At 36.5% G+C, this 67,348-nt stretch overlaps 3 protein-coding genes and 2 long non-coding RNA genes across 9 annotated transcripts; 4 read left to right on the top strand and 1 right to left on the bottom strand.

Annotated features, from left to right (window-relative positions):
- Positions 1–7,113: 7,113 nt before the first annotated feature.
- LOC128553982 (uncharacterized) lies at positions 7,114–11,614 on the top strand. The gene is made up of 2 exons (XR_008369495.1): positions 7,114–7,756; positions 11,142–11,614. It is a non-coding gene; the product is annotated as an uncharacterized LOC128553982 (long non-coding RNA).
- A 5,697-nt stretch (positions 11,615–17,311) lies between these two features.
- Positions 17,312–19,239, top strand: LOC128553981 (uncharacterized). Its single transcript, XR_008369494.1, has 3 exons — positions 17,312–17,482; positions 18,080–18,213; positions 18,865–19,239. It is a non-coding gene; the product is annotated as an uncharacterized LOC128553981 (long non-coding RNA).
- A 2,052-nt stretch (positions 19,240–21,291) lies between these two features.
- LOC128553980 (uncharacterized) lies at positions 21,292–24,567 on the top strand. The gene is made up of 2 exons (XM_053535176.1): positions 21,292–21,667; positions 23,336–24,567. The coding sequence occupies exon 2, from the start codon at positions 23,405–23,407 to the stop codon at positions 24,503–24,505; it is 1,101 nt and encodes a 366-aa protein (XP_053391151.1). The 5' UTR covers positions 21,292–21,667; positions 23,336–23,404; the 3' UTR covers positions 24,506–24,567.
- LOC128553983 (uncharacterized) lies at positions 21,734–22,855 on the top strand. The gene has a single exon (XM_053535177.1). It carries the CDS (start codon positions 21,734–21,736, stop codon positions 22,853–22,855), a length of 1,122 nt encoding a protein of 373 aa, XP_053391152.1.
- Positions 24,568–32,772: 8,205 nt separating the features above from the next.
- On the bottom strand, positions 32,773–60,977 carry LOC128553979 (uncharacterized). Of its 5 annotated transcripts, none has more exons than XR_008369490.1 (9): positions 60,839–60,977; positions 60,146–60,322; positions 57,421–57,541; positions 56,486–56,613; positions 56,088–56,272; positions 55,344–55,551; positions 46,221–46,326; positions 38,198–38,352; positions 32,773–34,199 (listed from the first exon to the last, which is right to left on the bottom strand). XR_008369490.1 is itself a non-coding variant. In XM_053535175.1 (4 exons), exons 1-3 carry the CDS (start codon positions 60,825–60,827, stop codon positions 56,509–56,511), a joined length of 312 nt encoding a protein of 103 aa, XP_053391150.1. In that variant the 5' UTR covers positions 60,828–60,977; the 3' UTR covers positions 55,566–56,272; positions 56,486–56,508. The 5 variants fall into 5 exon arrangements, 1 of the variants encoding a protein (XP_053391150.1); XR_008369493.1 differs by having other exon boundaries at positions 56,504–56,613; XR_008369492.1 differs by having other exon boundaries at positions 60,742–60,851.
- Between the last annotated feature and the right edge of the window lie 6,371 nt (positions 60,978–67,348).

Here is a 67,348-nt window from a genome sequence, read left to right as displayed (position 1 = left end):
GTATAAAAATTGGTCTGATGTTCATTTTGATGAAACTAGGTAAAATTTTTCAAAAATGGGTCACGTGCCATCAAAAACTGGGTCGGGGGGGGTCAGATAAAAGAAAAACCTTGTGCCCTCTCAAAAGGGCCATTTTTTTCAGGGGACCCCCCGTATGAAAGTTGGTCGAATGCCCCAACTTGAAAAAATCTAGATCAAGTTCGAAACGGGGTCAGGTGCATCAAAACTAGTCAGTAGGTCTAAAAAAAAAAAACCTTGTCCCTCGTAAGGCCATATTTGTGAATGGATCCCCAAAAAAATTTGGGCCCAAATTTTCCCTTTATGAAATCTAGGTCAATTTTTTGAAACTAAACCCACGGCCAAAAAAAACTAGGTCAGTAGGTCAAATAATAAAAAAACCTTGTGACCTTTTTCAAGGGGCCCCATATTTTTAAAAGGGGATCTGAAATGAAATTTGGGCTGAATGGTCATTTTGGGATGATTTTTATTCGAGTTTGAAACTGGGTCAACTGCGGTCAAAAACAGGTCATTTAAAAAAAAATTATTAAAATTTTTGACCTCTCAAAGGGGCCATATTTTTTAATGGATCTTCATGAAAATTGATCTGAATGTTCACCTTGATGAACTAGGCCCATTTTCGAAAGGGGGGGGGCCCACGTGCGGTCAAAAACTGGGCCAGTGGGTAAAAAAATAGAAAAACTTGTGACCTCCTAGAGCCATTTTTTTTCCATGAATTTTTCATAAAAAATTAGTGAGAAGGGTTTCACCTTAAAGATATCGGGAAAAATTCAAAACGGGGCACAAACCTTCAAAACAGGTAAAATAGGTAAAATAATAGAAAAACCTTGTGACCTCTCTAGAGACCATATTTTTCAAGGGATCTTCCCTTAAAAATTTTTGGTCAAAATTTTTTTTATTTTGATAATATCTAGGCCCAATTTCCCAAAACGGGGGGTCACTGAGCTAAAAAACCCTGGGTCACTATGTCAAATAATAAAAAAACGCCGTCAACTCAAAACGGGTCATGTGGGAAGAGTGAGCGATTCGGGACCATCAGGGCCCCTTTGTTATGGGGGTTGGGAATGCCCAAAATTGTTATAGGTCCAGTGCCAATATAGAACATATAGTAAAAATAACGTGGCCCTTGGGCCTGATATAGTGGAAAATGTCAAAAAGAAAATTGTCAATTTTTTTTGTTATTTTTTAAACCTACATGCTGACATTTTGACGGGAAAAAGGCTGGTAGACATAGAAATCGGGAAAATTTTTAAAGTTTAATCATTACATTTGCAAAAAAATTGTTTCGGGTTTGGGTAAAAAGAAATACATGCCCCCTTAAAAACTTTTTGGAAAACCCCTACTTTTTTTTTACATTTTTTCTGTTTTTTTTTCTAATTTGCATTTTTTCATGCATGAAGTGCATTTTTTTATAATTCTTTGTTTAAAACCCGGGTATGGGGAAAACAAAAGGGGGTATTACAAATGCCGCGTGTGATAATTTTTTTATTTTTTTTGGAAAATTTTAAACTCGACGAGGGAAAAACTGACCTAAAGCAATATTTATTTTTTTTTATTTCTTTTTACATAAAATTTTCTCTTTTGGTTACTTGAAATTTCACCCTTTCACACAGTCTGAAAATGAAATATGTTTAAACAAAATCTTGGGAAGAAAAGTCCGTTCAAAAGGGGTTGAAAAGGACAGATTGGGCCCCGAAAAAAAGGGATAAATTTTTTAAATTTAATTTTTTAAGGAAAACCCGGGGAAATTTTCCCCACCCTAGACTGCATATTTTTTCCCCTTTAAACTTAATTGGGGCATAAAACATCATATCTGAGGTCCTTAATTTATTTAAATTATTTTTTTGGGTTTCTTTCACTTTTTGTACCTAAAAACCTAAATGAAACGATCGGCCAATGTGAAGTTTGTCGCAAAGACGGGATTTTACCGCCCTTTTTACATATATTTCTACGCTTCTCAGAAATTTACCGAAGACAAATTTGTTTTCCGGGGTTGTGAATGGGTTTAAAAAATTCCATTTAGATGTTTTTAAACAAGGGCAGGGACTTCCTGTGAAATTTTTAAAATTTAAAAAGACTTTTAAATTGCATTGGCAAACGAAAAAAACTAGAAAATAGAATTGTGTGGAAAAGCAAATTTTTTCAAAACCAGTTTTTCCTAAAGGGGCTACTTTCCAAAATCATGTTGGTAGGGAGATAACTTTATAATCATTACCATGAAATTGACAGGAAAATTTTTTCATAATAGTTGATGCAGTAACTGGATTCACAGTGTGAATGCCAGTTTTAGATTGTCTAATTTTTCCTGAAAAAGTAAAAAACAGCCTTCCCGAAACTACAGCCGTAAACAAGGAAAATGGGGCGACTGCTTTTTGGGTTTTATAAAAATTTTTTATTTTTGACTGTTTTTTTATGACACATTTTTTCATACATAAGACTTGAATTTTGGGGGTTTTAAATTTTCATTAAGACAGTTTCAGTATGGGGAAAGGAGATTGTGATATAAAAATTCCCTAGAAAATTCCTTTAGGGGGACTTTTTTACATTTTTACACTAAATTCTTTGCCCGTCAGATTTTTTTGAAAAATTGTTTTCACATACATACCAAACATAAAACTGATTTAAATAATTTATTCTAAGAATTATGACTAGCCGATTCATATTTTGATTTTGTTTCGCCGAAAAGGGCCCTTTCCCGTCACATAAAATCCTGGTTCGGGCAACCAAGGGCACTTCCATTTATAATTTGTCACCGGGAAAAAATTTGGAGCACCCAAATGTAGTTTCTCAGGGTTTATATTTATTAAAGGGTTTTTTCTGAAATTAAGCCCGTTTGGGAAAATTCAAACAGGGAAAATGATGAAAATTAAAAAACAATTTTTAAAAGAGATAGGGGCTTTTTGCCAAAAATGCTCAGCTGTGATACCAGTGAAAAATTTTGTGCAGGGTAAAGGTCCGGGTGCATGTTTCATTTTCAGAGTGCACTGAATGCCTGTAAACTGTAAGTTTTGAGTGAAATTCATTCCAGAAAGACTCAAAGCCTTTAGTAAGCTCACATATTGGACTTTTTCAGAGCGTTTGGCTCATTTTACCTAGGGGGTAGCCATAAATGAATGATCACTGAAAAGTATATGACACATATATGTACAAAAGCTATTCATTCTCATATTTGCCACATACGGGCTGCTTAAAAAGGGCGAATTTGACAGCTACAGGATTTTTTCTTATTTTCACATTTTACTTTTTTCGTGTGAGTAGACTACACGTTTTGACGTGCTTTTTGTAATATGAATATTTTTTTCCTTAAAATTTTGGGAAAACAGTGATATTGTAATCAGACTTGAAGTGGCTCTTAATTTGGATAGATGTATATTAAGGAAACAGCTGTTTTTTATTTGGGTGAAAATCCCCATAAAACCCAAAGAATTTTATAGAATTTGTGTTTTTTCTCTGAAAATACGCAAATTTTTTTTTTGCTCAGATTTGACCGATACCATGTGTAACATTGGAAGCGTCAAATTTTGTGCATAGTTCAACAAAGGGTGTAATTTTCAGATTTAATTTGCAATACATCGGGAAATGTACTGGTAAAATATTTTTTTATTTTAAAAGGGAGAAAAATAGTCTAAAAGGCACAAGAGCACAGTTATTTGCCCTTGGTTGACCACAATACGGAAGTGGTTACGCGGAAAATATTCCTCTGTTTGAGGGTGATACGGGTGAATTTTGAGTAAAAAACCCTGCAATAAATGGCATGATTTAATAGAGGAGATATGAAATAGTAGGTACATGCACAATTTGCAGAATGAAAGTGTCAGAAATGCATAAACATGACTTTTTGATAGGGCCTGTTTTGCCTGTTAGCGGCCATCTAGAGAGTATTCTTCATACACATGTGATTTGATTCAAAATGATGGAAAAAAGAGCCGGTCAACCCAATGTTTACTGTGGCTAGAATTTTTTCTCTTGAATAGTTCTGTTGAGTTCAGGTATTTTTATAGGGGTTGGAATGCATGCAAAATTGCTATAGTGTCCAGTGCCTATATAGAACATATAGTAAAAATAACTGTGGTCTTAGGCCTGGTATCTTATAATCTGATATTTTTGCATTATCTTCAACCTTCACCCTGCTCAGTTTCTAAAATGGACTGGTCCATCATTCAATTTGGGTAATGCCACTTATAATTCGAAGAGGTGTTCACTGAAAATTTACTGACAGAATAGCAAAACAGTGCAGGCCATGATCAGACTGCACGGACACGCAGGCTTATCTTGGTCTGCACTGGTCACAAAGGCAGAATCAGTTTTAAATTAGTAAAATAGCTTCAGTCAGTATCTTTTTTGAAAGCACACCTTTTAAAAGTTAGTGGTACTGTCCAGACTGAAAGATAGACAAGTTTATATATAAATTTAGCAGGGTAAGGGCTAAAAGCCAGGTAAAAGAGTGATTAAATTCTTGAAAATGTTTGCATAATTGTAGCATGTATATTATACACTTCACTGTTTTCCCCAGCTTTAATGTGACAGTATACACTGTGTATAAGTATAAATTTGCACTGTTCACTTCTGACCATTTTTTATCCGAAAACTGTGATTAATATTTGTGGGGGACAAATTTTTTCGTGGATTTCTTTGGTTGGGGTCAATCCGTGAAATTTAATCCAATGAACAAGTAAAATTCCATTCATTTTATGTTCAAAAGTTGAAATCCACGAACTTTTTCCCCACGAAATTGCCGTTTGACCAAAACCAAGAAATTTCATCCCCATGAAATTAAAGGGATTTTACAGTAATGTAATGCAAAAGAAATTGCAGCAAATTTAGAATCTTGTTTATAGCGTTTATTCTTCCATCACTGACAAACTGAAGATAAATTGTGCTAATAATCCTTGCACTTTGGCCTTCAGGGGCACCATGCACTCGAAAGAGATGCGAGCCATATATGGCCTAAATTTGTGTTGGTATGAGTTTAATCAGTTGGAAACGAGCAACTAAAAATATATCCTTTTTTTTTTCAGTGTCTGAACAGTGAGAGCTTCCACAAGGACTGCCTCTTAAAGCCGCTTCGTCATACCTGAACCAACACTTCAGCAGCCCCTCAGGTGGTTATACAAATAAATACATGATAATGATAAAATGTACAACCAAACTACTTTTGATGATCACAAAACCAAATTATAGTTGATAACCTGGTATAATTTAATCTGGCAAGGACAGAATGCTTAAAATTTATATATGACATCTGCCTAGTTGCTTTTATGACACCAGTGTTTTCATTGTGGGAGCCTGAACACTGCTTTTTGAGAGGAAGATAACTCAGATTTTATAGAATGTTCTGCTGATGTTTTCACTGGTAACATGGATTTTTGCAAAATTTTGATGCAAAGCATACATTGACTGCATTCCGATTATTCTGTGTTTCATAATGAAGATAAGCCTGATAAGCCTGATAGATAGTCGGGCAAGGTCAGCACCACCAGAAAAAAACAAAGAAAATACCAATCAAAGCCTTGAGATGTCTGGTGGTTGCGGGTTTTTTTGGTTTTTCGGTAGATTTATTTTCTGTTTAAATGCCAGTCTATGAATATACATGAATGAGAAACAAATACATATTAACTGTGCCTCATATCTAAGATGAACTCTGCCTGACATGTGATGTAACCATAGGCTGGAATAACTTATCATTGATAGATCTTCTAAATGGTCAGTGTGAGTGGATACAGGTAGAATAAGAACTGCTTGTTCATTGATAATTCATCCGCATTGTTCATGAATGGGACTATTTTGTGTAGCACAGGAACATCCTTTCGATGTGATTCTGAATAAAATAAAGATGCTATGATTGTCAGAAATACACTTAAACTTTGGTAGCAGGATAAACCCGCAACCATAAATGGTTCTCACATATGTATATGTACGATGAATGTACAGAAAAAGAATTCATTTGATCTCACAGCACAGTATTTTATATCTGTTTTTTTTTTGTCTTTAATCAATTTTTTGTAGCAATTTCGCTCTTAATGATAAGACACTATATTTGAATAGTTAACTGATTCAGAAATGCATAAATTTACAGACAAACCAATGCTGTATGAAGGATGGCAGTCGGCCTTGACTGCTGTGGAGTGAATTATGTTTGGGTATCCAAAGGATAAAAGGTAAGGGTAGATTTCTCGGAAGCATAGAGCACCACAAATACAGCCATGAGAGCCACGCATTTGCAAAGTAGGCCCACAACAAAAAGAAGCTGTAATGGAAAAATATTATAGATGGGTTGCTTGAAAAATCCAACAAATGCATTTTAATTTTATGCAAAATAGAGAGGGAGGAAGGGGTAGAAAGGGGGATGGGGTTGAAGGGGAAAGTAGAACAAGGATGAATATACAGAGGGAATGCTATGTTCCTTAATCACAATTTCATTACAACGTAAACCACAGTAGCGCAGACATTCATGTATGAAAGACAAACGCACACACACCCACACACAACTAACTAACATGGATAAACAGACCAGTAAGATATAACAACACTGTTAGGCATTGCCCAAGACAAACAGACGCACAAACACACAAACACACAAACACTCATATATAAGTAGGAAAAAACAACAGTCGTGTACCGCCTTAGGATTCTGGCAGCCATAGTAACAGTGGGCATGAGTACTTATTAAGAGGGAGGGGGTGCAAAAACAAGGGAGCGCATTACAAGGGCAAAAGATTCTTTGCACTGACTGAAAAGAACAAGATCCAGTTCAAGACAGAGAAGATTTGAGCCACCTCAGCCGAGTGTCTACACCAGGGCCAAGAACTGTGTCCAGAGATTCTTTGCTCATCCTTTGTTTCTCTGGATGCTAGTTAACCTCTGGGGTGTCAAGTTGCATTGCCTGCTTTAGGAACCAAGGTTGTATGCAATGGTTCCCTCACCAGAGTGGACATGCATCAGATAACTCGCCCTGTGAATGTTTAAGAATAAGCTTATTTTCCATGTAAACTACTTGATGCAGAAATAGATAATAACATAATTATTATTTAATTATAGAAAGACTGAATGTAAGATTTATCTCTTGTTACCTATTTCTGCTTGAACATTGACCTTTCTTCTTTTTTTCATGCATGTTGATATTTTTGCATGAAAGAATGTTTTCTTTTATGGAGCATGTTATCTCATTTGATGGAAGGTTATGAAAATACCTTTGCAGGAAGAAGTGCTAACTTAAAGACTAGTATGTGGGCAACCAATGTCAGAAAAAAAAGGTAAAGGTAAAGGTAAATTTTATTTACCGTCGCTTTGTGAAACAGTTAACATAAGCTCTGTAGAGCTTTTTAGCGACCCTATTTAAAGAACAGTTAAAACCAATTATACCTTACCCCCAGCAATTTGCTGGTACCCATTTGCAGCTGGGTCGACTGAGGCAATCGTGATAAAGTGCCTTGCCCAAGGACACACCGCAATGGGAGTAGCCAGGATTCGAACCAGGGGCCTTCACCTCCATAGGAAAGCGTCTTAGCCCACTCAACCAATGCGTCCACGTCCGCGTCAGAAATGAACATGGACAAGTGATCATGACCGTCATGACTACAAGCTAAGGCTATGGTCTGTCTAACATGATACAAGACCTGTGTGCACGCTACCAGAATGCCTTAGGGCCATCTCCTCGGATCCTGTATGCTGATAGGGACTGCTGTGGTGCTGCATATATTGGAAAATGCTTAAAAACCTGGTGATACCTTACAGTGAGGTAAGTAATTCTTTTCTATACTTACACAAAACCCCTTTACAAGCCTTTTCAATAGTTTTCAACTTTATTTAAATCAAAAATTACAGTGAATAGTTGAAATGATTATTTCTTGTGTTCTTTTCAATGTCATTTCTTTGGTATTTCTATTATATTCTTTGGGCTGGAGTGTGTCTGTGACATAATTCATTTACAGTCGAGTCCACTTAATACGAACTCGCTTGATACGAATTTTCGGATTAAACGAACAAAGTCCGAATTCCCCGGCCGAGTCCTTCTTTTTTCTTTGTAAAATTATTTCGGTAATAGCGAACTCGCTTGATACGAATAATCGGTAGATACGAACACATTTTGGAAGTCCCAATAAGCTTAAATATTATATTTTTCCATCTTTTGATACGAATTAATTTTAGAAGTCGGGGACGTTATAAAATGTGTTGAAAATAATAATATGGTCAAGCTTGTGCCGCGTGGTAATTGGACAATGGAGTAGTTCACACTTATTCACAAACAAACACTCGGTCCTTTGTGTAGCATGTCAATATAAAATAATTTAATCAATTAACAGGTCAAGATTTAAGGAGGTGTAAATAATTTTAAACACATTATTGACGTTCTATTGTCGATACAGATAGGCTGTGTCTTACAAAATATACAAACTTTTATACCTCTTAGAATGCTTGTTATATAGTACAAGCTTCAATGTTGGCGGTGGATATAACTTGGCGCTCTTGACCTCGACCGCACATTAAAATTTAAATTAATACAGTTTTAACTAAGTATGACTTTTCTTGAGTAATTTCAATGTTATCTGAATGAATTAGCTTAATCAGTTTAAAACTATTAACTATTTTCATGTATCATAATATTGGAATCTATTCCCCGATGATACCGGTGATACTGCCCAAATTGCTCGGACAAATTATCTGGTCATACATTCATTAATACGAATTTCGTTTGATACGAACATATTTCGTAGGTCCGGATGAGTTCGTATAAAGCGTGTTTGACTGTAGTTTTCATTTAGTGTTTGATAATTTTAGATTACAAAATGTCTAAAAATGAAATGTGCACATATTCGGAAAAAGTATAACACAATTGATTAACCATTTTCCTGTATGCTGTCTGTGAAATATCTTTATTTTAATACTCAAAAGGATTACAAATAAACCATGCTTTATACCTTTTAATTACTACACGGTAGTATTTCATATTACAATGTTAATATCATAATATATCATAAACCAAACAAATAAAACATTTACTAAATGAACAAAATGTTGGGTATTGTATTGGCCGCTCAAAAACATATACTTGACAAGGTATCTCGCCAAGTATGTGAACGTAACCGGAAGGAGACCAGGCGCCTCTTGCAAATATCTGCAAACTATTTACACAAACTCTGCACTGTCACATATAATTTACACTCTCATAAAGTGGTAGCAATACTGCTTAATTTCAACATAACGTAACTCTGTACTGTCGGACATAGCGAGGTAGCAATACTTGACTAGCTTTAACATAATGTGGCAATGCACGGCAACTTCGGAGCCAGTAGTCACGGTATGATAGTTACCAGACACGACCAGGTATCCGGAAATGACGAGTCACCACATACCAAAACCACTGCGTGAGTAGTAAGTTGCATGCTAGAGGGTTGATAACGCAATACAAAGCAATACGCAATACAAAACTAGATTTTGCCAGGTACTATGGGCAAAACCTATTCAACCCTAGCCACATAACATCATAAGAGTAACCACATAAGAGTAACACACGCCGAAAATACAGTGCTTGTAACTTCTCGCCAGACAATAGATGTATTAAACTTATGAAACAATATTTATTTCCATTATAATTATCAGTTTATTGTAAACTAATGTAAGCAGACACGCCTGATCACCTTCAGGTTTATAGAATTTTCCGCCACAATAAATTGAAACAATTTATCCCCCAAAATTCTATTTAGTTAAATGTGCATTCTATATACAAGGTTTTAACATGGAAGCTTCAGCTTTTATGTTTACTATTTGTTTTACTTATATTAATTTCCTAATTGAATCCCTTAAGTAATCTATGTAGAATTCTAGTCCGACGAGATTTAAATGAACGCCGTCGTTTCTAAAAAATGCTGTTTCCGCGTCAATATCGGGGCTGATGACGTCACTTCTCCCGGACTCGGTTACTATTTTCCGCGCAATGCGGTTAAGGCGTTTCCTTTTCTTTTCAATTGGCTTTTTCCCGCCTAATGCCCCTTGCCAATTTTGCCTCTGCAGTATATCTACCCAGACTATTGTTGTATCTGGGAATGCTTCCCGTAAATAATTGATCTCTATCTCAATGATTCTTCTTAACTCGCATGTATTTTCATAAACTAGGTCATTTCCGCCTAAATTGATATAAATTATTGAAGGTGGAGATGAAAGTATGACCTGTGTTTCAACTGCATGTCTGAAACCTCTCCAACGAAGACCTCTGACAGCCCACCAAGCAATTGATATGTTAGGTATACCAAGATTTGGCTTCCCGGTCGCCTTTGCGTGTTTGCCGGCCCAGAACGGGATCGAGTCGCCCACAACCCAGACATCGGCTTCTGTTTGTAGCAGCCTCTCGTCTACAGCGTCCTCGAGGTCAGCCGCAGGCCTTTTCTGTCCTCTGGTGCCCCTGACATTTCCTTGACCTTGGTCATTCTGCTCGTCTCTGGCAGCGTTCCTTCTCAGATTACGCCGAACATTTGGCACATTTTGTTCCTCCTCCTGTTCAACGTCTCTCTCCTGTCTCGGTAATGCACGTCTAGCCTCTGCCTGCCTCCGGCGACCGCGTGGCATTTTAATGTTTCTTTATAGCGTAACCTTGAAAAACTTTTCTCTCTGGCCTTGGTAAGTTTTCTCTTGACACAACCATGTAGTAATGCAAAGTGAATGAAGAGCACGGGTTTAGCGGTATTTATAGCACAATACCTGATCATGCATATTAGCTTGAAACCGGTTTAAAAAACGTCGGTACCCAGGAGATAAAGAAAAGCTATGGAACCAGTTATAAATCTATATTGTTTTGCCTAGCAACCAATAACGTGATTTCTCGAAAATAAATAAAATTATTTTTATTCAAAATAATTTACATTAATACACATACACTTAAGAATATTATGAATACAACATCTAACATATAATCACAAATGCTTCCATGCAGTATTTACAGTAATTTCCTATGAGCAGAAATATCTTCTTATATAATTATTGTCTTGTGATGATAAAGGAGATTTCCAGCCATTAACAGACCTATTCTAGACATAGCATTTTCATAGAATGCTTGTATTTGATGCATTAATTTAGTAAAATTACATTGGAATGAAAAATATAAGCATTTGATAATTTCTTATTTACAGGCCGGATATCTGGCATTTCATGCAGAGATTGTCTGTCGGATGCACAACTGATGCCCATCTATTGTACGGGACCTTCATGGGTTGTCTCAGCCACTGTATCTTCAAGTGGGAGGATGAAGCCGTCAAGACACTCCCAGTCCTTTTGACAACTGGCAGGCTCGACATGTTGCCCTTTGGCATCTAGTGTTAGTTTTATAATATTTAGCTTATAAGACTGGAATTTTGACCAAATTCAAAGAATTTTGACTCTAAGGTGAAAAAGTGGACTAACTGCATAATAAGACATCTATATCTTTGCACAGGCTATAAAGAAGTGTCATCTGTTTTCATGGGTAGTTCCGAGTATGTTATTTGATTGAGGATAAATTACATATTATTGTACATTACGTTTTCATCTGTCTGTGATATTTACATATTTTCATGAAATTTCCTTAAAACCATGTGTATTTACAATATAAATATTTCTTGCACGAGTTCTTTTGACCGCTTAATTTTCATTTTTTTCTGTCAGCAGTTGAACTTAATTTCATAAAAATATTTCTTATCAAATACTGCAAATGTGATTATTTTTGCACAGAAAATTTTTACAAAATCGTGAATCCAGTTAAAATGTATGCGTAACACATCTCGGTTTATATTAGGAAAAGTAAGCATCATGAGGAATTTCATTCTTTGTGTATGTGGATATTTCAGCATGTTAACCAGACCAGAAGTACCATTTTCATCATTATTTAAAAATTGATACCATGAATACTTCGAGCATCTATACTAGCTTGAAGAATAGTCATTTTTGTATTTCAGAACAAAAATGTAGCTTATTACAGTTTTTAAAAGTTATCAGTTCAAGAACAGGAGCTATCCATATTAGACAGCACGCTGCTTGACTCTGAATTAGAGCTTTGCCAGTAAAAGGGTCATAAATCTGTCAAAACTCTAATCAGAGTTATGGGGATTGTTATGTCTCTCCCCTTCTGGGGGAGACATCTTGTTTTTGCCCTGTCCTTACGTATGTCATACTTCATTTCCGATCAATAACTGGAGAACTATTTGATCTAGAACCTTCAAACTTCATAGGGTTGTAGGGCTGCTGGAGGAGACGACCCCTATTGTTTTTTGGGTCACTCCGTCAAAGGTCAAGGTCACAGGGGCCTGAACATTGAAAACCATTTCCAATCAATAACTAGAGAACCACTTGACCCAGAATGTTGAAACTTCATAGAATGATTGGTCATGTAGAGTAGATGACTCCTTAAGTTTTTAGGGTTACTCTGTCAAAGGTCAAGGTCACAGGGGCCTGAACATTGAAAACCATTTCAGATCGATAACTTCAGTACCACTTGACCCAGAATGTTGAAACTTCATAGGATGATTGGTCATGCAGAGTAGATGACCCCTATTGATTTTGGGGTCACTCTGTTAAAGGTCAAGGTCACAGGGGCCTGAACATCGAAAACCATTTTTGATCAATAACTTGAGAACCACTTGACCCAGAATGTTGAAACTTTATAGGATGATTGGAATGCAGAGTAGATGACCCCTGTCAGTTTTTGGGTCAGTCTATTGAAGGTCAAGGTCACAGGGGCCTGGTCATGTAAAATCATTTCCGGAAAGTAACTTGAGAACCACTTGACCTAGAATGTTGAAACTTAAAAGGATGATTGGACATGCAGAGTAGATGACCCCTATTTATTTTGGGGTCACTTGATCAAAGGTCAAGGTCACAGGAGCCTGAACAGTGACTTGAGAACCACTAGGCCAAGGGTGTTGAAACTTAGCGGAATGACTGGACATGCCAAGTAGATGATCCCTATTGCAGCCAACCATCAGTGTCTCTGACTTTTGCTCCTGACCCCTATTGACTTCTTGCCTATAGGACTTTGCATTGGGGGAGACATGCGCTTTTTTACAAAAGCAATTTCTAGTTTCTTAAAGTGTAGCCTTTGATAGTAAATAACATATGTATTTTAAGTCAATAGCTTTGATAGTAACAGAGATATTGAACGTTATATAAAACTTTAACCAAAAAATTCTAAGTTAAAAAGGGACATAAATCTGTCAAAATTCAAATCAGAGTTATGGAGATTATTTCTCCTGGTGTAGACTGTGAAAGTAGTTTCAAGTCAAAAGCTTTATTAGTAACAGAGATATTTGACTGTATCAAAAACTTTGACCAAAAAGTTCTAAATTAAAAAAGGGCATAAATCTGTCAAAATTCAAACAGATTTATGGGGATTGTTTCTCCTCATATTGTTTTTCCCTTAAACAACCTAATTGATTAAACAGGTTTAATTTTAACTATGACTGAAATATTTCTCTACAGATATGACATATAAACTTTCAGATTGAGATGATTTTCTAAAGTTGCCACTGGGTCAGTTTTCAAGCCACTTGTTACATTATTACTTAGCACCCTGGTGCACAACATGTCTTTCTCTATTCACTATCTACTATGCCATTCACAGGGAACTATCTACTATGCCATTCACAGGGAGCACTACAGTCTAATTAACATGAATCTGCATGGGGATTGTAGATAGGAAAATAATTTTGTGATTTATTTATTGCAGAGATTAATCTAACCCCTGATGTAAGTAAAATACTTTGGAGGTATATTGAATAAAATGTATTTAATTCATTCACAAAACGCAAAAATTATTTGAAGGTATCTTTAAACAAGAGGGTCATGATGACCCTGGATCGCTCACCTGAGTAATATGAGCTACATGTTTCAAATGTCAAACTGATGATAAAATATTAAGAAAGTCAGACTAGGTCACATTCATGGTCAATGAAATTCAGTCTTACCATTTGTGTGCAAAACTGTGCATGTCATCAAAATTTCAAGGCTGTATCTTAGAAAGCAAGAAAGTAGGTCAGTAGGTCAATGTCACAGTCAAGTGACATCCCATTACTTGGGGTCATTAGGTCATTATAATTAAATAGTCTTGGAAATAGGATCAGATGAATTTTAAGTATTTTTCCTATAAAACTCATATAATAACTAAGTGACCCCAGGGCGGAGCCTCTTAACCCCAGGGGCATAATTTGAACAATTTTGGTAGAGGACTACTAGACAATGCTTCATAACCAAATATCAAAAGCCTATGTCGTATGATTTCAGATAAGATTTTTAAAGCTTTTTCCTATGTAAGTCTATATAAAACTTGTGACCCCTAGGGCTGGGCCTCTTTTCACCCAAGGGGTGCAATTTGAACAATTTTGGTCGAGTACCAGAAGACAATGCTACAAACCAGATATCAAAGGTCAAAGTGTTGTGGTTTCTGACAAGAAGACTTTTTAAACTTTTTATCCTATATAAGTCTATGTAAAACTTAGGACCCCTGGGGCAGGGCCATATTTGACCGTAGGGGAATAATTTGAACGATCTTGATAGAGGACCACTAGATGACGCTACACACCAAATATCAAAGCCCTAGGCCATGTGCTGGCTTACGGAAGGCCGGTGGTTCTACCCAGGTGCCCGCTCGTGATGAAATAATGCACAGAGGGGCACCTGGGGTCTTCCTCCACCATTAAAGCTGGAAAGTCGCCATATGACCTATCATGTGTCGGTGCAACGTTAAATCCAACCAACCAACCTAGGCCATGTGGTTTTGTACAAGAAGATTTCAAAGTTTTCCCTATATAAGTCTATTCAAACCACGTGACCCCCGGGGCAGGGCCATATTTGACCCTTGGGGGATAATTTCAACAATTTTGTAGGAGGACCACTAGATAATGCTACATACCAGATATCAAAGCCCTAGGCCCTGTGGTTTTGGACAAAAAGATTTTTAAAGTTTTTCCTTTTGGTTGCCATGGCAACCAAAGTTCTCCATGAAATTCAATTCTTTGAACAATTTTGAAAGGGGGCCACCCATGGATCCTTTCTGTGAAGTTTGGTTTAATTCTGCCCAGTGGTTTTCAAGAAGATTCTTCTAGAAAATGTTGATGGACGGACGACGCACATTGATCACAAAAGCTCCAGTCTCTTCCCTCTGTTTTTTTGTCTTATCAAGGATTCAAACAATTCATAAATAGAATTAAATTGAAAGCATTTTGATATTCTGCATTTTCAAATTTAAATTGTAATTTATTTATACTTACTGAGATCTTTTATAATTAGTGAAAATTGATTTCTCTCTCTCTATCTAAATACTCACCAAGTCATAAAAGCAAAGCACTACTTATTGAACTCGTGGGGCAGTCGGCCAAAGGTTACATTACATCATGAACAGGTTTGCAATGATCTTAATGAGCCGGTGATTACTAGCGGGTATGAAATCTGTCCAGTTCAGAATCACATTTGTCCAGTCGTAAGAGACAGAGATAAGAGATATTGTAAATTTTTTCAGAAAGTGGTATCAGAGAGGATTGATTTTATGGCCAGGTGCTTTATATTTAATGATGCCAGTCTAATCTGAGTTTTCAATCTGTTTCACATACTTAGTTTTAGACTAGTTCCATGACTATGATATATCTTTTTTTACATTTTTATAATTGAATGTAGTGAACTGAGCCAGTCTATATTCTATATCCAATATCATATCAATGATAATTTCAACATCATTCCTCTGTGAAAATCTCTAAAATAGACCGGCTTTTGTCTCTATAAAATTAAATTCATCAAAAAATGAAAAATGTAGAAATATATTATTATCAGTCTTAGTTTCAACATCACAGTTTGGAAGCTTTGGTAGTTTACTTTTGATGGAAAGAGATCTAAGTTCAAATCTCAGCTAAAGCGTATAAACGTGTTGTAATACTGGTATGTTTTCCATTGGCATAAATATAAATTGTACATGATGGATAAAACTCACTTTTTTGAAAGCTGAATTTGTGTTTTGTAGAATAATGAATAATTTCCTTCACAAAATCCCCCTCCCCACCCAAACCCACCCCATACTGCTTAGTGTAGATCTATATGGCAACAAAAATTTGCAGCTAAGTTTAATCATTATTGTACCCCCCGACAACAAAGTTTTAAGGGGGCTATACTGGTTCCAGGTTGTCTGTCTATCCGTCTGTCTGTCCGTAGACACAATCTTGTGCGCACCATCTCTCCTCATCCCCTTGATACAATCTAATGAAACTTCACACAAGTGATCAGTAACAACAGTAGTTGTGCATGGGGCATGTTAGGTTCTTTCAGAAAAAAAACTTGCAGAGTTATGGGACTTTGTTTTTTGTTACTATACTATATACATAGACACAATCTTGTGTATGCCATCTCTCCTCATCCACTTGACACAATTTAATGAAACTTTACACAAGTGATCAGTAACAACAGTAGTTGTGCATGGGGCATGTTAGGTTCTTTCAGGAAAAAAATTTGCAGAGTTACACGATTTTGTTTTTTGTTACTATACTATATACATAGACATAATCTTGTGCGCACCATCTCTCCCCATCCCTTTGACACAATTTAATGAAACTTCGCAACAGTAGTTGTGCATGGGGCATGTTAGGTTCTTTCAATGACAAAAATTGCAGAGTTATGGGACTTTGTTTCTCGTTAACATACTATGTAGATACAGTTTGCATATGCAGTCTTGTGCGCGCCTGATCTTCCGGACCCTTGCACACAATTTAATGAAAGTTCACACAAGTGATCAGTACCAACCCTAGTTATCCATGGTACATGTTACATTCTTTTAGATAAATATTCTGCATAGTTATGGGACTTTGTTTTTTGTTAGTATACTGTATACATACAGTCTATATACATACAGTCCACATAATTATGCAATCTTGTGTGCGTCAAATTGCAATGTCCTGTACAGGCACAAGACCACAGTTATTTGCCCTTGGTTTACCACAAGACGGAAGTGGTTACGCGGAAAATAGTTCCTCTGTTTGATGGTGAATATTGGTGAATTTTTGAGTGAAAGACCTGCAATAAATGGCATGATTTAATAGAGGAGATATGAAATAGTAGGTACATGTACAATTTGACAGAATGAAAATGTCAGAATATGCATAACATGACTTTTTGATAGGGCCTGTTTTGCCTGTTAGCGGCCATCTAGAGAGTATTCTTCATACGCATGTGATTTGGTTGAAAATGGTGGAAAAAAGAGCCGGTCAACCCAATGTTTACTGTGGCTGGAATTTTTTCTCTTGGATAGTTCTGTTGAGTTCATGTATTTTTATAGGGGTAGGAATGCATGCAAAATTGCTATAGTGTCCAGTGCCTATATAGAACATATAGTAAAAATAACTGTGGTCTTAGGCCTGATATAGTGGAAAATGTCAGAAAGTAAATTGTCAATATTTTTGTTATTTTTCAATCTACATGGCTGAAATTTTGACAGTGAATGGCTGGTAGGCATAGAAATCTGGTAAATATTTAGATTAATCATTACATTTGCTGAAATTGCTTCAGTTTGGATAAAAAGTATACATGCACTTGAAACTAATTGTGAAAAATCCTACTTTCAGTTTACATATTTCTGGATTTTTTCTAATTTTGCAGGTTTTCATGCATGAAATGCATTTTTATAAGTTCTTTGTTTGAAACCGGTATGCGGAAAACAAAATGGGGTATTACAAATGCCGCGATGTGATATTTTTTTATTTTTTAGAAATTTGAGCTGCGACTGAGGAAATCTGACCTAAAGTCAGATATGTATTTTTTTCTATTCTTGTTTACATGAAATTGCTCTTTTGGTTACTTGAATTTACACAGTACACACAGACTGAATAGTGAAATATGTGTAATCATAATCTGTGCAAGAAAAATCAGTTCAAGGGCTTGAAAATTGGACAGATTAGGCCTGAAATTGGCATACTTTAATTGATTTTGAAGGAAAACAGCCAGATTTTCACACACTAGACTTGCATATTGGTTTCCTTAATGATTAATTGAGCATAAATCATCATATCTGAGGTCCTGAATTGTATATTTACTTATTCTGTTGGATTTCTTACACTTTTAGTACCTAAAAACCTGAAATGAGAGCGCTCGGACAATGTGAAGTTTGTCGCATAGACGGGGATTGACCGCCTTTGTACATATATGTCTACAGCTTCTCAGATTTGACCGAAGACAGTTGTTCGGTGTTGTGAATGGGTAAATAATTCCATTTTAGATGCTTTTAATCAAGATCAAGTACTTTCTGTGATTTTGTAAAATTTAATAGACTTCGTTAAATTGCATCGGCAAGCGTAAAAAAGCCAGAAAATAGAATTGTAGTGGAATAACATTATTTCAGTCAGTTTTGCCATAATGACTACTTTCTAAATCATGTGTGGTAGTGAGATAACATTTATAATCAGTTACCATGAAATTGGACAGGAATTTGTTCATAATAGTTGATGCAGTAAGCTGTATTCCCAGTGTGAATACTTATTTCAGATAGTAGCTAATTTCACCTGAAAATAGTAAACATTGCTTCAGATCTAGCAGTCAGTAAAGCAAGGAAACTGGACAGACTGCTTTTTGATTGATAGTTTTGTTATTCAGACTGTTTGTTATGACACATTTTACTTACATAAGACTTGAATTTGAGGTTTTATATTACATTATGACAGTTTCAGTATGGGGAAAGGAGACTGTGATATAAATATTCATAGAAAAGTTGCTTTTAGGGGCACTTTTTAGCATTTCACACTTTCTTTGCAGTCAGATTGTTTTGAAATATAGTTTGCACATACATACAATCATGTAAACTGATTAAGTATTCATTCTAAGAAATTATGACTAGCTCGACTCATATTTCAGATGTTGTTCGGCCGAAGGCCTTCCAGTCACACAGAAGATCCTGGTTCGGTCACACGAAGGGTCACTTCCATTGGTATTAGTCACAGGAACAATTAGGAGCACCAGTTGTAGTTTCTCAGGTTGATATTTATTAAGGTTTTTGCTGAAATTAAGCCAGTTTGGAACATTCAGCAGGCAGTGATGTACATTAAAATCATTCTTTTTAGAGATAGGGGCTGTTTTGCCAGAATGCTCAGCTGTGATACACAGTGTAAGATTTTGTGCAGTGTAAATGGTCATGGTGTGCATGTTTCATTTACAGAGTGCACTGAATGCCTGTAAACTGTAAGATTTGAGTGAAATATTCATTCCAGAAGGACTCATAAGCTTTTTAGTAAGCTCATATACTGGACTTTGGTTCATTTTACCTAGGGTAGCCATAAATGAATTATCACTGAAAAGTATATGACACATATATGTACAAAAGCTATTCATTCTCATATTTGCCACATACTGGGCTGCTTAAAAAGGGCAAATTTGACAGCTACAGGATTTTTCTTAGTTCACATTTTACTTTTTCGTGTAAGTAGACTCCGCGTTTTGACGTGCTTTTTGTAATATGAATAGTTTTCCTTAAAATTGGAACAGTGATATTGTAATCAGACTTGAAGTGGCTCTTAATTTGGATAGATGTATATTAAGGAAACATGCTGTTTTTTATTTTGGGTGAAAATCTCATCAAACAAAAAAGTTATAGAATTTTGCGTTTTTTTCATCTGAAAAGTACGCGAACTTTTTTTTTGCTCAGATTTGACTGATACCATGTGTAACATTGGAAGCTGTCAAATTTCATCTCCTGCATAACTCTTCAAGTGGCTCTCACAGAGAGATAACGCAGCGTCCAGCGGTATGAATCAGAACGAGGCTACAGCTTACATGGATCAGTCCTAGAAATTTACAGCTAATTGATTTAATAAAAATTCTTAGAAATAATCGTATATTAAAGACGGAATTTATCATTTACAAATCGATCACAAGTGGTGACGTCATATTCATAACGTCATTTGAGGTACATCGAGGTAAGTGGAATATTTTCAGTGAAAAGTTACATTTCTTGCAAATCTCTTTGTTTTACTACACGTGGTTTCCTGGACAATGGGAATGTCGATCTTTTTCCATGAAATGGATTACATGAATTCACTTGTTGAGAACATTTGAAAACATCGACAAAAAGTCAGAATGCGCCTGGCACGCACAGGTAGTTTAATAAAAGTTCAGTATAAATCAAAAAATTTCAGATAGCCTGAAAGGCAGAACACGTTATGTAATCGAGCAAAAATTTATGAACTAGTTTAGAAATCTCTGCTATCAGGAGCTCGATGTCAAACATGTTCACAAAATCAAAATATCTGAAAGATTTCTTTGCTTTAAACGTTGTTAAAACACCTGCGATGTTAAGATTTTAATTATGCTCGGTTAGGGCGCAACTGACGATTACGTCACATGCTGTCACAGGGGAAATTCGGATGGTTTAACGTAGATGAATCAAGCAAGCATTTACTTATGCTATGGAATATTGTTTCCGTTCACGCTGAAAGCGATATACAAATGCTAAATATGCTGAAAGCACCATTTACGCAAAAGCGCCGAAATAACGAAATCATTTTTGTTTACAGAAACTAAACCACGTGATGTCGGAAGATGAGTCACGCATGCGCAGTGACGATCTGCTCCAAAGCGGAAGCGGGGAACCGCTCCAAAGCGTTAGTGGAAGTGAAAAACCAAAACAAAAACAATTGCTATCAAAGTCGGACAAGATTCTTGCTACGTTCGAGAAAAGAATGGGTGAATTTAGTGACGTAGCAAAAAACATGAGCGAAATGAACAAGACGCTATCGTCTTTACAAGAAGAAGTAAAGTCTTTGAAAAGAAAAGCGGAAGGGGACGATAATGGACCATCGTCAAAAAGATCGGCACCGGCGGACGATTGTCAGACTCAGAGTGAAATCGAAAGTGGAAGTGGAGATGATTGCCAACGCGATCAAGACATACACGCAGACGAGGAGCTGGAGGCATTTATGAATTCTCCCGAAAACAATAATGACGAAGACTACTTAGAAGGCATCTCTGAGTTTTTCCATCTGACAGAAGATGTGGGTAAAAACGTTGATGACCACTTGGCCAGAGTTGCAAACAATGCCCTCAGGGGAGAAGTTAGGGAAGAGAAAATGGCAGCCTTGTTAGAAAAACATAAAAGACCTGCAAACATTGACAATCTACAAGTACCTAAGGTCGATGAACAATTATGGCGACAATTAAGGAGCACCACAAAGGCTCAGGATTTAGTGTTCCAGCGTACACAACGAACATTAACTGCAGCTTTAGTTCCAATAATCAAAGCCATGGGTCTGGTTCAAAAGTCCAAGGATGTAGATCTTAAAGAAACTATAATGGACTCATTTAAGATAATGACTCAGGCAGTTCTAGCAAACAATGGGGCAAGACGAGAAAGGATAAAGAAGGACCTTGAGCCAAAATACAGGTCAATCTGTAATAACAATGCTTCGGCAACACAATTATTCGGAGACAACCTGCAAGAGCAAATAAAAAATTTAGGGGATTGCAAAGTGAACCTGACTACAAAGCAGCCTTTTTTATCGAAAAGAGGGGGGGCCAGCAGCAGGTTTCCCCGACAACGACAAAGTTATCATCAAAAGACATACCAAGGCCAACAAAGCCAACGTCAACAGCAACAAAAACCTGCATACAACAGGAACCCCTTTTACAAGAAATCCAGAGGACAGACAAGACACAAATAGAGACAGTAAGTACAAATTTGCTTTGGTCTCTTAACAATACACCTGATAATTTTATGGCAGGCAAAATAGCTATGTACTTCAATTCCTGGACAAATATTACCACAGATAAATGGATTCTGAAAACAATTTCTGGATATAATGTTGAACTTTTTAAAAAACCTAAACAAAAATTGGTTCCTAAGCCGCTACAATTCAGTAAGGAAGAATCAAAGAAAATCAGTGACGAAATAGATCAGATGCTTAAGAAAGGAATAATTACACCTGTACCAGATTCAGAACCGACTACTGATGAATATATATCAAACATATTTACAAGACCTAAAAAGGATGGGCGTGTAAGGGTGATTCTTAATCTTAAACATTTCAATGCAGATTTTATGAAAAAATTTCATTTTAAAATGGAAACACTTCAATCCGCCATTGACTCCTTGAGGAAAGACTGTTATTTTGCCTCGGTTGATCTTGCCGAGGCGTTCTATTCAGTGCCACTCCTTCACGAAGATAGGAAATACTTTAGGTTCTTTCATAACAGCACAAAGTATCAATTCACTGCTCTGGTAATGGGGCTAACAAGCAGTCCTAGAATTTTCACGAAATTACTCAAACCGGTATTTGCGACCCTTAGATCTTGGGGACACATCAGTACAGCATACATCGATGATTCGTGCTTGCAGGGGTTAACTTATGGGGAATGCCTTATCAATGTTAGAGATACTGTCAAATTATTAGACGATTTAGGTCTCACAGTTCATCCCACAAAGTCTGTACTGATTCCATGTCAAACAATTGTATTTTTGGGGTTTGTTCTTTGCTCAATAACCATGACGGTCCGACTTACCGATGAAAGATGTGTAGAGATAATAGAATTATGTAAAACACTGATAAACACTAAACGAACAACGATAAGGAACTTCTCACAGCTAATCGGAAAATTAGTCGCAGCAGAACAGGGGGTGGAATATGCGACTTTATACATAAAACCATTAGAGAAAATAAAAGTGTTTCAGTTACAGAAACATAAGGGCAAATTTGACAGTTTTATGAAAATCCCAGTTTCAATAAAACCAATTTTAAATTGGTGGATTGTCAATCTGAAAAACAGTATGTATATACTCAGACTCTTCATTGAAAGGATGGGGGGGATACAATCAAACACACAACATAAAAACAGGGGGAGAATGGTCTATAGGTGAGCAAAAATTGCACATTAACATTCTAGAGCTCAAAGCCTGCCAGATAGCCCTACAGTCCCTATGTAAAGGAATCAGAGACTCCCATATAAAAGTCTTTATGGATAATACCACCAGCTGTGCTTATATCACTAAATTTGGGGGAAGAAAGAAAGAACTAAATGAGCTATCTCGAGAAATATGGTTTTGGTGCATTGAGAGAGGTATACATTTATCTGTGGCACATGTTGCAGGGAAACTTAACACTACGGCTGATAAGATGTCTAGAAAAATGAATGATGATTTAGAATGGTCACTATCAGAATTAGTATTTGAAAAATTAAGCTCAAGACACCAGGGATTAGAAATTGATCTATTTGCCTCAAGACTTAATTATAAGCTAAAACAGTGTGTTTCAAGAAGACCAGAACCTGAAGCAATGGCTATTGACGCCTTTTCAATACAATGGACAAATCAATTTTATTACATGTTTCCTCCTTTCAGTATAATAACACGGATTCTACAGAAAATAGAAGAGGACAAAACAGCAAAAGTTTTAATAGTGGTTCCCTTATGGCCGACACAGAATTGGTGGCCAAGTCTAATGAGAATGGTATGTGGAACTTGTTACAAACTACCACACCCACAAGCAATACTGAGCCTGCCTCACAAACCGGACTTAAAATACCCATTGAAAAAGATGTGTCTGGGGGCTTTTCTTATATCAGGAGAACACTACGCACCCAAGGCATACCAAGAAAAACTAGAGACATCATCATCAAATCATGGAAAGCGAGCACTCAAAAGCAGTATGAACCTTACATTAGGGCATGGCTGTTTCACTGCAGAGGGAAAGACAATCCCACTAATCCCAATATAAAAACAGTGCTAACATTTCTAACAAAGATGTATGACAGGGGCCTAAGGTATAGTGCAATGGGCACAGTACGGTCGGCAATAAGTGTATTCGTGAAAATATGTGGTAATATGGATTTAAATTCTAACGAAACAATCACTAGATTCATGAAAGGAGTTTTTAATGATAGACCTACATTACCACGATACCAAACCACATGGGATGTTCAGATAGTATTAGACTACTTAAAACAATTAACTGATACAACGTTATTACAACTGTCGTGTAAACTGTGCATGCTTTTTCTACTTCTGTCTGCACAAAGGTGCCAAACATTGCATTTAGTTGATCTATCTGATGTAGTTATTTCAAATGAAAGAGTTTTGATTTATCCAAATCACTTGTTAAAACAATCTAAACCAGGTTCACATCTAGATGTAATATCTTTCGAAGCATTCATGAATAATGAAAATTTGTGCATTGTGTCAGTATTCAAAAAATACACTGAACGCACAAAAAATATCAGAACAGATAAAAAGTTACTGGTTAGTACAATTAAACCGCACAAGGCGGTATCAAAAAGTACAATTGCACGTTGGGTTAAGCTTGTACTCCTTAAATCTGGGATAGACAAAAGTTTTAAGCCTCATAGCACAAGGGCTGCAGTAACATCCCTGGCTAAACTAAAAGGAGTTCCTCTGCAGACTATCATAAAAACTGCAGGCTGGGCAAATGCAAACATGTTTGCAAAATTTTACAATAAGCCCATTGTGCCAAAAGCTAAAACTTTGCAAAAAGCTATACTGGAAGGGAATTAATATCACCAGACCTGGTTTAGAATCATGTAACTTACATGTAAGAAACTGACTTTGTACATAAATAACACTTTTATAATCATAAAATATGTATAATTCATTCTGTCTTTCTTATTGAAATGTAATTTACCAATTCACCAATGAAGATTTTGCTCTAAAATCTCTGTGAGAGCCACTTGAAGAGTTATGCAGGAGATGAAATTGAATGATTAAGCGAGACTTACCTTCGCAGAAGGGAAGGTGAAGGTTGATCATGATTTCATCGACTGCAAACTCTTCAAGGGCTCACACACCCACCCTCTACCACCCATGTAAGAATCTTCATCTGTGATTGGCCGTCGGCTGCTAGGAATTGAAGCAGCCTTGACTTTAACTCTAAAGACTGATTCATACCGCTGGACGCTGCGTTATCTCTCTGTGTGAGCCCTTGAAGAGCTTGCAGTCGATGAAATCATGATCAACCTTCACCTTCCCTTCTGCGAAGGTAAGTCTCGCTTAATCATTCAATTTTAGTGCATAGTTCAACAAAGGTGTAACTTTCAGATTTGATTTGCTATACATCTGAGATTATACTGGTAAAATATTTTTTAGTTTGGAGAGAAAAATAGGTCTAAATAGGCACAAGACCACAGTTATTTGCCCTTGGTTGACCACAATACGGAAGTGGTTACGCGGAAAATAGTTCCTCTGTTTGATGGTGAATATTGGTGAATTTTTGAGTGAAAGACCTGCAATAAATGGCATGATTTAATAGAGGAGATATGAAATAGTAGGTATATGTACAATTTGACAGAATGAAAATGTCAGAATATGCATAACGTGACTTTTTGATAGGGCCTGTTTTGCCTGTTTGCGGCCATCTAGAGAGCATTCTTCATACGCATGTGATTTGGTTGAAAATGGTGGAAAAAAGAGCCGGTCAACCCAATGTTTACTGTGGCTAGAATTTTTTCTCTTGAATAGTTCTGTTGAGTTCAGGTATTTTTATAGGGGTTGGAATGCATGCAAAATTGCTATAGTGTCCAGTGCCTATATAGAACATATAGTAAAAATAACTGTGGTCTTAGGCCACATTCATCACCTTTAGAGATAGCTCTAGTTATTTATATAATATATTTCACTTTGTGAATTGTCATTGAATAAAATCATTGGAGTTCAGATGCAAAGGAATTATTTCACATGGACAGCAAACATTTAAGTTCTTTTAGCTTAACTATTATTAAAAGAAATTTACTGGCTTTTTCTTGTATAACACATGATTTTTTTATACTCAGTATTTTAGTATGTTTCTTAATCTTCATAATTTCTTTTTCCTGTATTACTACATTGTTAAGTTTTAACCCTTACCCTGCTTAATTTCTGTAATGAACTTTTCCATCTTTCAATTTGGACAGTACCATTAACTGTTAAAAGGGGTGCACACCAAAAATATACTGAATGAATGGCAGTGTAGGTCATGATCAGAGTGCACTGATGTGCAGGCTGATCATGATCTGCACTGGTCGCAAAGGCAGAAACAATTGTTTCCAGCATGATAAGGGTTAAACAAGGATCATTTCATGGAATTGAAGGTAAACACGTTTTAACTGTCCATGCTCCATCATTCATGGCAAACTTTATTTGATTATGTAAATAACTGATTTATGATAATTACTTGAATAAACAAATAGGACAACTCTGCAGTGTATCTATCAACAATATAGGCCTTTTTTCAGACTTGGATAATTTCTTGTTTTTGAAGCTACACAAAAGAGATTTGAACCACCTGTATAATTTTTTAACAAATTTCAGTACTTATCTTGAAGAATCTTGACCATGACCTTCTCACCTAGTTTTTGTTTGTTTTTGAAGCATTAGCAAAGAAATTTGTTTAACCAAGCAATTAATTTCAGGTTAGCGATATAGGGCCATCATGGCCCTCTTGTTATACCTTTTCAAACATTTAGAATTAGGTAAATCTTTTTTTCCAGCCTTTTTTCTTTTTTTCCACCATGTTTTTCTTCTCCTTTTTTTCTCTTCTTCCTTTCTTTCATTCTTGTGAAATTCAGGAGTCAGATTCCAGATCTTTTTGATAAAATAAATGGACTTAATTGTGTGTTCACATGGATATCATGTTGTTGAGACATGGTTCCCCTATATATTATTAGTCATGGCGAAAATGTTTCAAGACTTGTCTGATGACCCAGGATGAACCGTCTTAACTGAATGGAATCTTGTCTGACCTGATGTAATAACAAGAGCTGTCCGTATGACAGTGCGCTCCACTATTCGGCGATTTGACAGTAAAATGAATATATGTCTTAGTAAGAGATATCTACTTTAAAAGGAAGATACACCATGGGGTATAATTCTGTCAAGAACACATACTAGAGTTCTTGGAATTGTTACCACACATGCAGATCATGATGATAAAAATATATTTTGAGTTTCAAGTCATAACCTTATATAGTATCAAAGTTATGTCCAGAAAACAAAGAGTGTCAAAAAATTTAAGTATGAAAGGGGCATAACTGGTCAAAAATACAAATCAGAGTTATGGGGATTATTACCACTCATGCAGATGATGATGATAAAGATATAGTTCAAGTTTCAAGTCTTTATCTTATATTGTACTAAAGTAACATCAAGAAAGCGAAGATTGCCAAAATATTTTAAGTATGAAAGGGGCATAATTCTGTCCAAAATACAATTAGAGTTATGGGGACTGTAACACATATTATAAAGAAATACTTTTAATTTCAAGTCATTATCTTTTAAAGAACCAAAGATATGTCTATAAACAAAGCTTTCAAAAAAATTTAACATAAAAATAATTCCAAATATAACAACTTTGTGACCTTGACCTTGAGTATAATGAGCCGAGCCGGACGCGAAACCCCAGGTGCACAACTACACATGCTGACCAACATTCCTGTAAAGTTTTGTGACTCTAAGTCATACACTTTTGGAGCTAGGCGCGACACAACACTAAAATGACCAATTTTTACAAAGTCAGGGGCCATAACTTCTACATGACTGGACGAATCCGGACGCGAAACCCCAGGTGCACAACTACACATGCTGACCAACATTCCTGTAAAGTTTTGTGACTCTAAGTCATATACTTTTGGAGCTAGGCGCGACACAACACTAAAATGACCAATTTTTACAAAGTCAGGGGCCATAACTTCTACATGACTGAATGAATCCGGACGCGAAACCCCAGGTGCACAACTACACATGCTGACCAACATTCCTGTAAAGTTTTGTGACTCTACGTCAAATACTTTTGGAGCTAGGCGCGACACAACATTCTCGGAAGGACGGACGGACGGAAGGACGGACAAGGGCAAATCTATATGCCCCCCCCCAAAGTGGGGGCATAAAAAAATGTGTGGTTGGGGGAGGGGGGTGATGCATTATCAGGGTGGTGGACATGACTGGGTGGAGGACTGAGTCTGGGGAACAGTACAACTTTGCATGTTGATCATGTTGATAAATATTAACTAAAGGTTTGAAAAAAAATAATAATAAAAAGGCAGTCTGAAAGACAGCTAAATCCCCCGCCACTGTTATGGATAATGAAAGGGTAAACCTTTGACCTTTAGCTGTGACTCTGACCTTGAACTGATATGCCTGACTCATGAATTCTGCACAACGTCTTGATGAGGTAATGATTTGACCCAAGTTTCATGAAAATCCTTCAAGGGGTTTAGGAGATACAGAGCTCAAACCTTTGACCTCGAGTTGTGACCTTGACCTGGAGTTGACATGGTTGACTCACGAGCTCTTGATGAGATGATCATTTAACCAAAGTTCGATGAAAATCCTTCCAGGGGTTTAGAAGATACAAAGTTGACACAAAATGGCAGGCTCAAACCTTTGACCCTAACCTGTGACCTTGACCTTGAGCCGGCATGGCTGATTCGTAAGTTCTGCACATCAATTTGATAAGATGATCATTTGACCCAAGTTTTATAAAATTCCTTGAAGCGGGTTTAGGAGATACAGAGCAGACACGAAATGGAAGACTAAAACCTTTGACCTTGAGTTCTGACCTTGACCTTCAGCCGGCATGGCTGACTCATGAGTTTTACACATCGCTTTGATGAGGTGATCATTTGACCCAAGTTTGATGAAAATCCTTCAAGGGGTTTAGGAGATATAGAGCGGACACAAAATGGAAGGCTCAAACCTTTGACCTTGAGTTGTGACCTTGATCTTGAGCCAGCATGGCTGACTCATGGGTTCTGCACAACGTCTTGACGAGGTGATCATTTGACCCAAGTTTGATGAAAATCCTTCAAGTGGTTTAGGAGATATAGAGCGGACACAAAATGGAAGACTCAAACCTTTGACCTTCAGTTGTGACCTTGACCTTGAGCCGGCATGGCTAACTCATGGGTTCTGCACATTGTCTTGATGAGGTGATCATTTGACCCAAGTTTTATAAAATTCCTTCAAGTGGTTCAAGAGATACAGAGCGGACACAAAATGGAAAGCTCAAACCTTTGACTTTGAGTTGTGACCTTGACCTTGAGCCAGCATGGCTGACTCATGGGTTCTGCACATCATCTTGATGAGGTGATCATTTGACCCAAGTTTGATGAAAATCCTTCAAGGGGTTTAGGAGATATAGAGCGCACACAAAATGGAAGGCTCAAACCTTTGACCTTGAGTTGTGACCTTTACCTTGAGCCAGCATGGCTGACTCATGGGTTCTGCACATCGTCTTGATGAGGTGATCATTTGACCAAAGTTTTATAAAATTCCTTCAAGGAGTTTAGGAGATATAGAGTGGACACAAAATGGAAGGCTCAAACCTTTGACCTTGAGTTGTGACCTTGACCTTGAGCCGGCATGGCTGACTCATGGGTTCTGCACATCGTCTTGATGAGGTGATCATTTGACCCAAGTTTTATAAAATTCCTTCAAGGGGTTTAGGAGATATAGAGCGGACACAAAATGGAAGACTCAAACCTTTGACCTTGAGTTGTGACCTTGACCTTGTGCCGGCATGGCTGACTCATGGGTTCTGCACATTGTCTTGATGAGGTGATCATTTGACCCAAGTTTGATGAAAATCCTTCAAGGGGTTTAGGAGATATGGAGCGGACAGACGGACGGAAGGACGAACGGAGACCATTCCTATAACCCCCCACCACTCGTGGCGGGGGATTAAAAAGGAATGATTTTTTTGTGGGGGGGGGGGGGGGGAGAGGGTGTGACCAAGGCAAGGTGGTGGCCAGGTGTGGGTACACAACTTCACATGTTTATAATAAATGTTCATGGAAAAGAATGAAAGAAGTCTAATGAAATTCTATCAACTGGTTGGTTTGTTATGTACAAATCTGTAGATTTTTAAACAATTAAAGGGCAATAACTCTAAGGAAAATTGACCAATTAAAAAAAAATTGACAGGCATCATTGAAGTATGTTGGTTCATATTTATTTCAAGTTTCATGAAATTCTACCTGCTTGTTACTGAGAAATGGCTGCAGAGTGGATTTTTCATTAAATCAAGGGCAATAACTAAGGGAAATTGATCACTAATAAAAGAAAACTTAACAGGCATCATTGTAGTATGTTGGTGCATGTTTATGTCAAGTTTTATGAAATTCTACCTGAGAAATGGCTGCCGACGGACATTTTTGGGCATTTTTCATTAAATCAAGGGCAATAACTCTAAGGGAAATTGACCAATCAAAAAAAATCTTCATGGGCATCATCGCAGTATCTTGGTTCATGTTTATTCTAAGTTTCCTGAAATTCTACCAGCTAACTAGAAAATGCTTTTGTAAAAAAGCGCATGTCTCCCCCAATGCAAAGTCCTATAGGAAAGAAGTCAATAGGGGTCAGGAGCGAAAGTCAAAGAGACACTGATGGTTGGCTGCAATAGGGATCATCTACTTGGCATGTCCAGTCATCCCGCTAAATTTCAACACTCTTGGCCTAGTGGTTCTCAAGTCACTGTTCAGGCTCCTGTGACCTTGATCTTTGATCAAGTGACCTCAAAACAAATAGGGGTCATCTACTCTGCATGTCCAATCATCCTATTAAGTTTCAACATTGTAGGTCAAGTGGTTCTCAAGTTATTTCCAAAAAATGATTTTACATGAACAGGCCACTGTGACCTTGACCTTTAATAGACTGACCCCAAAATCAATAGGGGTCATCTACTCTGCATGTTCAATCATCCTATGAAGTTTCAACATTCTGGGTCAAGTGGTTCTCAAGTTATTGATCGGAACTGGTTATCAATGTTCAGGCCCCTGTGACCTTGACCTTTAACGGAGTGACCCCAAAAACAATAGGGGTCATTTACTCTGCATGAACAATCATCCTATGAAGTTTCAACATTCTGGGTCGAGAGGTTCTCAAGTTATTGATTTGAAATGGTTTTCCATGTTCAGGACCCTGTGGCCTTGACCTTTAACAGAGTGACCTTAAAATCGTTAGGGGTCATCTACTCTGCATGACCAATCATCCTATGAAGTTTCATCATTCTGGGTCAAGTGGTTCTCAAGTTACTGACCGGAAATGGTTTTCTATGTTCGGGCCCCTGTGACCTTGACCTTTGACAGAGTGACCCCAAAATCGTTAGGGGTCATCTACTGTGCATGACCAATCATCCTATTAAGTTTCAACATTCTGGGTCAAGTGGTTCTCAAGTTATTGACCGGAAATGGTTTTCAATGTTCAGGCCCCTGTGACCTTGACCTTTAATGGAGTGACCCCAAAATCGACAGGGGTCATCTACTTTGCATGTACAATCATCCTATGAAGTTTCAACATTCTGGGTCAAGTGGTTCTCTAGTTATTGATCGGAAATGGTTTTCCATGTTCAGGCCCCTGTGACCTTGACCTTTGATGGAGTGACCCGAAAATCGACAGGGGTCATCTACTTTGCATGTACAATCATCCTATGAAGTTTCAACATTCTGGGTCAAGTGGTTCTCTAGTTATTGATCGGAAATGGTTTTCCATGTTCAGGCCCCTGTGACCTTGACCTTTGATGGAGTGACCCCAAAATCAATAGGGGTCAATTACTCTTTATGACCAATCATCCTATGAAGTTTCAACATTCGGGGTCTAGTGGTTCTCTAGTTATTGATCGGAAATGGTTTTCAATGTTCAGGCCCCTGTGACCTTGACCTTCGACGGAGTGACCCCAAAATCAATAGGGGTCATCTACTCTTTATGACCAATCATCCTATGAAGTTTCAACATTCGGGGTCAAGTGGTTCTCTAGTTATTGATCGGAAATGGTTTTCAATGTTCAGACCCATGTGACCTTGACCTTTGATGGAGTGACCCCAAAATCAATAGGGGTCATCTACTCTTTATGACCAATCATCCTATGAAGTTTCAACATTCGGGGTCAAGTGGTTCTCTAGTTATTGATCGGAAATGGTTTTCAATGTTCAGGCCCCTTTGACCTTGACCTTTGACGGAGTGACCCCAAAATCAATAGGGGTCATCTACTCTTTATGACCAATCATCCTATGAAGTTTCAACATTCGGGGTCAAGTGGTTCTCTAGCTATTGATCGGAAATGGTTTTCAATGTTCAGGCCCCTGTGACCTTGACCTTTGACGGAGTGACCCCAAAATCAATAGGGGTCATCTACTCTTTATGACCAATCATCCTATGAAGTTTCAACATTCGGGGTCAAGTGGTTCTCTAGTTATTGATCGGAAATGGTTTTCAATGTTCAGGCCCCTGTGACCTTGACCTTTGACGGAGTGACCCCAAAAACAATAGGGGTCGTCTACTCCAGCAGCCCTACAACCCTATGAAGTTTGAAGGTTCTAGGTCAAATGGTTCTCCAGTTATTGCTCGGAAATGAAGTGTGACGTACGGACGGACAGGGCAAAAACAATATGTCTCCTGGGGGAGACATAATTACTGAGAAATGGCTGCGGACAGACGGACTAACAGACGTGACGGACGGACAACGCCATTTCAATACCCCCTCCCGATTTCATCGGTGGGGGATTATAATGATTTTGTGGTTACAATAATCATTTTGCTCTGAAAAGGATATACCGGTACATCATCCTAAATTTCCATTTGTTTTAGCTGAAAATATTATAAAGTCATATACCTTTATTGAAACTTTTTGATAAAATAACAGGTGTGTAGTCTGTTAACACTTGAAAATAACTTTGACTCCATTGAAATGAATGGTTGAAAAAAAAAACAATCAGGATCATTTACATTTGTTTAGACATTTATACTTTTTCATTTATAAACATATTGAACAAACAACAATGTAAAAGGATCTTAACAACTAATTTTGACAGTATGTAAACTTTAAGATAATCAGGGTTCAACCCATTTAAAGATTTAACAAAATTGCTTTTTTGTAGTCAATTCGGTCATGGAATTTCATCCATGTGAGCTCCTTAAATAGTTATTCTGATTGTACATGAATGGTTGATCCAGTATAATACATATATATACAGCTCAATACATGACAATATCGGTACTTTCACAAATGTTTGATCTTGTGTCAAAATCTAAATTTCTTTACACAGTAAATTCTTTAAAAACTATGATGTTACATCAGACTGTTAGGAATGATGAGGTATTGTGATTTTTCAAAGCAGACTCACAAAAATCAAAGGTGCCAATCAATACTTTTTGCTGTCTATACAGTTCTATTCATATTAACTCAAAATATGTACTGAAGAAAGAATATAATTAGATTATATTTCGACACAAAACAAGCCTCTATACATATAACGACTGTCAGTTGTTAACTACATCTCATGAGAACTGCAAAACATGTGCAACATTACAAAAATTCAAAGACTGACACAAACAAAATTCAAAGACTGACATACAAAAATTCGAAGACTGACAAAGGTAAATTCCCTATAGTAAGCCCAAGTGCATCATTTTCACAATACATTGATCAGTTTAAAATTTATGTAAAGCAATCAAACAATATGAAATTTAAGTAATACCCAAGTCAATTAAAGGGCCTTTGGTAAAAACAACTACCAAAATTTTTAAGACAGGACATGCAAGGTATTTTTTTACAAATAAAAAAAACAACATTTATTCAAACAACATTATTCCAGTTTTCTGGGTGTCCAGTTTGTGGTCCATCATTATTTTTGACTGTGCCAAACCAAAAAGTCACTGGTCTTTGTTCAAATGTCCATAGCTTACTTCCTTATGATTTCTTATTTTCAGTCTCACTGTGATAAAAACATTTCTTGAAACATTTCAAATTTGAACAGTGACAGTTCATATTCATTGTATTTCACACACATGTCTTCTACATAAGAATGTCGCAGGCTGCACATCTGCAAGTTATAGAGAAGCTTTTAAGCAGTCCAAGTTATTTCTATTTGAGACTGAATCTTGAGAATGCCATCAGTACAGAAAGAACTGAGATCTCCTGACTGCATACAACTGTCAATATCTCCGGACTGCATACAGCTGTCAAGATCCCCGGACTGCATACTACTGCTGTGATCCCAGGGCTGCATACAACTGTCGAGATCTCCTGACTGCATATAAACTGTCGAGATCTCCGGACTGCATACAACTGTCAAGATATGACTGCAAACAACTGTCTAGATCTCCTGACTGCATACAACTGTTGAGATCTGACTGCATACAACTGTCGAGATCTGACTGTATACAACTGTCAAAATCTGACTGCATACAACTGTCTAGATCTCTGGACTGCATCCAACTGTCGCTGAAAAATAGAGAACTAAGATTAACCATTTGATTTTCATTCTTTGACTGCGGGTGGGGTAGTAGTCTTCAGCTATAATATTTGTGGCACCTTGTTATTGAATAAAATTACTGACCTATAAGCCAGCAGGAGGGCTTCCTCTCACAAACCTGAATTGCATAAAGTTTACATGCACCCAAAACATTTACAAAACTTCATAAGACTAAATGTATAATTTACACAAATATATGTATAACATTAAACTTTCAAATGCTTACTGTGAAGTCTATCACATAATATATACTTGTTTTCTATATATTTTGATGTGAGTTTCAGAGAAGTTGCTATACTTATGATTGTAAACAGTGAATACAAAAGTCAAACAAGAGGGTCATGATGACCCTATATCTCTCACCTGTTAAACGTGGCCTTGGAATCATCAAGATAAACATTCTGACCAAGTTTCAAGAAGATAGGGTCATGAATGTGGCCTCTACAGTGTATACAGCTTTTCTTTTGATTTTAGCGGGTGACCTGGTTTTAGACTCCACATCATCCAGATTCTAACTTGATCTAGGAATCATCAAGATAACCATTCTGATCAAGTTTCAAGAAGACAGGGTCATAAATGTAGCTTTAAAAATGTTAACATGCTTTTCCTTTGATTTGACTTGGTAACCTAGTTACTGACCCCACAGGACCAGTTTCTAACTTGGCCTAGAGATCATCAAGGTAAACAAGTTTGTATGAAATCAAAGCATAAATGAAAACCCTGTATGGCTGAACGGGCCAAAATAGAAAATTGTTCCCTTTCAGGGGCAGCAACTCAGAACCCATGATGGAATCTAGCCAGTTTTCGAATGGAATTCATATCTTATTGTGACATAAGCTGTGTGTAAATGTGGTTAAAATCAAATGTAAAATGTCACTTCTATCGTGTTCACAAGGTAAAAATTAACAAATTTCGGCTCTTTCAGGGGTCATTCAGGGACCGTAACTCTGGAACCTATGACTGGATCTGATGGATTCAATAATATGACATGACCTATTGTTGTTAAAGATATTTTGCAAGTTTGTGTATCAAATCAAACTATAAACAAGAGCTCGTCGAACACGAAATGCACCCCCTTGATGCATTCAGTAATTGCACAAGGAACAGAAATTATGCTCACTGTAAACAAAAGTTCTATCCTTCTGGTTCAATCTGACCTTGACCTTTAACCTATTAACCTAACAAGATATCACTGTGATCTTGGCACCCACCATTTTTGAATGTTCCAAATTTCAAGACTTGACCTCAAAATCAAGGTCAAATTTCATATCTGTACAAAACACTGTGCATGTTGTCCAAATTTGAAAGCTGTGGCTTGAGAAATGTGAAAGAAGGTCACTAGATCAATTTCAAGGTCAAAGTTCATTTCGGTAAATAGAACTATGCATGTGCTTCAGATTTGGAGGCTGTAGCTTGAGAAATGTGAAAGTAAGTAATAGGTAAAATTCAATGTCAAATTTCAATTCAGAACACAAAAATATGCATGCGGTCAAAATTTGAAGCTGTAGCTTCAGAAATGTGAAAGTAGGTCACTAAGTTCATTTCGGTACACAAAACTATGCATGGGGTTCAAATTTGAAGGATGTAGCTTGAGAAATGTGAAAGTAGGTCACTAGGTCAAAATCAAGGTCAAATTTTATTTTGTTACACAAAACTATGCATGATATCCAAATCTGAAGCCTGTACCTTTAGAAATGTGAAAGTAGGTCACTAGGTCAATCTCAAGATCAAAGTTTATTTCAGTACACAAAACTATGCATGTGGTTCAAATTTGAAGGCTGTAGCTTGAGAATTGTGAAAGTAGGTCACTAGGTCAAGATGAAGGTCAACTCATGTCAAGCTTCATCTTGCCACTCAAAACGATACATGTGGTCCAAATTTGAATGATGTAGGCTATGGACATGAAGATTCTAATTCTTTTGCCTATACGAGATTTTATGAACCATGTGACCCCTGGGGCGGGGCCATATTTGACCCTAGAGGGATAATTTGAACAAACTTGGTAGAGAACCACTAGATGATGCTACATTACAAATATCAAAAGCCTAGTCTTTGTTGTTTGGTCAAGAAGATTTTCAAAGCTTTTCCCTATATAAGTCCATGTGACCCCCAGGGCGGGGCCATATTTGATCCTAGGGGAATAATTTGAACAATCTTAGTAGAGGATCACTAGATGATGTCATATACAAAATATCAAAGCCCTAGGCCCTGTGGTTTTGGACAATAGGTTTTTCAGAGTTTTTTCCTATATAATTCTATATAAACCATGTGACTACCGGGGTGGGGCCATATTTGACCCCAGGGAAACAATCTCAACAATCTTGGTAGAGGACCACTAGGTTTTGCTACATACCAAATATCAAAGCCCTAGGCCCTGTGATTTTGGACAAAAAGACCAGAAACCATTTAACTGTTCCTGGCCAATGTGACCTTGACCTTTGACCTAATGACCTCAAAATCAATAGGGGTCATCTGCTGGTCATGACCAACCTCACTATCAATTTTCCTGACATTAGGCCCAAGCATTCTTGAGTTATTGCCCGGAAACCATTTTCCTGTTCCTGGTCACAGTGTCCTTGACCTTTGACATACTGACCTCAAAATCAATAGGGGTCATCTGCTGGTCATGGCCAACCTCCCTATAAGCTTTCATGGCTCTAGGCCCAAGCGTTCTTGAGTTAACATCCGGAAACGGTTTAACTGTTCAGGGTCACTGTGACCTTGCCCTTTGACATACTGACCTCAAAATCAATAGGGGTCATCTGCTGGTGATGACCAACCTCCCTATCAATTTTCATGAGCCTAAGCCCAAGTGTTATTGAGTTATCATCCGGAAACCGTTTAACTATTCAGGGTCACTGTGACCTTGACCTTTAACATACTGACCTCAAAATTAATAGGGATCATCTGCTGGTGATGACCAACCTCCCTATCATCTTTCATGATCCTAGGCCCAAGCGTTCTAGAGTTATCATCCAGAAACGGATTAGTCTACATTCCGACCGACCGACAGACCAACCACCGACATCTGCAAAACAATATACCCCTCCTTCTTCAAAGGGGGGCATAATGAAGTCTCTGAAATGAATTATGGCTTCAAAAGCCAAAATAGCCTTAACTTTGACACTGATGGGATCTGGTCAGTTTTGGAAAGGAACCAAGATATTATGCAAATACAAGTTGTGTGCAAGTTTGATTAAAACTGACTGCAAAATGTCGTCTCTATCGTGTTCACAAGAAATTGTGAATGGATGGACCAATGACGGACGAAGGATAATCACAAATGCTAATCTTGACTCTACATGGCAGGTGAGCTAAAAAGACAGTAATCTTTATTTCTTATTTCAAATTTAATAATCCAGAGTTACACAAATTTTCAACATGGATGCCATTTGACCCTATAATAATGCTTTATGGAGTATTTATAAGCAGTAACAATCTTCTCTCTTTGGATGATTACATTAACAGTAAAACAAGGCTTGCTTGAGCATCGGAAGCTTGAGCATGCGGGCTTCCCCAGCATCTGAAGTTTTTTTTTTTTTGGTTGGGTTTAACGTCACATAGACACAATTTTAGGTCATACGGCGACTTTCCAGCTTTGATGGTGAAGGAAGACCCCAGGTGCCCCTCTGTGCATTCTTTCATCACAAGCGAGCACCTGGGTAGAACCACCGACCTTCTGTAAGCCAGCTGGATGGCTTCCTCACACGAAGAATTCAATGCCCAGAGTGAGGCTCGAACCCACATCGATGAGGGGCAAGTGATTTGAAGTCAGCGAATTTAACCACTCGGCCACGGAGGCCCCTACAGCACCTGAAGTGGTCCCCGGGTGTTTTCCTTACATTTTCTATATCTGGATCGTTTGAAAGCCGGAATAACTCCAGCCTTTTGCATATTCCCTTGCAGCCTCAACTTTCTGATGTTTTACTGTATTTCAAAAATACAAAATAACTGGGATGTTACATACCTGTAACAACTCCTCAAAGATATCCTCCTGTCTTGAGGTGATTCTCAGATCATTGTTAGAGAGGACCACCCTTGTCTTGTGTGTGCGGGCCTGCCGTGGTGTTCATACTGTTTGTATGCTGTAGTACTTCTGCCGCTGTTTGTGGGCTCAGCAACCTGGAACATTACCAAGAGCATTCTTCTATCAGAAATAAATTAGATTTAACTGAAGTAAATTTTTATCTTTTTTTCATTATAACTTTCTAAGTAGATAGAAGAGTGTTTAACTTCATTGCCTGCTTTGCTAAAGTAAGGTAAAATGTAAACCACCTGTAATCTTGGAAACTCTTACTTCAGGGTCATGCCTACAAATACACTTCACAACATTAAATTTTCTAATTCTTATTTAAAATCACCTGTAAATCAACACCATATAATTAGAAATCTCATTTGTGCAAACAATTTTCTCCAGTTTAGCTTGCTAAATTTCTAAAATGGACTGGTCCATCATTCCATTTGGGCAAAACAATTTATTATTTGAAGGGGTGTTCACTGAAAATTAACTGACTGAATAGCAAACAGTGCAGATCTTGATCAGACTGCACAGGTCACAAAGGCAGAATCACTTGCCTCCAGCAGGCTGAAGGTTAAGGAGTAACAAACAAACACAAACCAGCAGCTTTTCTATATATTTTTTGACTGCAAATAAAATAGGGTTATTATAACAGTAGCTTGATCTGGGATGCAGTATTCGGCTCTCGTGGATTTTGCCAGATCGGATCTCACGAGGCGCTTGCGCGCCGAGTGTGATCCGACCTGGCAAAATCCACGAGAGCCGAATACAAAGTCTCAGATCTAGCTACAGTTATAATGACCCTTTTATTATATACCTTTACCATTTTGATTCTTGTTTTGTTCTTGAACGAAATCTTCAATGTTTATCGATATTAAATGGAACTTTGTGAAGTTTTTATGTGCGCTATTTATAGAAATGTGTCGGGTCATGCATATTAATGAAAATAGTCCGGCAGCATACAATATGGAAGGTACAATACGGAATTTAAAAGGTACAATACGGAATTTTTGTCTGTCTGTTCATATTTAATTGTAAAATACAAAACGATTTTTTACAGAATTTATATAGGTATATAATAAATCTATTTATATAGACAAATATAGCAAAGCACTCGATGATTCACTTTTTTCAGCTTCCGTGTTATATTACTAATAAATAGAAGTAACTCTGGAGACGTCTCCTTTAAAGAGGACGTATCAAGTTATTATATGAATTTGACATTGACATTCCAGTTTCTATGACGGAAGAGCGCTCCAGATGCCACTTTAAGCTGCACTTACGCAAGAGCAGGTTATAACCATGTATTCAGCCAGAGTAGATTTTGTCAAGACGAATCACACAAGGCGCACTGGAGCAAAATGTGATTTGACCTGGCAAATTCAACAAGAGTTGAATACAAAATCCCAGATCTAGCTACTGTGATAATGACCCTTTTATTACATACATCCACCTGCTATGCTTTGCTATGTTGTTTCGTTATCAAACAAAATCTTCAATATGTATTATGTTATTTAACCGAATGTAGTTTTTGTGCATTAGTCATAGATCTGTGTCCGGTCATGCATATCAAATAAAAATAGTCCAGCAACATTCAATACAAAAGGTACAATACAGATATTTTTCTGCCTGTTCGTATTTACTGGTGAAATACAAGCTGTTTTCTTGACAGAATTTATACAGGTATATTATAATGACAAGAGGACCATGATGGTCCTGAATCGCTCACCTCTTCCCACATGACCCAGTTTTGAGTATGACGTCGTTTTTTCTATTATTTGACATAGTGACCTTGTTTTTGAGCTCATGTGACCCAGTTTTGAACTTGACCTAGATATTATCAAGATAAAAATTCTGACCAATTTTCATGAAGATCCATTGAAAAATATGGTCTCTAGAGAGGTCACAAGGTTTTTCTATTATTTGACCTGTTGACCTAGTTTTCGAAGGTACGTGACCCTGTTTTGAATTTTGTCTAGATATCATCAAGGTGAACATTCTCACTAATTTTCATGAAGATCTCATGAAAAATATGGCCTCTAGAGAGGTCACAAGGTTTTTCTATTTTTATACCTACTGGCCTAGTTTTTGACCACACGTGACCCAGTTTCGAAACTGACCTAGATATCGTCAAGGTGAACATTCAGATCAATTTTCATGAAGATCCATTGAAAAATATGGCCTCTAGAGAGGTCAAAAGATTTTAATAATTTTAGACCTACTGACCTAGTTTTTGACCGTAGTTGACCCAGTTTCAAATCTGACCTAGATATCATCAAGATGAACATTCAGACCAACTTTCATACAGATCCCATGAAAAGTATGGCCTCTAGAGAGGTCACAATGTTTTTTTATTATTTGACCTACTGACCTAGTTTTTTATGGCACATGACCCAGTTTCAAACTTGACCTAGATATCATCAAGGTGAACATTCTTACCAATTTCTATGGAGATCCATTCACAAGTATGGCCTCTAGAGAGGTCACAAGGTTTTTCTATTTTTAGACCTACTGACCTAGTTTTTGACGCACATGACCCTGTTTCGAACCTGACCTAGATATCATCAAGATGAACATTCAGACCAATTTTCATACAGATCCCATGAAAAATATGGCCTTTAGAGAGGTCACAAGGTTTTTCTATTATTTGACCTACTGACTTAGGTTTTGAAGGCAAGTGACCCACTTTCGAACTTGACCTAGATATCAAGGTGAACATCCAGACCAACTTTCATACAGATCCCATGAAAAATATGGCCTCTAGAGAGGTCACAAGGTTTTTCTATTATTTGACCTACTGACCTTGTTTTTGATGGCATGTGACCCACTTTCGAACCTGACCAAGATATCAACAAGATGAACATTTAGACCAACTTTCATACAGATCCCATGAAAAATATGGCCTTTAGAGAGGTCACAAGGTTTTTCTATTATTTGACCTACTGACCTAGTTTTTGACCACATGTGACCCAGTTTCGAACCTGACCTAGATATCATCAAGGTGAACATTCTGACCATTTTTCATGAAGATCTTTTGAAATATATGGCCTCTAGAGAGGTCACAAGGTTTTTCTATTTTTAGACCTACTGACCTAGTTTTTGAAGGCACGTGACCCAGTTTCGAACTTGACCTAGATATCATCAAGGTGAACATTCTGACCAAATTTCATGAAGATCTTGTGAAATATTTGGCCTCTAGAGAGGTCACAAGGTTTTTCTATTTTTAGACCTACTGACCTAGTTTTTGAAGGCACGTGACCCAGTTTCGAACTTGACCTAGATATCATCAAGATAAACATTCTGACCAACTTTCATAAAGATCCCATGAAAAATGTGACCTCTAGAGTGGTCACAAGCAAAAGTTTACGCACGGACGGACGGACAGACGGACGACGGACACCGCACGATCACAAAAGCTCACCTTGTCACTTTGTGACAGGTGAGCTAATAATACATATAGCCGTAGCTCTCTTTCCAGTATGACTGTAGTGCAAAACTCCTAAAAATACCATTCATAGTTTAACATAGCCCTATCACCTATGAAAAAGTAACGGCTAAATGCAGTATACAAACTAACAAGAGGGCCATGATGGCCCTATATCGCTCACCTGTTATCATTGCACTTGAGGACAAGAAGGTCCTCAGAAAAAATATCTAAGTCCAAAGGACAGGAACAACAAAGGAAAGAAATTTAACCAAAAAGAGAAAAAAACTCTTACAAGGTACAGATATGTCAAAATACACCTAAAAATTGGAGGTACCATCCATGTTGTACCACAGAAAAGTGGTCTCGGTTTTTCCCTACCGCCAAGAATAAAAAAGTTACTAAAAATAAGCTATTTATAGTAACGTAAAAGGGAAGTAATTAAAAAGAAAATTATTGTAAGTGAACAAAAGAAGGATCTGCCAAATAAATCTCATGACATAAATGAAATTTCAGATCAGTATCTTCATTAGTTACGGAGATATATCCATTTTAATTTGAAATAAAGGGAGGTAATTTGACATAAAATCAGTCCATAGTTATCTACCCTGATTGGCTGAGTGCAACTAATGACAATAATGAAATTTCAAAAAAGTCCTATAAGTACTTACTGATATAAATCCATTTTGATTACAATCAGGGGAGGTAATCAGATATAAAATAACTCTGGAACCTATGATTGGATCTGATTTGCAATGGAATCCAAGATTTATTGTTGTTGAAGATATTTTGGAAGTTTGTATCAAATAAAACCATAAATGAAGTCTCTATATGGCTGCGAAAGCCAAAATAGCCAATTTTGGACCTTTAAGGGGCCATAACTCTAGAACCCATGATGGAATCTGGCCAGTTCAAGAAAGGAACCAAGATTTTGTGGTGATACAAGTTGTGTGCAAGTTTGGTTAAAATCAAATCATAAATGAAGCTGCTATTGTGCAGACAAGGTAAAAATAGCTAATTTTGGCCCTTTCAGGGGCTATAACTCTGGAACCCATAAAGGGATCTGGCCGGTTCAAAAAAGGAACTGAGATCTTATGGCAACACAAGTTTTGTGCAAATTTTATTAAATTCAAATCATAAATGAAGCTGCTATTGTGCAGACAAGGTCAAAATAGTTAATTCTGGCCCTTTCAGGGGCAGTAACTCCGGAACCCATAATGGAATCTAGCCAGCTCAAAAAAGGAACCAAGATCTTATAGTGATACAAGTTGTGTGCAAGTTTGGTTAAAATAAAATCATAAATGAAGCTGCTATTGTGCAGACAAGGTCAAAATAGCTAATTCTGGCCCTTTCAGGGGCCGTAACTCTGGAACCCATATCGGAATCTGGCCACTTCAAGAAAGGAACCAAGATCTTATGGTGATACAAGCTGTGTGCCAGTTTGGTAAAAATCAAATTATAAATAAAGCTGCTATTGTGCAGACAAGGTCAAAATAGCTGATTTTGGCCCTTTCAGGGGCCATAACTCTGGAACCCATAATGGGATCTGGCCAGTTCAAGAAAGGAACTGAGATCTTATGGTGATACAAGTTGTGTGCAAGTTTGGTTAAAATAAAATCATAAATGAAACCACTATCGTGCAGACAAGAAATTGTTGACGGACGGACGGACGCACGGACGGACGGACTGACGACGGGTGATCACAAAAGCTCACCTTGTCACTATGTGACAGGTGAGCTAAAAACAAAATTGTAACTGATCCATATCAACAATATCATATTTGAGCCGTGCCATGAGAAAACCAACATAGTGGATTTGCAAACAGCATGGATCCAGACCAGCCTGCGCATCTGTGCAGTCTGGTTAAGATCCATGCTGTTCGCTAACAGTTTTTCTAATTCCAATAGGCTTTAAAAGCGAACAGCATGGATCCTGACCAGACTGCGTGGATGTGCAGGCTGGTCTGGATCCATGCTGGTTGCAAAACCACTATGTTGGTTTTCTCTTGGCATGGCTCATTTATAGATTATACAAGGAGCTGTGTTCAATAAATGCTTGATGCCCCCGGTGGTATCCTTGTCAATACAAAGCAACCTAAGTCCAAAACTAGGTCAAGGTCAAACTGAGGTTGTCACAAATTGACATACGGGCCTTATTTTATCTGTAGTGTAAATGCAGGTATTGCATCATATTTTTGTAAATTTTTGAGTTATTGAGGTAAATGTCAGATTTCACGCATAAAATACCTCTCATGTTTTTCTGTATTTCACAACTTAAATTTCCATGTAAATTTCATTAAATTCGGTTCAGTAATAAGAAAGTTGATATTTTATAAACTTCAGTAATTTATGTTTTTATCCCCAAAACCACTATAATGGGCCTCAAATTGTCAATTTCAATCCGCGCCAAAGTAGTTAGATTTCCCGGCTATATCATGAATCCCGTGGAACCACAAAATAGTCGGAGTCCACGGCTTAGCCGTGAATCCCATGAAATTTAGTATTTGGCGGGACATTATCCTTTAAATAGACTAGATATGCCTTGCGCACACCACCTTCCGACATTATAGACGAATCTATGTCTGAATTATTTTCTTGCTAGAAATTTATGCTCGATCGAGGTAAGAAAATTATTTGTTAGATTTTGTATGATTTTTGCATTACGATTTTTATTTGGTAAATTTTTGTTCATTCTACAGAATTCTGTAACATTTACTTTTCGGCATGTGATTTTGGCTAGTTTCGGTATGTCAGGATAATTTATTAAATTTTTCAGACTTTTGTAAATTATTTAGAAAGAGGAGTCTAAACGTTTCGTTTATATAAAGATGTTAGATTTATACTGAAATTTGTATCGTGATAATTGTAAAGCACTGTTTCAAAAACTTATGTCAAACATTTTGTTAATTATGGAATGCCATTACTGCATTGTATTGTTATGTATAAATCTATATGGCAAGTCTAGTACCATGTATGTAATATATTAATGTAATTTGTAATTGTGTGCCAGTCTATAGCACATCTAATTAATGTCCGTTGTAGTGTATGGCATTAGATATTATATGGATGCCAACTATGATATAACGTTTGATTTATATTGAATTTTGTTAATTTGTAGTTGTAAATAATAGCTGCAGTTTATCATTTCCGTATCTATAATGTTTCATCATATACTTTTCATATCTTTTTCATACTTTAACTTTAGTCTTTTAAGTAAGTAATCTTTGTAATAATGGAAGTAATAAGTGACATATTTTAATCATGTGACGTCTGAACTTAGTAGCACACGTTTTGTAAAAGTAGCACGTATTATTTATGGGAGCCTATGGAGGTATGGTGTACCCAAAGGAGCAGTTTTATGCCCTGACTTATTTGTTTTGCTATGGTGCTTACCATATGTTATATATTTTAGCTTCTTCCGCCAGACAATTTTACCTGGTGATGTCATAACCCGGAAGTACAATGCCCGAGGTTCACTTGTCTTCACTCGCCTGGATGTGATATTCCCAGCGCAGAGCTTTCGTCCCATGGTTGTGCCGTAAACCGCAAAGACGATGATTTTTGTTATCCTCTGAAGTCAGCTCAGGGATGCAATCACCTACCACCATAGGGAGCCAATATGGAATCAACGTATTCACGGTTTAAAGGGACTGGATTAGAAGATATGTTGTCATATTTTGTTTGTGCTACTTAAAGTTCGCAATTAAATTAAAGAACTGTACCACGTCACATTAGAATGGAAATATACGAACTTTGTATCTGGTGATACTGAACTTTTATTTTTTTTTCTTATAATCAGTTTTTTTTTCATATCATCTATTCATTGTAAATAATCATCTTATGTAAATAAATTTGTAAATATTGTAAAGGGTGTTGATTTGTTCTGATGGTTACTGTCGCCGGTACGGCCATTCCTGTCACAGAGGTCAGGTGAGGTTTGAAGATGAGGAATGGTCACAGGTTTCATCTGTATTAGTATCAATTCATTCTTGTAAGTGGTATTAATGCTAGACGAAACGGTCCCATTTGGTTAACCAAGAGATGGCCCATATAAAGCAACCTAAGTCCAAAATGAGGTCAAAGTCAAGGTCAAACTGTGGTCAGGTGATGTCTGAAGATGAGGAATGGTCACAGGTTATATCTGCATTAGTATCAAGTCATTCTAGTAAGGGGTATTGACGCTAGACGAAACGGTCCCATTTGGTTAACCTCGTCAACGGACCTTTATTGGGTATTTCTTTTGTTAAAAAGTACCCAATATGCTACAAAAAGTACCCAATAAACACTACGGAATGAATAGAATTAACCGTTACCTATTGTTCTCTATACCCAACAAATGTTTATTCGTGGGCTCGGACGGACAGACAGGACAATCACTATATGTCTCCCGCATCAGTAGATGCCGGAGGCATAAAAATTTGTATCAAGAAAAAATACCATTATGATGAAAATACAATACATTCTGTAAAACAAAAACCTCCCGAAGCCCTTAACTCACATTACCTAGTAAGAAGATTAAATGCTAAGATGTGCCAAGAAAGTCACATACCCAACTCAGAAGCTAATTTTTTATGACATCAATTACTGGTGAGCTGCTCTTTCCTTCCTGCTTTATCTCACTGACCATATTCTGTTTTTGCCAGCTGGTTTAGTGTCTGCAGAAGTGTAAGGTTCATGAGTCTGTTTACTATACTTGCATTAATTACTGCTTGTACAAAAGTATTTCAATAAATACATTATATTTTGAAAATTTACTAGGAAAATGTCTGCTTTTTTAAGACAGGAATTTTTTTTACTGGATAAAGCAGTATCAAATGTCTGTCCCATTTTGAACCAGAACACTTAGTTATGTCTGGTATAGGTATCTATATACAGCACAATATATCAATCTTCAGTATAACAGCAATAACAACACTCTATGTCAAATATATATATGTAGTTCTTGTAGCCCCTAAGACAGCAAAGTGAAATCATTAGATCAAATTGAAGAGAAGTTCATACAAGGATGCAGCTTGCTAACAACAAGGTCTGATGAAGTTCATCAATGGGTTCATGAAAACAAATTGTTAAGGTTTCTTTTCTTGTGTTTTTCGAATGGTTATGGGAAGAAGTATGGTTGCAATAAACTCAGTGCACTGAGGTGAATATCAGGCAGTAATGTACCAGTAACCTTCTACTTGAACAAAGAAATTCAGAATTCTCTAGCTGATTTTGAGACATTTCAATATTGGTATCCCAGAACTCCATAATCCACCACTGTATCAAATGGTTATGGGAAGAAGATAGTTTTTATGTAACAGTAGCCTTATGTCAGTATCTGGTAGCAAAGAGGCCTTCAGCTTAATCTAGGAAATTCATAATTTCCCACCTTGATTATGTAAAGAAAATAGCTGTTAATACTTGGTGCTGTACATGATGGTACATAAGTCTTATGTGGTACATGATGGTACATTAGTCTTATGTGGTACATGATGGTACATAAGTCTTATGTGGTATATGATGGTACATAAGTCTTATGTGGTACATGATGGTACATTAGTCTTATGTGGTACATGATGGTACATAAGTCTTATGTGGTACATGATGGTACATTAGTCTTATGTGGTACATGATGGTACACAAGTCTTATTTGGTACATGATGGTACATAAGTCTTATGTGGTACATGTTGGTACCTAAGTCTTATGTGGTACATGATGGTACCTAAGTCTTATGTGGTTTTGTTTGTTTGTTTTGGGTTTAACGCCGTTTTTCAACAATATTCAGTCATGTAACGGCGGGCAGTTAACCTAACTAGTGTTCCTGGATTCTGTACCAGTACAAACCTGTTCTCCGCAAGTAACTGCTAACTTCCCCACATGAATCAGAGGTAGAGGACTAATGATTTCATACACAATGTCGTTTATCAAATAGTCACGGAGAACATACGCCCCGCCAGAGGATCGAACTCACGACCCTGCGATCCGTAGACCAACGCTCTACCTACTGAGCTAAGCGGGTGGGCTTCTTATGTGGTATATGATGGTACCTAAGTCTTATGTGGTACATGATGGTACATAAGTCTTATGTGGTACATGATGGTACATAAGTCTTATGTGGTACTTGATGGTACCTAAGAGTCTTATGTGGTACATGATGGTACCTAAGTCTTATGTGGTACATGATGGTACCTAAGTCTTATGTGGTACATGATGGTACATAAGTCTTATGTGGTACATGATGGTACATATTAAGTCTTATGTGGTACATGGTAGTATTTTGAAACTTGCTATTAATACAAACAATACTAAATCAAACATGGCATGCAAGATCACAACCCCTCGATTGATGCCAAAGTCACATTGAACAGGTCAAACATTTAAGGTCTTTCAGCTTAAGGAGGTAGGTTACCTTGTTACCAGGGTAAATTCCAATTAGTTGAACTGCAGCAATTTTTTGTATTTCGTTTAATTTAATGTTTTAACTGCTACAATCTCAATTTCGTTTATCTCTGTCTCTGAAAGTAAAATTTTTATCTTGGTTTGAAGTACATGACCCTCCAAAGATATTTTATATTAAAAGAAGAAGGAAAATATGGATATTTAACACTTTTCATTGTATTGTGGTTTCCTTGTTATCCATAGAAGCCTTCACATTTGAAAATTTTACTAGTATGCACATTAGCTTTCTAAAATAAGCTTAAAATGTATATGTCGCGGGGCTCTTGTTTCCATGGTAACGCATTTTCATTCATTTTTAAACAACTATGTATGAAATTTTTTTTCTTTCGACGTCTTTAGTGTTATTCTGTTAATGACCAACATGGAATATGGTATTTAAGTAATATTATCAGCAAAATACCAAGCAGTTTACATGGTATCCTATTTTTCTTAAAGTTTAAAGTAACCATGGCAACAGAGATGTTTAAAATCGCTTATGCCTTGCTTTTTATCACAATTTCTTATAAAAGATATAAAAACAAATTATCTTTCTTGTTAATGTAGCTTTAAAACATCTTATTTCTAACGTAAATAATATTTCCGTATTATTTGCATTTTTTTAAACAAATTTCAAGGCTTAAAATACTTACAGCAGTACCCCACATCTGACATTTTTTACGGAAAAATTGTTCTGCATGCTGCTATTGTTCTTATGGATATTGTCGAAATGCAAATAAAAAGCTGAAGATTTGTTACTTAGATAAACCAGTGTCAACGCTTTTGAATTTTACATTTAGATATATAGGTCACAGGCTTCGTTTCCATGGTAACATCATTTTAATTCAAGAAACCACAATTTCCTACTGAAATTTGAACAATTTTAGAACTTAGTTTTAGTATATAAGTAATAAATTATCAACAGAAACTGAAAAATAGGTATTTCAAATCGAACTGCCCAATTTTTATTTGAAAATGGCCGTAAAAAAGTAACCTTTCATCCAACTATATTCTCAATAACATCAGTTACCATCATCAATTTTCCTACATTCCGCCAACATTTCAATATAACTACATAAAAGAAGCAAAATATTGGTAATTATGAGCGAAAGAAAATATTGGCTGCTTAAGAATAGTTCAAAAAAAGAAAATGCATGTAATTACGTACTTTCAAAATAAAATCTCTTGTTTTTGCACAGCAATCGACACGTAATGTCATGAGGACAATGACGTCATTTTATGGCAACAATGTTTTGAAGCATTTCTGCGGCAATTTAATCATAATTTCTGCATTATTAAACCACAAAGCATCAGATCTGAGACAGGTCCATGATTTTTTTTAGAAGACTGGATATACAAACACATTTAGTTTGTCGTAAACGTCGTCATAAATTGTTACGTAAGCTTCCGGTTGGGCATGCGCACATACAAATATTAAGGTAACCTACCTCCTTAACTATTCAGTTCAAATGTACAAAACAAATTTTGCAATTTTTCTTGTATAACTGGCGATTTATATATTTGTATTAGGGATGGGAACGAATACTGAAATCAATATTCGAATATTCGGTTTGCCATATTCGAATATATTCGAATATTCGGTTAGTTTTAATGGAAGCTTTAAATTTTTATTAAGTGATTAGCATATACATAACGTATTCATTTGTTTAAAGCGTGGATCATCGTAAATAAGGCCAAAAAAATGTTTGTTCCGGGTAACCCGATGCTACATAGCAAAACCCGCCGAATCTAGCGTTTTATTTTACGATTCTGTCAGTATAATCATGAACATATTTAACTAATTCAGTGTTTTAGCTTCAAAATGATACAAAAAATCAAAACGATTAGAATTTAGACCGTCGCAATTTTATCTAAATATAGCAGGTCGTCCCATTTAAACACGTGACGCACTGTTGTATTGCCGCCGCCATTTTGAAAAATTTCAATCGGCGCGTAGAAATCGTCGTGTAAAAAGCAAGTAAGACAGACTTAAACCTTCTTCAACATGAACTTATGCATCAATCATATGTTTTTCTTGATTTTATTATTAACTACTTCAAAATTTAATTCGAATACGGCCGACTGCGGATGAAAACCGTTTCTGCGGATGGTCTGAAACGTCGTACAAAATATTGTGAAAAGATCGACAATATCTACAAGTTTGGTATTGTTTTCGAAAAAAAAAATTCTACAACTTGTTACATAAAACCGGCGCCAATAAAAATGTACAAAAGATAAAAAGATATCACATTTACGCCTAATACAAACTGTTAATCCGTAGCGATGACCCCAGGTAATTATGCATTGCAATTTTCTTGTTAATTAGACATCTTTTGACATGCATCTGACACATTGACGCCTGTTGCAAACTGTTAATCCGTAACGATGGCCCCTGCCAATTATGCATTGCTATTTTCTTGTTGATTGGACATCTTTTCATACGCGATAAACTAACATGACATGGTTTTATTCTGTAGAATTAGCATGCTCATGTTGCCCAAAATCAATGATACTTATTTTGAAAAAAAAATTACAATAATTTACGAATATTCGAATTTGATTTTCATATTCGAATATTCGACCGATTTTCGAATATTCGAATATTCGAATATTCGTTCCCATCCCTAATTTGTATGTTTTGTAATCTTCATAATTTTGTTTTCCTGTATTACTGCATTTAAGAAATAATTTATAGCAAAACAGTGCTTTATCACTATTTATACATGATGGGCAGTTATACGTCAGGCGTAATAATTTCGGTGTATAACCGCCCGAGTGTATAAATAGTGATAAAGCACTGTTTTGCTATAAATTATTTCGATTCTAATATGTTCTTTATTGTAAAATTTATATCAAATATGATGGAACTGTTTCTTTGCACAAGCATGGCGCCAATAGTAGGTATAGACAGTTGGCGAAAGCCCAGAGAAAAAAATCCGTAGGCATTTTTTAGTACAATATGGTATCATACATCAAAATGTTCGTTAGGGTATATGGAATTCAGCCAGGGTGGATACCAGGCTCAAATATCCCTATTCAAGTTTTCATGAGGCCCCAAAAGGGGTGCACGTGATAAGAAATAATAATGAAAGTAAAATGTTGTTTAAATTACAGGTTAAGGTAAATCTGACTTAGATATATAATAGAGTGGAAAGATTCAATTATATAATATAATTTGAGGTATAAATGTAATTTTCAAGTGAAATTAAAGTCTAAGAGGCCCTAAATTGGGGGTTCTCCGTCAGACGGCATTTACATGATGATGAGACGTATCCAATATGTTAAAATTTACGGTACATTGGTATTAAAATGTAAGTAAGAAATGAATGTTTATTCTCTATAGTATCCAGTGCATATAAAAAACTAAGATATATTACATTTTCTTTGAAATTTCATATATAATTCAAGAGGCCCCAAAAGGAGTTACACTCAAAATGAACAATTTTAACTGGACATGCTGCATATCATTTTTGCCATCAACGTAACATTCAGTTAAGTGTGTGGATATACTCGCGCAGTCTTAAAACATTAACTGTACTAAAACCTATTGTGTAAAGTAATTTTATTGTTTTTATTACTGCAGCATCACTTACTATTGAGGTCTGAGAACACTAAAACTGAGAGTTTCGCAAAACACTTTGATACATATAGAATAAGTAACTCTGAGAATTTCAAGAAATTGTAGAGCCAATACATATACATGTTACTTCGCTGCATTTCATTTCCTTATTTTCATTTAATTGTTACTACAATAAGAGTGCGTAAAATATCGGTTTATTTGTACTAACTTTTGAGACACATATTGTCAAATTGCCCAAATATGGAATACTGAACCGATATATACACTCAAAAAAGTAAACACGCAATATCACTTTCTGGCAAATATTTCATTTTTTTTGAAAAATACAGTGTGTAAATATTTGATGTACATTGATATACACATATAAATTGCCAAACTTTTCAAAATTCCAGTGCATTTGAAGAATAGTGAGTGCTATTCTGTTCACTCTGGTGTTGGTGTCACCTTTGTTGACATCCTCACCTTGGATAAGTTTTGCATGTAAGTTCATATCTTAGCAACCAATACATGTTTTGGATTAAAACTTTACATAAGGCTTTTGTGTCATCTAACCTTTTGAAATAAAAATAATCTTGACTGAGTTTAATACAAAATGTGATTTAATTTCAACCTAGAGTATTTGGTAAAAGTTTAGCATGTACCTAAAAAACAAGGTGTATTTCAGAAACTACATGCATTTGATTAAAATTTCACATAGTGCTTCCGGTCATCAAACCTCGGGAAGTAACATATATATGGTTTTGTAAGTCTTGACCAGTCATGGTCCTTGTTAAACTTAGAAGTTGTTGAATAGTCGAGCGCAAGGCTTTTGGGCAGCTTTTGTTATTAAAATCGTTATCGGACTTTATCCATGGCCAGAACAGGCATTTTTCAAATATATTTTGCTGAAGCAGTGGTATGCCATAAGACCAATTGACATTCAGTTGTTATGAAATGGTGGAGTCACCAGATGTAATAATAATACTTCAATATGGAAAACCTCGTGTGATATTACACGTAAATGTTTGTAATCGCATCTACATCACATAAAAGTGTTTTGCAAGGTAAAAACTTCAAACTTATCAAACTTAAACTCTTGGTCAATTTATTTTAATCATTTAACAGTATCAAGACTTTTGGGGATATTTGGTATGTCATTCCTTACTGATGATCGAATTTTTGTATATAGAAATGTAATTAATATGAGTTTCTAAGGTGGTAGGGAAATGAATTACAACACAGCTCATGTAACACAAGTCATGCTTAGACTGTCCTAAAGAATGGATGTTGCATTTTTACTTTTTGTGAGTATTTTCAAAGCACAAGGCTAGACAAAACAAATTCGCAAGGACAAATATTCATTAAGAAAAACTACGTTTGAAGAAAGAACCTACCCTCTCAAACAAAACCCCCATATCAGTGATTGTATGGATGTGTACATGATTAACTTTACACTTAATATACACGAACAAAGTAAAATATATAGACCACGAGAAAGATACGGACACACAAAGGAACAAAGTGGAGCACAGATTTGGAACTGTCAGTTGCAAAAACCCAACTTGGAAAGTGAAGTAAACCTTTCTCCTAATCCTTCCAACTTTTCAGAGTTGCATAACAATGTAAATAAAAGACGTAATGGCAAAGTATGTACAATACGAAATGCTTCTGTAAAATTAGATACAAAGTAAGCCTAACACCTATTAAGACATGTACTCAGTTCTTTTAACCTGAGCAAAATAGGCTTCTAGAGCATAATAAGCCTGGAACTGAAAAAAACTGAAAATCAGAAATTTTTACAAGTATAACTATCGTTAATAATGAACAACAAAATAAACATACTTATTCTATTATCAAAATTGTAAACAAACAGATTTCACCGGTCCTGGACATTCTTGTTCTTATAGCATGAATAGAAGTGAGTATATGAGGACAAAGAAGAGCCGATATCTACAACCTGCAAGGCACAAAATTACACAAAATACTAATGATTACATTATTTTTGAAAATATTAGAATTTTCTAGCCCTTTTGTGGCTGCTTCATAAACACCACCTACCACAAACGTAGCTGGTGGGAAAATAGGTGCTACATGTTCACATGAACATCAGTGATCCTTTTCAGGTAATGAAATACTTACAATAATAAAATGTAACTATCAGCTGTGCAGTGTCATTGTGACATTTACTGAAGTGGACACACACCAGTACTGGTGTCATGTGGTACATGAAATGTTGACCTCCAGATTGAGCAGCAGAAACCTAAATACTTGACAACTGCTCCGCTGATACCAAATTGGTTAAGAATGTCTTTGACTTGCCTTTCTGGCTAGCTGAATCAAGTGATCTGATTGTTGTTTGGGGGTATATTCCAATGTTACAAGAGGAAACATGTATAGGTGACATTGCCTATGAATATAATTGTAGGCTTGCTACTAGTATATCAAGAGGGCACACATTTAAGAATAATCTGGTCTTTGAGCTATATTTATACTATGGAATATTAGTTAAAGTTCCACTTACATCCTATTAAAGAGATAAGAGTACCACCATACATATAAAATGGTGAATCATAAATCGTCATATGCTAAATATATTTCAGCAATGATTCTGTTAATTAATAACAACTTATCAATCTAAATTATTATGAAATGTGAGTAATTTAAACCCCCCTTTGGAGCCTCAATTTTTTTTTTTGGTGGGTGTGTGTGTGGTGGGGGGGGGGGGGGGGAAAGGGGGGGGTGTAAAATAACTTACCTAAGAACAAATATTAAATTGCTGTGAAGAAAATGTTCTGGTAAATTTTATGGTTTACAACATAATGAAAGAAGAGGGCAATTTACCAAACTTTTTCAACAAACTTTAAAATTTGCTTATCAATTATTCTACTATAACATGACCCCATAATGATGCCTTTTTTATTATTTTGTGAATTAGAATGCCTGTTACACACCTGAACCTTGAATACTCAACCTTACTATCGTAGAGATTTCATAAATAGAGTAAAAACAATATACTTCTAAATTATGCGATACCTATCAAAAATTTCAAAATATTTTTTTTTAAAAACCCTGTAATGGGCCTCAAATTCTAAAATAATTAGTGTGATGAACATATTTATTCATATTACAATACATGTAATCTAAAACAGATACACAATTCATCAAATAATGAAAATTTTCTTTAATTTCCCTTAAAATTGAGAAAAAACTAATTGTCCCCCTTTGGGGCCTCACAAAAAAATAAAAATGGATTTTTGAGCCTGGTATCCACCCTGGTTGAATAGAAGACAGAATAACGAACATTTTAAGGTATGATACCATATTGTACTAAAAAATGCCTACGGATTTGTTAACCAGGCCTCTTTTCCCAGTTAGCCAACTGTCTAGTATTTGTTAAAACACACCAGGACCGGAAACGGTAATACATCTTGCGACAGAATTCTGTTCGAGCGAAAATTATTGCGAATTATTCAGCAAAGTGAATAACTGATTCAGTATGTGTATAAATTAATCAAAACATTTGTGCAATGTGACATTTCGTGAAAAACATTTTATTAAGTAAAATATTTCATAAAATTTGAAAGCGCTATTTCTTGATGCGTACATGGCGCTAAATATCACGGCGTGACGTCAACATAACATCGTTGTGATGATTAAAGCATTGTTAGCCATATTAGAAAGTTAGTTATAACCCTTACCATCATGGACACGACTGATTCTGCCTTCCGTGCAGTCTGATCATGATCTGCACTGTTCGTTATTCAGCCAGTATTTTTTTGGTATTCAAGTGTCAGTGCTTGTGGCTGGTAATACTGATTTATCTTGGCATTGTTGTCTCCATTTCGTGCTTATTTCAGCATATTTGACAGTATGGACATCTGGTGTAAGTCCTGCATTACAGCTCACCTAGGTGACAAATGGGTAAAAATGTCAACAAAAACTTGTAAATGTAAATATTACAATGTCTTTTAATTGACCTAAAGGTAAAATTACTATGCTAAAATATCATTTGTCTTTACTTTCTTTCTATTATGAATAATGAATAAACACCCAGCTTGCATGATGCTATCTCATGATGGTTATACCACTAAATTCTTCTACACATAGTAATGACAGTATTGTTCGAACTTTTTAAGATATACTTACTTCTACAAATAACTCCTGGAACTGGGAACCAACTGCAGAATAAAACTGGAACAAACTAATGGAACAAACTGCAGAACACAGCTGGAACAAACTGCTGGAATAAACTGCTGTGGCAGACTGCCAAGTTATTTAAGAATTCCTTGATCCGTGGATAAGTTACACCTCGGACAAACTCACATGGACGAAAGAACAGACAGGCACATGCACATACACCAGACTGCCATAGTGACAACTATGTCGAGCTCACTGCCAGAGGGCCTGACAAAAAGTGATGTAACACTATACAATGTACTTACAATACGTCTGTGTCGTATAGCAGTAACCTTGATGATACTGTTATTGATTTCTTCATCCTTGATCGTCACCATCATACGTTACTGGTAAACACAGGCATAGCAAGGTCACATGTGATAAAGATGTTAACATTGACTGCTGCAATATTATTGGTGTGGTAACCATTATCATTAACATTCACTCCGCACTAGAAGTTATAAAATATACACAAATAAACATAGAGTAAATAAATCTATTAAGATTTTGTTAAATTGAATATAAACTTTCAAATCACTTGCACTGATTATTCAAAACAAATGTATTAACTTTTATGGGCAAATCTTAATGATTAGATTATTCATAAATTGCAGTTTACATATATTCCGTAATCAAAATTTAAAACTTTGGTAAGTATAACTACCACAGTAGTAGACAGTACCGTTGTTAAGGAGAGATCTGCAGCTGAATCTGACCACTGTCACCATGGATACAGAATGTCTCTTTACAGTCACTATTTCTGTCTCCAGTCAAAAAGTATGTCAGATAATCCTGGAAAGAAATTTTGTAATAGTATTTTAGAGATGAGTACTTAAAACTGAAGAGGTTACTAAGTCATCTTATTAGCAATATATTTATATCCTGAAATGTACAATTCATTTCAAAACATTTTGCTTAACATCAATAAATGAACTGTTCACAAATTAACATTGTAGAACTCTTTACAATATTATTTACAGGTCTTCACTTGATGATATATTCATAAAGAATACAATTTAAGAACAATTATAGCTGTCACTATTAGTGAGAAATGCCCAAGAGCATTTATTAATTTTATGACAATTAATTCTAAAATCACTTCACTGATGGCAGATGAATGGACTGAGCAAGAAACAGACCATGTTAACCTTTGACCTCTGCATGACCTTGACCTTAGAGCTACAGGTCAGAATCTTGTCCATGACACGTCTCTTAAAAAGGAATATTTTCACTGATTAAATTCAAATCCCTCGATGAATGGCAGAGTTATGAACCTGACACGAAACAGACCCTGTTAACCTTTGACTTCTAAGTCTGACTTTGACCTTGGAGCTAGGTGTGTGGGTCTTGTGCATGGCAAATAGTCTCATTATGATATTTATGCCAAGTTAACCCTTATCATGCTGGACACGACTAACTGCCTTTGTGGCCAGTGTAGGTCATGATCAGCCTGCACATCCATGTGCCATCCATGTGCTATTCAGCCAGTATCTTTTTGGTAAACACTCCTTTTAACTGTTAATAATAGACTACTAGAGTTCAAACTGAAAAAAAGACAGGTTCATTATAGAAATTTAGCAGGGTAAGGGTTAAACATACTGTAAGGACAAATATTCCATAGGAGCCAACTGCCTGTCTGTTCCCATCAGTGCAGACTGCAGTCCATGGCCAAAGTTCTTCATCTCTTTCAGTATGTGAATCTCTGATCTGCATGAGCTGTCTGTAACAAAGCAAAATTCATCACTGATTAAAGTCAACTTGTATAAGTAAATGACCACTTTAACCAACCATTCATTATCAGTTCCTATTTTGCTCAGCATAGTATTACATGGCTTCTTATGTAATAATATGTAACAAGAGGGCCATGATGGCCCTATATCGCTCACCTGAGCTTAATTGCTTGCTTAAACAATTTTTTTTGGCTAAAACTTCACTAACAAATACTTGGTGAATGGGTCATGGTAAAGATTATTTAAGATAACTACTGAAATCTGATTAAAAATCAAATTGGTGGTACAAATTTCTTTGCTGTAGCTTCAAAAACAGGAAAGAAGGTCAGCAGGTCATTCAAAATGAATATTGAAATCTGTATCAAACATTATGCTTGTGATCCAAATTTCTTTGCCACTGCTTCAAAAACAAATAAATCTATGTAAAACAAGGGAGCATCCGAGTGTAGCTTATACTGACACCAGCTCATGATTTGAACAATCTTGGTAGAGAACCACTAGAGCATAACAGATACTAAATATCTAAGCTCTAGGCCTTATGGTTAAGACAAGATTTTTTTAAAGATTTTTCCCTGTACTGGTCTATTTAAACCATGTGTCCCTAGAGCAGGGCCATCCATATTTTAGCCCAGGGGGATAATTTGAACAATCTTGGTAGAGAACCACTAGATGATGCTGCATACAAAATATCAAAGCAACATGCCCTGTGGTTTTGACCAAGAAAAGTTTCAAAGTTTTGCTCTATAAAAGTCTATAATAACCATGTGACCCCTGGGGCAGGGCAATAGTTGACCCTAGGGGGATAACTTGAACAACTTGGTTGAGGACCACTTGATGATTCTACATAACAAATATAAAAGTGCTAGGACCTGTTGGTTTGGACAAGAATAATTTTACAGATTTTCAGAGTTCTGTATGGAATTCAATTCTTTGAATAATTTTTAAAGAAGACCATCCAAGGAACATCCCTCAGTGTGAAGTTTCATCACAATTTGCTTGGTGGTTTAAGGGGAGATGTTGTTTAAGGAAAGTGTGGATGGACGCCCAGACAGCAGATAGATGCAGGGAAAGACGCCAGACGGTGAGCAATCACAATAGTTCAACCTGAGCACTTTGTACTCAGGTGAGCTAAAAATACAGACCTGCAAGGGAGATATGGGATACTGTCAACATAAGTAAACAAGAGGGTCATGAAGACCCTGGATCGCTCACCTGAGGTATATGAGACACATGTTTCAAATGTCAAACTAATGCTAAAATATTAAGAAGGTAGGTCAGTAGGTTACATTCATGGTAACTGAAAGTCAGTTTGTGCAAAACTAAACATGTCATTCAAATTTCAAGGCTTGTCTTAAACAACAAGAAAGTAGGTCAGTAGGTCAAGGTCACAGTAAAGTGATCCCTGATCACATGGGGTCATCAGGTAATTATAATTAAACAGTCTAGGAAATATGATCTGATAATTTTTTAAGTATCTTTTTTCCTGTATAACTCATAATTTTAACAAGTGACCCCCAGGACAGGGCCTCTTTTCACTCCAGGGCATAATTTAAACAAACTTGTTAGAGAGCCACCTGGCAATGCTACATACCAAATATCAAAGGCCTAGGCCTTGAACTTTCAGACAAATTTAAAAGACCTTTATTTTTTCCCCTATATAAGTCTATAATAAACTTGGTACCCCCAGGGCAGGGCCTCTTCTCACCCCAGGGACATAATTAGAACAATTTTGGTAGAGAAACACTAGGAAAGGAAACATACCAAATATCAAAAGCCTAGGCCTTGCAGTTTCGGGCAAGAAGACTTTTAAAGTTTTTTTCCTATATAAGTCTACGTAAATTGGAGACCCCCTGGGACAAGGCCTCTTTTCATCCAAGGGGCATAATTTGAACAATTTTGGTAGAGGACCACAAGGCAATGTTACAAACAAAATATCAAAGATTTTTAAAGTTTTTTCCTATGTAAGTCTATGTAAAACTTGTGACCCCGGGGCGGACCTCTTTTCACCCCAGGGGCACAATTTGAACAATCTTGATAGAGGACCATAAGATGATGTCATATGCCAAATATCAAGGCTCTACGCATTGCGGTTTTTGACAAGAAGATTTTTAAGGTTTTTCCTTTCGGTTGCCATGGCAACTAGAGTTCTTGAATAGTTTTGAAAGGGGACCACCCAAGGATCATTCCTGTGAAGTTTGATGTAATTCTGCCCAGTGGTTTTCAAGAAGATTTTTTTATAAAATGTTGACGGACGCACGACACACAACACACAACGCACGATGGACATTGAGCAGTCACAAAAGCTCACCATGAGCCTTTGGCTCAGGTGAGCTAAAAAGACCCAAGGTGCTAGCTCAGGTTAACAATATCCCCTATCACCAAAGCAGTACTAGATTATTTATTATAAAAAGCCTTATCCTGAGAAATTTCACTAAATAAAAGATGAGGATTAAATCTGAAAGAAGATTTTTCTTGCCATTGTTTTTTTTATCAGTTTCTCCTTGTTGTAAAGGTAGTATTAAAAAATCCCTGCTGGTCTATGGATTTTTTGCATTGAGCATTATTGAGGTATAATAACATAAGTTAACCCTTACCCTGCTAAATTTCTAAATTGGACTGGTCCATCATTCAATTAGGGCAATACCATTTATTATTCGAAGGGGTGTTCACTGGAAATTTACTAACTGAAGAGCGAACAGTGTAGACCATGATCAGCCTAAACATCTTGGTCTGCAATGGTTGCAAAGGCAGAATCACTTGCCGCCAGCAGGCTAAAGGTAAATAAATCATCACACATCAATTTTCTCCGTACATTTTATTACCTGCTTCTGACATACAGTGCAACCTCTGCAGAGCAACACCCTTTGGGAAATGCAAATATTGACCTCTGTTGAGAGGTTGTTGCTCTATACAGGTTAAATTGATAGTAAATTTACGCTATGGGAAAATTTGATGATGCTGTTGTGGAGAGGTTTTGCTGTAGAGAGGGCCGCTCTGGAGAGGTTGCACTGTATATCATTCCTGATTCATTTAATATCACATTTACAACTGTTCGTGGAATGCTTTTTTTTCTATTTTTTTTTTTTTTTATCCTTTTGACTTTGATAAATCTTATGTTAATATTAATAATATACAGTATATACATGTATATCTTGGGAAATGAGACTCCAATAAACTTATCTTATCTCACCTGTCATTTTCAATACGGAATCTGATACAGCTGATTGAAGCATACAGGAATGACATAGGTTTGGTTGTTTGTTGCCAAACTGTCATAATTTACGTACCTCCACAGGTCAATGGACATGTCTCCATTACTTCCATTCATGGAAACCATTATGGTTCTGTCTCTCACACTTGCTACTTAAAGTACCAAATGATTGTTGCTGATATCTACAGACATTTTGTATCTGTACTTTCTAAACTGCACCTAAAATACAAACACAGATTGCTTAGTAAGATGCTTTGACAGGTCATTGGAATATAAAATCTGTTCTAAATGTATGTCATTTCAATTCTTCTAAATCCATTGTTACTACAATTTTTAATCTTGCATACTTGAAAAATGTAAATAAAGAGTAAAGAAATTATGTCCCTTAAGTCAGTTTTGCCTTCATTATTTTGAGTGTTGGTGAGAAGTATGCTCGGTCTTCAAGCACGGTATTTTCTTCTATACAAGGATAGTTTTATGTCTTGAAAGTGTATCAAGTGAGCACTACACTGATGCCACTGTATTGTGTGCGTGTATTCCGGTTTAACGCCTTTTTCAACAATTTTTCAGTCATATAAACGACGTTGTCTACTTGTAGCAGTGAGCACAATGCCCAACTTTATAGTGCTGCCTCACTGGAATATCACGCTGTAGACATGTGACAGGATACCCCGCCCAGTCACATTATACTGACATCGGGCTGACCAGTCCTAGCACTACCCTCTTAATGCTGAGCGCCAAGCGAGGAAGCTGCTAGTAACAGTTTTGATGCGGCCGAGGATCAAACCAACAACCTCCCGCACTCGAAGCAGACGCTCTACCACTAGGCTACCGAGGCGGTTTTGCCACTGCATTGAACCATGCATCAGGTTTATCACTGGTATACATTTGGCATATTATTTACATGTATTAGGTAATATCTGACACTGAAATTAACAAGGCAGTCAGAAAGACAGCTATATCCCTCACCATTGTTATGGATAGTGAAAGGGTTGATGGTACTGAGTGGAAGCACTGAGGTTGTTAAGTATATTTTATATTCCATGATGATGACATTCATGAATTTAAAAACCTTTTAAGGGGGTTTAGGAAATATTGAGCTCAAATCTTTGACCCCTAATTGTGAACTTGACCTTGAACCAACATGGCCGACACGCATTCTGCGCATCGTCTTGATAAGGTGATCATTTGACCCAAGTTTCATGAAAATCCTTCAAGGGGTTTTGGAGATACAGAGGGAACACATAAGTGTTACAGAAGGATGGACAGATTCAGACCATTTTTATAACCCCCCACCACTTGTGGCGGGGGCTTAAAAACAAGAGCTGTCACAGGAGACAGCGCGCTCGACTATTTGGATGCTGGATAGTGAAACTGGGCACATCTGAGGAAACTAGAGCTGTCACTGGAGTGTTTAATGACTCCAATATATTGTGGATGAAGATATTGCACAATAGCCTGAGTCTATGTCAAAAATATCAACTTAAAGTAATAAGAGAGGTAAAGATAAAATGTATCAAAACACTATATAAGTATATCCTAAGCAAAAAGGGGCATAATTCATTAAATACTGGTGCCAGAGTTATGCAGCTTGTGTCATATAGTGTGGGTGATGATGCTGAACAACTATTTTAAGTTTGAATCAAATCCATTCAGTAATAACAGAGACAGAGTGAAAGTGCATCAAAACTTTAACCTGAAATTCTAAGTAAAAAGGGGGAATAATTAATGAAAAATTGGTGCCAGAGTTATGCACCTTGTGTCATATGATGTGGGTGATGATGTTGAACTACTATTTTAAGTTTGAATCAAATCCATTCAGTAATAACAGAGACAGAGTGAAAATGCATCAAAACTTTAACCTAAAATTCTAAGTAAAAAGGGGAAATAATTCATGAAAAATTGGTCCCAGAGTTATGCACCTTGTGTCATATAGTGTGGGTGATGATGTTGAACAATTGTTTAAGTTTGAATCAGATCCATTCAGTAATAACAGAGATAGAGTGAAAGTGCATAAAACTTTAACCTGAAATTTTAAGCAAAAAGGGGAATAATTCGTGAAAAATTGTGCCAAAGTTATGCATCTTGTGTCATATGATGTGGGTGATGATGCTGAACAACTATTTTAAGTTTGAATCAAATCCATTCAGTAATAACAGAGGTAGAGTGAAAGTGCATCAAAACTTTAACCTAAAATTCTAAGTAAAAAGGGGGAATAGTTAATGAAAAATTGGTGCCAGAGTTATGCACCTTGTGTCATATGGTGTGGGTGATGATGTTGAACAAATATTTTAAGTTTGAATCAAATCCATTCAGTAATAACAGAGATAGAGTGAAAGTGCATCGAAACTTTAACCTAAAATTCTAAGTAAAAAGGGGAAATAATTAATGAAAAACTGGTCCCAGAGTTATGCACCTTGTGTCATATGATATGGGTAATGATGTTGAACAATTGTTTAAGTTTGAATCAGATCCATTCAGTAATAACAGAGATAGAGTGAAAGTGCATAAAACTTTAACCTGAAATTCTAAGTAAAAAGGGGGAATAATTAATGAAAAACTTGTGCCAGAGTTATGCACCTTGTGTCATATGGTGTGGGTGATGATGTTGAACAACTATTTCAAGTTTGAATCAAATCCATTCAGTAATAACAGAGACAGAGTGAAAGTGCATCAAAACTTTAACCTAAAATTCTAAGTAAAAAGGGGGAATAATTAATGAAAAACTTGTGCCAGAGTTATGCACCTTGTGTCATATGGTGTGGGTGATGATGTTGAACAACTATTTCAAGTTTGAATCAAATCCATTCAGTAATAACAGAGACAGAGTGAAAGTGCATCAAAACTTTAACCTAAAATTCTAAGTAAAAAGGGGGAATAATTAATGAAAAACTTGTGCCAGAGTTATGCACCTTGCATCATATGGTGTGGGTGATGATGTTGAACAACTATTTAAGTCTGAATCAAATCCATTCAGTAATGACGGAGACAGAGTGAAAGTGCATCAAAACTTTAACCTAAAATTCTAAGTGAAAAGGGGAAATAACTCATGAAAAATTGGTCTCAGAGTTATGCACCTTGTGTCATATGATAAGGGTAATGATGTTGAACAATTGTTTAAGTTTGAATCAGATCCATTCAGTAATAACAGAGATAGAGTGAAAGTGCATAAAACTTTTACTTGAAATTCTAAGTAAAAGGGAGAATAATTCACGAAAAATTTTGCCAGAGTTACGCATCTTGTGTCATATGATGTGGGTGATGATGCTGAACAACTATTTTAAGTTTGAATCAAATCCATTCAGTAATAACACAGGTAGAGTGAAAGTGCACCAAAACTTTAACCTGAAATTCTAAATAAAAAGGTGGAATAATTCATGAACAAATGGTGCCAGTGTTATGCACCTTGTGTCATATGATGTGGGTGATGATGTTGAACAACTATTTTAAGTTTAAATCAAATCCATTCAGTAATAACAGAGATAGAGTGAAAGTGCATCAAAACTTTAACCTGAAAATTTAAGTGAAAAGGGGGATAATTCATGAAATATTGGTGCCAGAGTTATGGCCCTTATGTCAGATGATGTGGATGATGATGAGGAATAAGTATTTCAAGTTTGAATCAAATCCATCAAGTAATTACAGAGGTAAGTTGAACAAGCAAATTCGATGAATTGGTATCCCCCGCCGAAAGGGTTTGTGGTGAGGAATGGCAAAAAGATATATCCGGCAAAAAGTTAAGGATGTTAAAAAGAAGCAAATAATTTCATTAGTCAAAATCAATTTAACAGAAAACAAATGTTTAATTACAGAATACATAATAAATGTATGATACTTTGATCCTGACTAAAGAATTTATTTTGAATGGGATATGCTTACTGTAATAAGCTTAGCTTTTAAAATTAAATGTAGTTAATTGAAATGTGAGCTTGAAGTTTAACTGGAACGAAATATTGTCTTTGAGTGGTTTGGCACCAGGTGTTGCTGTTTAACATATTTGAACTTAAAAGAGATGTCCTTAAGAGAACACTGGTAAGATATCTTGAACATGGCTGAGGGCAAGGTTTGTGCAGTCACAACTTAACATGTTGAAGGTTTGAGCATTTAAAAAAAACAAGACGGCCATGATGGCCCTATATCGCTCACCCGTTATCATTGCACTTGAGGACAAGAAGGCCCTCAGAAAAAATATCTAAGTCCAAAGGACAGGAACAACCTGGAAGAAATTTAACCAAAAAGAAAAAAAAAATCTTACAAGGTATAGATATGTCAAAATACACCTAAAAATTGGAGGTACCATCCATGTTGTACCACAGAAAAGTGGTCTTTTTTTTTTTTTTCCTACGGCCAATAATAAAAAAGTTACCTAAAATAAGCTATTTATAGTAACGTAAAAGGGAAGTAATAAAAAAAAAAAATATTGTAAGTGAACAAAAGAAGGATCTGCCAAATAAATCTGTTGACATAAATGAAATTTCAGATCAGTATCTTCATTAGTTATGGAGATATACCCATTTTAATTTGAAATAAAGGGAGGTAATTTGACATAAAATCAGTCCAAAGTTATCTACCCTGATTGTCTCAGTCCAACTAATAACAATAATGAAATTTCAAATAAGTCCTATAAGTACTTACTGATATAAATCCATTTTGATTACAATCAGGGGAGGTAATCAGATATAAAATAACTCTGGAACCTAAGACTGGATCTGACTTGTCATGGAATCAAAGATTTATTGTTGTTGAAGATATTTTGGACGTTTGTATCAAATAAAACCATAAATGAAGTCTCTATATGTCTGCAAAAGCCAAAATAGCCAATTTTGGACCTTTAAGGGGCCATAACTCTGGAACCCATGAAGGAATCTGGCCAGTTCAAGAAAGGAAGCAAGATCTTGTGGTGATACAAGTTGTGTGCAAGTTTGGTTAAAATCAAATCATAAATGAAGCTGCTATTGTGCAGACAAAGTCAAAATAGCTAATTTTGGCCCTTTCAGGGGCCATAACTCTGGAACTCATTAAGGAATCTGGCCGGTTCAAGAAAGGAACCGAGATCTTATAGTGACACAAGTTTTGTGCAAGTTTGATTAAATTCAAATCATAAATGAAGCTGCTATTGTGCAGACAAGGTCAAAAAAGCTAATTCTGGCCCTTTCAGGGGCCATAACTCTGAAACCCATAATGGAATCTGGCCAGTTCAAGAAAGGAACCAAGATCTTATGGTGATACAAGTTGTGTGCCAGTTTGGTAAAAATCAAATCATAAATAAAGCTGCTATTGTGCAGACAAGGTCAAAATAGCTAATTTTGGCCCTTTCAGGGGCCATAACTCTGGAACCCATAATGGGATCTGGCCAGTTCAAGAAAGGAACCGTGATCTTATGGTGATACAAGTTGTGTGCAAGTTTGGTTAAAATAAAATCATAAATGAAACCACTATCGTGCAGACAAGAAATTGTTGAAGCACGGACGCACGCACGCACGCACGGACTATGTGACAGGTGAGCTAACAAGAAAAAGGAATGGAAATATATATATCTATATATAGATATATGTATATATTTATTTTTTTAGGGGGTGGGGGTGCAGGTGAACGGGAGAGGAAACAAAATTTCACATGTTGGTTATAAATTTTGATTAAAAATTAAAAATGAAAAAAAAAAAAAAAAAAAAAGGATAAAAGGGTGAAGTGGGGGGGGGGGGGGGGGGGGGCAGAGGATGCATGATCAGTGGTGGGCATGACTGGGTGGAGAAGTGAGGTGGGGGAATGGTACAACTTGGAAGGTTTGAAAAATATCTAAAATAAGAAATGAAAAAAAAATAAAAAAAAATTTTTTTAGAGGGGGGGGGGGGGGGGGGGGGGGGGGGGGGGAAGGGGTGTGACCAAGGCAAGTGGGTGACCACGTGTGGGTGCGCAACTTCACATGATTATAATAAATGTTCACAGAAAAGAATGAAAGAAATTTAATGAAATTCTGCCAAATGGTAAGTTTGTTATGTACAAATATGTGGATTTTTAGACAATTAAAGGGCAATAACTCTGAAGTTACAAAAGAAACCCGTACAAAATTGTCTGGGCACAACCACATTATAGTGCTCTAAACTCTGTTAAAGTTTCATAGTTCTAGGTCAAATATATCAAATGTTATGATGCAGAAATTGCCATATCTATAGTACCCTATATAGTTAACACTAGAAACTTCTAAGGGCCATAACTCTGGTGTTACTTGGGCAATCTGTCTGAACCTTGATGGGCCCCATAACCTCATAGTGGTGAACATGTATATGAAGTTTGTTTGAAAAAAATCTAAAATAAGGATTTTTTTTTTTTTGGGGGGGGGGGGGGGGGGGGGGGGGGGGGGGGATAGGGGTGTGATCAAGGTAAAGGGGTGACCAGGTGTGGGTACACAACTTCACATGTTTACAATAAATGTTCATGGAAAAGAATGAAAGAAATTTAATGAAATTCTACCAAATGGTAAGTTTGTTATGTACAAATATGTGGATTTTTATACAATTAAAGGGCAATAACTCTTAATTTACAAATAAATCCGATTGAAATTGTGTGTACACAACCACATTATGGT

Source organism: Mercenaria mercenaria, unplaced genomic scaffold (assembly GCF_021730395.1).
Source record: "Mercenaria mercenaria strain notata unplaced genomic scaffold, MADL_Memer_1 contig_4580, whole genome shotgun sequence".
In the NCBI taxonomy this organism is placed as follows: domain Eukaryota; kingdom Metazoa; phylum Mollusca; class Bivalvia; order Venerida; family Veneridae; genus Mercenaria; species Mercenaria mercenaria.
Note: the sequence above shows the minus strand (reverse complement) of the source record. Positions and strands in the feature narration are given on the sequence as shown.

Coding starts and splice junctions, on each gene's coding strand:
- LOC128553980 (XM_053535176.1), top strand. CDS start 23,405: ATGGCCGACACAGAATTGGTGGCCAAGTCTAATGAGAATGGTATGTGG.
- LOC128553979 (XM_053535175.1), bottom strand. CDS start 60,827: ATGACAGTTTGGCAACAAACAACCAAACCTATGTCATTCCTGTATGCT. Junction 57,542..60,741: donor TTCCGTATTGAAAATGACAG/GTGAGATAAGAT, acceptor GCTTTGTTACAG/ACAGCTCATGCAGATCAGAG. Junction 56,614..57,420: donor ATGGAATATTTGTCCTTACA/GTATGTTTAACC, acceptor ATTTCTTTCCAG/GATTATCTGACATACTTTTT.
- LOC128553983 (XM_053535177.1), top strand. CDS start 21,734: ATGTACTTCAATTCCTGGACAAATATTACCACAGATAAATGGATTCTG.